Source organism: Nomascus leucogenys, chromosome 16 (genome assembly GCF_006542625.1).
Source record: "Nomascus leucogenys isolate Asia chromosome 16, Asia_NLE_v1, whole genome shotgun sequence".
Lineage (NCBI taxonomy): Eukaryota > Metazoa > Chordata > Mammalia > Primates > Hylobatidae > Nomascus > Nomascus leucogenys.
Window position 1 is genome coordinate 75,456,754 of NC_044396.1, and position 71,449 is coordinate 75,528,202.

General features: G+C 44.4%; 1 protein-coding gene and 2 pseudogenes across 3 annotated transcripts; 2 read left to right on the plus strand and 1 right to left on the minus strand.

Moving 5' to 3' along the window:
* The first annotated feature begins 816 nt into the window (after positions 1-816).
* Positions 817-31,441, plus strand: WDYHV1 (WDYHV motif containing 1). Of its 3 annotated transcripts, none has more exons than XR_004026228.1 (7): positions 817-1,031; positions 11,897-11,996; positions 13,944-13,994; positions 20,576-20,724; positions 21,332-21,456; positions 25,376-25,571; positions 30,698-30,783. XR_004026228.1 is itself a non-coding variant. In XM_030795303.1 (7 exons), the coding sequence occupies exons 1-7, from the start codon at positions 949-951 to the stop codon at positions 30,845-30,847; spliced, it is 702 nt and encodes a 233-aa protein (XP_030651163.1). In that variant the 5' UTR covers positions 867-948; the 3' UTR covers positions 30,848-31,441. The 3 variants fall into 3 exon arrangements, 2 of the variants coding, with proteins under 2 accessions (XP_003256226.1, XP_030651163.1); XM_030795303.1 differs by having other exon boundaries at positions 867-1,031; positions 25,376-25,419; positions 30,698-31,441; XM_003256178.3 differs by lacking the exon at positions 30,698-30,783 and having other exon boundaries at positions 25,376-26,096.
* Positions 31,442-38,709: 7,268 nt separating this feature from the next.
* On the minus strand, positions 38,710-38,842 carry LOC115830765 (annotated as a pseudogene).
* A 27,742-nt stretch (positions 38,843-66,584) lies between these two features.
* LOC115830758 lies at positions 66,585-66,731 on the plus strand (annotated as a pseudogene).
* The last annotated feature ends 4,718 nt before the right edge of the window (positions 66,732-71,449 follow it).

Here is a 71,449-nt window from a genome sequence, read left to right on the forward strand (position 1 = left end):
TATTTTAACAATATGGTGTCTTTTCTTCCAGACTGCCAGTAATTGAACAAATATATGATTAACACAAAAAGGATACCATATGGACTCTTTAAACTTTTTTTTTTTCGAATTTACTATATCAGGGAATTAATACATCTTTTCGAGCCAATAGATACAGGCCTCCCAATTTAAAAGATTAAGTTACAATAGAGTGAGATTTGGGGTGCTATCCCTTTCGGAAAGCGTCCTCGATGCGGTCATACTGGAATTAACCTCCACTCCCCTCCTCTTCTCTGGGCTCCCGCGGACTCCAGGCTGAGTGCAGAAGCGTGGATTTTCACACCCAAACCTCTGTTATTTCAGTGTCTCACCTGGCTTCTCCACAGCGCAGAAGCCCCTGGTTGGAAGAGCCTCCCCGGGGAGATTCACAGCGAAGCGCCATTCAGGGCCCAACTCCAAGCCCAAACCTAGCTCCTCCCCAAGCCGCCGCCAGGGACCCCTCTTCTCCCAAAGCTCACCGGGGCCCCGCCCCTGACTCCGCCCACCAGAGCCCAGGCCTCCAGTCCCGCCCCATCCCGGGCCCCACCCACCAGCCGGGCTCCGCCTACCCGGAAGCGCGCTGTCCTCCTCGTCCCGGGCTCCGCCCACCGGGAGTTCGTGCCACTCACCCCACCCCGGACCCGCCCACTTCGCTTGGGCTCCACCCTCCCAGGAACTGGCGCCGCAGGCCCCGAGCTCCGCCCACTTCGTCCAGGGCTTCCCGCGCCGGGAACTCGTGCTGCTAGCCCCGCCCTTGCCCCGCCCACCGCGCTACTGGCCCCACCACCCGGAAACTGCCCTGGCCCCCCCCTTCTCGGGCTCCGCCCACTCCGCGCCGGGAACCCACGCGGGCCACTACAAGCCCACCCTTTCCTACGTCTGGTCCAGTCGGCCGTCCTCCGGTCCGGGCCCTGGCCTAGCTAGCCGGCCATGGAGGGTAATGGCCCTGCTGCTGTCCACTACCAGCCGGCCAGCCCCCCGCGGGACGCCTGCGTCTACAGCAGCTGCTACTGGTGAGGGGGCGCGGGCGCAGCCTCTGGGTCTCCCAGGCTCCCGGGCGGCGAGTCGCAACCGGGCCCCGCCTCTTCCCGGCCCCTCTTTGGGGGCGCTCCCGGCCTCTACCGGCGGGTTCTACAGTTCTGCGGGAGGAGGGAGCGGGAATGGCAGCTCTCGTCTCTTGAGTAGAGCGTGGGCTATTGGATGGGGTTGGGAATTCGTCCGGAATCATAGGGTCGATAGTGCATTACCTGTGCCTGGCGCTGGTCGGTTGGATTTGCTCAGCAGATCTCTGCTTCGGGGCCAGGAAGGGTGGAGCTCTGAAAACCTTTGGAGATTACTCTGCTGAAGCCTGTGGGGTTTCAGACTGAGGTGAAGGTCATTTTAATTTTGGAAGAGAATGAAGGCACAGAGAGTTTGGGATAACTTCCCAAGGTCACCCAGCTAATAGCAGCCAGGAATCCAGTTCAGGCTCTCTCGCACCAGAAACCATGATCTTAACCATGTTGTCATTATAATAATGGTTACATTCATGCAGCACTTGCTATATGCCACGCGTTGTTCTGGGTGGTTTAGGTAAACTAAATCACTGAGCATCACAATAACCCTAAGAGGAAGGTATTGTTATCCCCAGTTTAAAGATGAGAGCACTGAAGCACAGAGGGCTGCAAGTAATTTGCGCAGGGCCACGTAGCTTGTGAACGAAGGAGTGGGGATTTACAGGCAGGGTCTGGCCCCGGAATCCACGCACTGCACCCGTGTCCTAGGCCACCTCTGCGGCTGAAGCACCGCCCCTGCCTTAGTCCTCATACCTACTCTTTCCTGAGTAATGGCTTCTTCCCCAGCTTCTAGTCCTTGTACAGGAAACCTCAGTGCTATCTAAACCTACCCCGACCCCTTCTGCTGGTCACTAAACCAATACCACCAAGAGCTTAACATTTATTTGGCCCTGATTGCATGTCAGGCTCAGTGGCAGGTGCTTCCATCGATGTCCAGGAGGTAGCTTCTTTTATTATCGTTATCTTCATTTTACTAATAAAAAGACTGAGCCACAGAGAGGCTGTTCTGTGCCCCCAAATCACACATCTAGCAAGTGGTGGCACTGAAACTGGAACCTCTTCGTGATTCTGAAGTTCATGCATCTTAACTACCGCACTATTTTTCTGTTCTGCCTCTTCTAAATCCCGTTAGTTCTCCCTAATGTCCATTCATTGTTTTATTCATTCATCAATAAATGTTTATGAGGCACTTGGAGTATGTGGCACACTTCTGGGCACTGGGGATACAGCAGTGAACAAAATCGACAAATTCCCTCATGGATCCCTTGGTTCTTATATTTTGAGAGAAAAGCAGATAAGGCCTGGTGCGGTGGCTCACGCCTGTAATTGCAGCACTTTGGGAGGCCGAGATGGACGGATTTCTTGAGGCCAGGAGTTTGAGACCAGCCTGGCCAACATGCAGAAACCCTGCCTCTACTAAAAATACAAAAATTAGCCAGGTGTGGTGGCGCGCACCTGTAATCCCAGCTACTCGGGAAGCTGAGGCAGGAGAATCGCTTGAACCTGGGAGGCGGAGGTTCCAGTGAGCTGATGCCACTGCCCTCCTGCCTGGGCAACAGAGTGAGACCCCATCTCAAAACAAAACAAAACAAAAAACAAAGCAAGTAAACCATGTTTGGGTTTGAGAAAAATAAGATAAAGGATGGTGATTTATTTTCTATTAGGATATTTTGAGAAGACATTGTTGATAAGGTGATATTTGAAAAGAGATCTGAAAAAAGAGGGTGGGAGCTTTGCAACTATTGGAGGATGGTCGTTTAAGCAGGGAGAACAGCAGGTACAAAGGCTCTGAGAAGGAATCATGCTGTGAGTGTGATAGGAACAGTGAGGAGGCTGGTACAATTGGAGTATTGGAGTTAGAGCAGTCTTACAGAAGAATGGTGAGAGATGACCACTCTACCACAGGGTTTCTCCATCTTGGCTTGAGTGACATTTTGAGCATGATAATTCTTTGCTATGGAGGCTGTCCTGTGTATTGCAGGACGTGTAGCAGCATCCCTGGCTTCTACCCACTAGATGCTGTTAGCACCCTAGCCCTAGTTATGACAACCAAAAATGTCTCCAGACATTGCTAAGTGTCCTGTAGGGGTTGGGGGGTAAAATCGCCTCTTGCTGACAACCAGTGCTCTACCCTGTCTGAACACATCAGGTGGGGACGGGGACACCGCACTACTTTGGCTCCTGCAGCTTTGTGGGGTTTTTTTTGTTGTTGGTTTTTTTTTTTTTTTTGAGACTGAATCTCAGTCTGTTGCCCAGGCTGGAGTGCAATGGTGCAATCTTGGCTCACTGCAACCTCTGCCTCCTGGGCTCAAGCCATTCTTCTGCCTCAGCCTCCTGAGTAGCTGGGACTACAGGCACCCACCACCATGCCCAGCTAATTTTTGTATTTGTAGTAGAGACAGGGTTTCACCACATTGGCCGGGCTGGTCTCAAACTCCCAATCTCAGGTGATCCACCTGCCTCGGCCTCCCAAAGTTCTGGGATTACAGGTGTGAGTCACCGTGCCGGCCATCCTGCAGGTTTTTTAACTTGAAATGAATGCCTCCTGTCTACTTCTGTTAGCTTCCGTCATGTTAGCTTCCAGATGTTACTTACGCTTCAAGACCCTGTTTAATGATAATAGTGGCAGTCAGTATTTGTTTGGGACTGTGTCATCAGCAGAGCATTTCTGATTCTGACTTAATTATTTTGTGTTTTTCAAACCTGATTCTGACTTAATTATTTTGTATTTTTCAAACAATTGTGGAGTGCCTGCTTTGTGCCAGGGGATCTCCCCATCTGCATGCATCTCTGACCTCAGCTCATCACTGGGAACCCCTGCAGCGTCCCAACCTTTCTGCTGCCAAGATGATCAGCTGACAGCTTGGGGCAAATCCACAGCCCGCCTGCCCGCCCGCCCGCCCTCCCTCCCTTCCTCACTCCCTCCCTCCCTCCCTCCCTCCCTCCCTTCCTTCCTTTCTTCCCTCCCTCCCTCTCTCCCTTTTTTGAGTTCCTTATGCTTTTGTTTAGAGTCTAAAGAACATTTCAGATATTGTCCAATCACATATTTTGTTTGAGTTTTGATGTAATAAAAATCTTTTTTTCCCTTCCAACTTTTATTTTAGATTTGGGGTTACATGTGCAGGTTTGTTACATGGGTAAAGTGTATGTGTTGGGGGTTTGGCCTACAAATTATTTTGTCACCCAGATAGCGAGCATACTACCAGATAGTTTTTGATCCTCACCTTCCTGTCACCCTCTACCCTCAGGTAGGCCCCGTGTCTACTCTTTCCTTCTTTGTGTCCATGTGTACTCAAGGTTTAGCTCCCACTTACAAGCAAGAACATTCAGTGTTTGCTTTTCTGTCCCTGTGTTAATTCACTTGGGATATTGGCCTCTAGCTCCATCCATGTTGCTGCAAATGACATGATTTTTGTTCTTTGTCATTGCTGTGTAGTATTCCATGGTGGATGATATATACCACATTTTCTTGATCAGTTCACCATTGATAGGTACCTAGGTTGATTCTGTATCTTTGCTATCATGAATAGTGCTGTGATGAACATATGTGTGCATGTGTCTTTATGGTAGAAGGATTTATATTCCTTTGGGTATATGCACAGTAACGGGATTGCTAGGTCGCATGGTAGTTCTGTTTCAAGTTCTTTGAAAAATCTCCAAACTGCTTTCCACAGTGGCTTAACTAATTTACATTCCCACCAGGAGTGTATAAGCATCCCCTTTTCTCCACCACCTTGCCAGCATCTGTTAGTTTTTGCCCTTTTTTTTTTTTTTTTTTTTGAGACAGGGTCTCACTCTGTCACCTAGGCTTACAGTGCAGTGGCATGATCATGGCTCACTGCAACCTCAACTTCCTGGGCTTAAGTGATCCTCTCACCTCAGCCTCCTGAGTAACTGGGAGTACAGGTGGACACCACCACTTTTTTGACTTCTTAAATTATTTTTATTTGTTTAGTTTTATTTATTCTTTTTTTTTTTTTGAGATGGATTCTCACTCTGTTGTCAGGCTGGAGTGCAGTGGTGCAATCTAGGCTCACTGCAACCTCTGCCTCCTGGGTTCAAGCCATTCTGCCTCAGCCTCCTAAGTAGCTGGGACTACAGGCATGCACCACCACGCCCAGCTAATTTGTGTGTTTTTAGTAGAGACGGGGTTTCACCATGTTGGTCAAGATTATCTCAATCTCTTGACCTCTTGGTCTGCCCGCCTCGGCCTCCCAAAGTGCTGGGATTACAGGCGTGAGCCACCATGCCCAGCCTATTTATTCATTTTTTTGAGACAGAATCTCACTGTGTCGCCCAGGCTGGAGTGCAGTGGTGCAATCATGGCCCACTGCAGCCTTGACCTGGTGTCAGTCAGTCCTCCCACTTCAGTCTCCCGAGTAACTGAGGCTACAGGTGTGCACCACTATGCCCAGCTAATTTTTATATTTTTTGTAGAGTGGGGTTGTGCCATGTTGCCCAGGCTGGTCTTGAACTTTTGGCCTCAAGCAGTCTTCCTGCCTTGGCCTCCCGAACTGTTGGGATTACAGATGTGAGCTACTGCACCTGGCCTGACTTTAATAATAGCCATTCTGACTGGAGTGAGATGGTATTTCATTGTGGTTTTGATTTGCGTTTCTCTAATGATTAGTGCCGTTGAGTGTTTCTTCATATGTTTGTTGGCCGTGTGCATGTCTCTTTTTCCTTTTTTTTGAGACGGAGTCTTACTCTGTTGCCCAGGGTGGAGTGCAGTGGCTCGATCTCGGCTCACTGCAACCTCTGCCTCCCAGGTTCAAGTGGTTCTCCCAGCTGAGCCTCCAGAGTAGCTGGGATTACAGGTGTGCACCACCATGCCCAGCTAAGTTTTGTATTTTTAATAGAGACAGTGTTTCACCATATTGGCCAGGCTGGTCTTGAACTCCTGACCTCAAGTGATCCATGTGCCTTGGCCTCCCAAAGTGCTGAGATTATAGATGTGAGCCACTGTGCCTTGTCTATCTGCTTTTGAGAAGTATCTGTTCATGTCCTTGGCCTATTTTTTAATGGGGTTGTTTTTTGCTTGTTTATTTAAGTTCCTTATAGATTCTGGATATTAGACTTTATCAGATGCATAGTTTGCAAATACTTTCTTGCATTCTGTAGGTAGTCTGTTTTTTGTTTTGGGTTTTTTTTTTGAGACAGGGTCTCACTCTGTCACCCAGGCTGGAGTGTAGTGGCACAATTACAGCTCATTGCAGACTTGACCTCCCAGGCTCGAGTAATCCTCTCATGTCAGCCTCCCAAGTAACTGAAACCAGCCTGCCTGGTTAATTTTTTTTACTTTTTGTGGAGACAGGGTCTCGCTATGTTGCCCAGGCTCATTTTGAACTCTTGGACTCAAGTGATCTTCCTGCCTGGGCTTCCCCAAGTGCTGGGATTATAAGTGCGAGCCTCACAGCACCTGGCTGTAGATTGTCTATTTACTCCATTGATAGTTTTTTTTTGTTTTTTTTTTTTTTTTTTTTTTTTTTTGCTGTGCAGAGCTCTTTAGTTGAATTAGGTCTCATTTGTCAATTTCTGTTTTTGTTGCAATTGCTTTTGGAGTCTTCATCATGAAATCTTTGCCAGGGCCTATGTATGGAGTGGTATTTCCTAGGTTTTCTTCTAGGGTTTTATAGTTTTAGGTATTACATTTAAGTCTTTAATCCATCTTGAGTTGATTTTTGTATGTGGTGAAAGGAAGGGGTTAGCATATGGTTAGCCAGCTATCCCAGCATCATTTATTAAATAGGGGATCCTTTCCCCATTGCTTGTTATTGGACTTTGTTGAAGATCAGATGGTTATAAATGTAAATATGCGGCTTTATTTCTGGGTTCTCTAACCTGTTCCATTGGTCCGTGTGTCTGTTCTTGTACCAGTACCATGCTGTTTTGGTTACTATAGCCTTCTAGTATAATTTGAAGTTGGGTAGTGTGATGCCTACAGCTTTGTTCTTTTTGCTTAGGATTGTTTTGGCTGTTTGGGCTCTTTTTTGGTGCATATGAATTTTAGAATAGTTTCTTCTAGTTCTTCTACAACTTGCTTGCTCTTCCTTCCTTTCCCTCCCTCCCTTTCTTCCTTCCCTCTCTCTCTCCTTCTCTCCCTCCCTCCTTTCTTTCTCTCTCTCTCTTTCCTTCCTTCCTTCCTTCCTTCCTTCCTTCCTTCCTTCCTTCCTTCCCTTCCTTTCCCTCCTTTTCCTTCTGTTCTCTTTCTCTTTTTCTTTTTCTTTCTGGAGGGTCTTGCTACATTGCCCAGGCTGGTTTCAAACTCCTGAGCTCAAGTGATCCTCCCACCTTGGCCGAGGCATTGGGATTACAGTTGTGAGCCACCGCACCCCACCTACAGGTATTTCTGTTTCAGCTGTGACTCCTTGTATTTCCAAGTATAAGATCACCTCCCCCTTTTTTTTAGCATCGAAACTTTCATGGGAGTCTCCTACATGATATTCGTTGTGCTCTTTTTTTTTTTTTTTTTTTTTGTATTTTTAGTAGAGACGGGGTTTCACCGTGGTCTCGATCTCCTGACCTCGTGATCCGCCTGCCTCGGCCTCCCAAAGTGCTGGGATTACAAGCGTGAGCCACCGCGCCCGGCCATTCGTTGTGCTCTTAAAAAACAATTGCTGACTAAAAGGGACTAAAAAGTCAGTGACTCTTACGAAGTTTACATTTTTTTTCTGTGTAACATTTACATATATTTCAAAAATAGCAGTATGTTCAAGCCACATTATGTATTCAGCTTACCAGTAGTGCTTGTGGTATCTGTGGATTCATGAACTCTTTGTAGTTTTTATTATTATTATTATTTTTTATTTTTAGACAGAGTCTTACTCTGTCACCCAGGCTAGAAGAGCAGTGGTGCGATCTTGGCTTATTACAACCTATGCCTCTCGGGTTCAAGTGAGTCTTACGTCTCAGCCTCCTGAGTAACTAGGATTATAGGCGCATGCTCCTATGCCTGGGTAATTTTGTGTTTTTATTTTTATGTGTGGTTTTTTTTTTTTTTTTTTTTGTGATGAAGTCTAACTCTGTTACCCAGGCTGGAGTGCAGTGGTGCAATCTCGGCTCACTGCAACCTCTGCCTCCCGGGCTCAAGCGATTCTCATGCCTCAGCCTCCCAAGTAGCTGGGATTACAGGTTTGTGCCACCACGCCTGGCTAATTTTTGTATTATTTTTTTTTTTTTAAGACGAAGTCTCGCACTGTTGTCTGGGCTGGAGTGCAGTGGTGCGATCTAAGCTCACTGCAACCGCCGCCTCCCAGGTTCAAGCAATTCTCCTGCCTCAGGCTCCCGAGTAGCTGGGATTACAGGTGCCTGCCACTACACCCATCTAATTTTTTGTATTTTTAGTAGAGACGGGGTTTCACTATGTTGGCCAGGCTGGTCTTGAACGCCTGACATCATGATCCACCCGCCTCGGCCTCCCAGAGTGCTGGGATTACAGGCGTGAGCCACTGCGCCCGGCCATTAATTTTTGTATTTTTAATAGGGTTTTGTCATGTTGGCCAGGCTGGTCTTGAACTCCCAACCTCAGGTGATCCGAGGTCTTAAACTCCTGACCTCAGGTGATCTGCCTGCCTTGGCCTCCTTAAGTGCCTGGATTACAGGCATGAACCACCTCGCCCGGCCCCTTTGTATTAACTCTAAGAGCCCACCCTTAGAGGGGAATGAACAAAGAGAAACTACAACCTGTACCTCTTCCCGTTTCCCTCCGAATTAATGACTCCCTCTTCCTTTCTGCATGCATCTTTTATGGCCTTCTATGATGCTTGCCATTTATGGATTTGTATGTCTCTGCTCATGGTCTGTAAGCTCTAATTTATCATCATATCCTCCAAGTACTTAGCACAGTATTTTGTACATTATAGGCTCTTGAAGATATTTGCGGTAAACTCCCCCAAAGCTTCTATAAGCCAGAGAGATAATTGTCTTCTTCAAACCTGGCCTTAGAACATTTAGATTAAGGAAATTTTATCGACTGTATATATACCATATGTCATGTTGAAACAGTCAGTAAAATTTTTTTTTTTAGAGGTTGTTTTGCTCTGTCACCCAGGCTGGAGTGCAGTGACACAGTCTTGGCTAACTGCAACCTCCGCCCCTGGGTTCAAGCAATTCTCCTGCCTCAGCCTCCCGAGTAGCTGGGATTACAGGCACCAGCCACCACGCCCAGCTAATTTTTGTATTTTTAGTAGAGACAGAGTTTCACCACGTTGGCCAGACTGGTCTCAAACTCCTGACCTCAGGTGATCCACACGCCTCAGCCTCCCAAAGTGCTGGGATTACAGATGTAAGCCACCATACCCAGCCCAGTCAGTAAATTTTTGTTACTGTATAGTACATATCATATGAAGTAGTCAGTAGCAGTAGCAATCTCCACCCCCCCAACTTTTTTTTTTTTTTTTTTAACCACAACCATCACTTTTCCCTTGTGGTTTCTTAGTTATTTTAGAGAAAAAGAAAACCATGGGAGAAAAATATGTCCAACTTCTGTGTTTTAAGCCTAGTTTTATGGAGCATTTGAGACAGGCAAGGCAAAGATTGATGAACTGAAACAGTGCCTGCTTCCATTAAGATGGTGACCATCCTCAGGGCTGTTCATGCCTTGCTTCATTTTTAGGTAGCATGGCATGGATGAAATTAGGCTTTGGGCCAGGTGCGGTGGTTCACACCTGTAATCCCAGCATTTTGGGAGGGCGAGGCAGGTGGATCACATGAGATCAGGAGTTCAGGACCAGCCATGGCCAACATGTGATGGCCAACATGTAAAACCCCATCTCTACTACAAATACAAAAATTAGCCAGAAGTGGTGGCGTGCATCTGTAGTCCCAGCTACTTAGGAGGCTGAGGCAGGAGAATCACTTGAATCCAGGAGGTGGAGGTTGTAGTGAGCCGAGATTGTGTCACTGCACTCTAGCCTGGGTGACAGAGCGAGACTGTCCCCCCTCCCCACCAAAAAAAGAAACTAGGCTTTGACAGACTGAGCCACATTCTGTGAACAGAGTGTTAGTATAGCTCATTTTGAGCAAAGGTGCTGTGTATCTTATTAGAAAAAGATAGGAACCCAACAGCTGAACTGTGAGCACTGCCTGCAGTGACTGGTTTCCTGTGTATGGGGGTGCAGCTCGGTTACTGCTCTGTTTGATGTACTGGGCATCACTTTACTTAGGCGGGTTCCGACCACTGCTTCAGATAGCCAAAGACCTGTCACGTAGAAGAGAGATTCATCTGGGGCAACGGTATGGGAAGATTGATTTCAGTTCAGTATGAGAAAGAACTTTCTAAAAATCAGGCCTCTTGAGAAGGCCAGGCACAGTGGCTCATACCTGTAATCCCAGTACTTAGGAAGGTGGAGGTGGGAAGATTGCTTGAGCCCAGCAGTTCAAAACCAGCCTGGACAACGCGGCAAGACCTTGTCTCCACGCACACAAAAATAATTTTTAAAATTAGTTGGGTGTGGTGGTGTGCATCTGTGGTCCCAGCTACTCAGGAGGCTGAGGCTGGGAGTTTGAGGCTGCGATGAGGTGTGATTGAGCCACTGCACTTCAGCCTGGGCTATGGAGTGAGACCGTATCTCTAAAAATAAACATAGGCTGGGCACGGTAGCTCACTCTGTAATCCCAGCACTTTGGGAGGCTGAGGTGGGTGGATCACTCGAGGTCAAGAGTTTGAGACCAGCCTGGCCAACATGGTGAAACGCCGTCTCTGCTGAAAATACAAAAGTTAGCCGGGCATGGTGGTGCACACCTGTAATCCCAGCTACTCAGGAGGCTGAGGCACGACAATGACTTGAACCTAAGAAGTGGAGGTTGCAGTGAGCCGAGATCACACCACTGCACTCCATCCTGGGCAGTGAAGTTAGACTCTGTCTCCAAAAATAAATAAATAAATAATAAAAAAAATAAAATTATGTCCCTTCCTTACTAGAGGGGCATGGGGAATCCCACCCAAATGAGTTCCTGGACATATCACATAATTGCTCCTGATTCTTTCCAGCCAGGAGGCTTCCAACCCAAAACACCCATCCTGCCCCATTTCTAAAGAGAGCAGGGAACCAGTGTTTAGTAAGATTTTTATTGTGTGTTTACAGTATATTATTATGCCCATTTTACAAATGAGAGAAGCAGATTCTTGGAGAGGTCAAGATGGTCAAAGCTTTTTTTTTTTTTTTTTTGAGTTGGAGTCTTGCTCTGTTGCCCAGGCTGGAGTGCAATGGTGTGATCTTTGGCTCACTGCAACTTCTGTCTCTCAGGTTCAAGCAATTCTTCTGCCTCAGCCTCCCAAGTAGCTGGGATTACAGGCACCCGTCACCATGCCTGGCTAGTTTTAGTATTTTTAGTAGAGACGGGGTTTCACCATATAGGTCAGGCTGGTCTCTTGGCCAGGCTGTTTTCGAACTCCTGACCTCGTGATCTGCCCGCCTCAGCCTCCCAAAGTGCTGGGATTACTGGCCTGAGCCACCACGCCTGGCCTTTGTCAAAGGTTCTTATCTTGTAAGTGGCTGAGTTAGAACTTCAGCTGTATCACAAGTTGCTGGGCCCAAAACTAATAGAATATTGACATATTTTATCAGTTATAAAATGCCTCCATGTACAAGCACTGCTAGGGGAGGTTATCAGCTCTGTGTGAAGGGGGGTTTACACACAGTATAGGTTGGATACCAGCTTGTTGGGATGTTTTAGAGGAGATTCAAACGTTAGCCAGTTGTTGGATGACATGGTGTTTAAGGTCTTTTCCAACTTTTTGATGTCATCATCAGTATTTTGTTCAAATTTAAAAGACACATAGAATGTTCTCTAATCTTGATTAAACAATTATTTTATTTCAGTGAAGAAAATATTTGGAAGCTCTGTGAATACATCAAAAACCATGACCAGTATCCTTTAGAAGAATGTTATGCTGTCTTCATATCTAATGAGAGGAAGATGGTAAGTTGGTGAGTGATTGCAGAAAGAAAACAAGAGATTTAGGATGACATTAAAAGCTAAATTAAAAAAAAAAGAAGCTAAATATAGCTAAATATAGCACTCTGAAGTGTGCTTTATTAAATACAGCAACATTTAAAAGTTTGCTTTTGAATGAGATTTTTTTCCTTACAAGGCACGATTGAGTTAGAAGAGTTGAGTCCCTTCTGTCGCCCAGGCTGGAGTGCAGTGGCGTGATTCTTGGCTCACTGCAACTTCCACTTCCCAGTTTCAAGCAATTCTCCTGCCTCAGCCTCCTGAGTAGCTGAGACTACAGGCATGTGCCACCAAGCCCAGCTAATTTTTGTATTTTTTAGTAGAGATGGAGTTTTGCTATGTTGACCAGGCTGGTCTCGAACTCCTGGCCTCAAGTGATCCTCCTACCTCAGCCCCACAACGTGCTGGGAGTACAGGCGTGAGCCACCATGCCCAGCTTAGTCCCTTACTTTAGGTAAGGAAATATGTGATGGTCTACACAGATAAAGTCCCTTTTCTTTAGGTATTAATGTAGACGTGTTTTTTTGTTTGTTTTTTCTTTTCTTTTTTGATACGGAGTCTCACTCCATCGCCCAGACTATAGCACAATGGCGCGATCTTGGCTCACTGCAACCTCTGCCTCCCAGGTTCAAGTGATTTTTGTGCCTCAGGCTCCCGAGTAGCTGGGACTACAGGTGCCCACCACCATGCCCGGCTAATTTTTGTATTTTCAGTACAGACAGGCTTTCTCCATGTTGGCCAGTCTGGTCTCGAACTCCTGACCTCAGGTGACCTGTCTGCCTTGGCCTCCCGATGTGCTGGGATTTACAGGCATGAGCCACTGTGCCTGGCTGTTTTTTTTTCTTTTTTTAAATTCAAGATGGAAGATGTAGACTTTTTTTTAATTGCTTAGAGATGCATACTCTGTTTTAAAGTAAGGATTTGTCTCTGGAGTTTAAATAGAACTACAGTCAACTTATATGAAGAATTAGAAAAAGTAAGCCCTTCATATTTTATAAAACACGTTTGCAGGTATCATCTCATTTGATCCCAATGGAAGCCCTGTGAAGCAGGCAAGGTTTGGACAACTTTCTTCATTTTATAGATGAGGAAATTAAGACTTGGGGTGGCCCTATGAATAATTAAATGGGAAAGCAAGATTTGATACCTGCCAGGACTTCTGATTCCTAGTTCAGATCCCTTTTCACTCTCTGAAGACCATTATACAATAACTTGTGCTCTTGAGAGCTTTCATTGTTGGGGATACTTAGAAGGATTTAGATTTCTTCCTCTTCATTCATTCCTTCACCTTGATTTTTGCATACTTAAAAATATTTTATTTCTCATGTATGTTTTGCTTTAAATAATTTAGTAGTAGCCAGGTACAATGACACGTGCCTGTAGTCCCAGCTACTTGGGAGGTGGCTGAGGCGGGCAGATCACTTGAAGCCAAGAGTTCAAGGCTGCAGTGTACTATGATGGCACCTGTGAGCAGCCACTGCACTCCAGCAAGAGTGCATTCCAGCATCGCAAGATCTCGTCTTGGCCGGGCGCAGTGGCTTACGCCTGTAATCCCAGCACTTTGGGAGGCCCAGGTGGGCAGATCACCTGAGATCAGGAGTTTGAGACCAGCCTGGCCAACATGGTGAAACCCTTTGTCTATCAAAAAAATATAAAATAGTAGCCGGGTGTGGTGGCGCATGCCTGTAATCCCAGCTACTTGGGAAAATGAGGCAGGAGAATGGCTTGAACCTGGGAGGCAGAGGTTGCAGTGAGCCCAGATTGTGCCACTGCACTCCAGCCTGCGTGACAGAGCAAGACTCTGTCTCAAAAAAAAAAAAAAAAAAAAAATCCTATCTCAAAAAGAAAAAGGGAAAATAATTTAGTAGTGGTTTAACTGAAGGTATGGCTTATGAAATGTATTGTATTTTGTAGATACCTATCTGGAAACAACAGGCGAGACCTGGAGATGGACCTGTGATCTGGGTAAGACAGTTAATACAGAGAGTATTGATACATTATGACTTGTAACCCCTTAGTGTTCTGTATGTTTTGGTAAAGCAGAAGTGACCTAAGCAGTAGAGAAAGGCTACAGTAATTAATAAGTTGAACTTTTGAGAATAGATGTTATTTGGTCTAAGGTAGAAACATTGTAGCCATATTTTCTTTTAACTTTTTGTTTTGAAATTATTATAGAAATGATTTTAAATGGTGGATATACTTGTGATCTAGACTCTTACCATTTAGCACAGGAAGGAACTTTGGCTACACATTAGAATTATCCGGAGACTGTTAAAAATGTAGTTTTTGGCTGGGCGTGGTGGCTCACACCTATAATCCCAGCAGTTTGGGAGGCCAAAGCGGACGGATCACTTGAGGCCAGGAGTTCAAGACCAGCCTGGCCAACATGGCGAAACCCCATCTCTAATAATAATACAAATATTAGGCCGGGCGCCGTGGCTCATGCCTGTAATCCCAGCATTTTGAGAGGCTGAGGTAGGTGGATCACTTGAGGCCAGGGATTCGAGGCCAGTCTGGCCAACATGGCAAAACTCCATCTCTACTAAAAAAAAAAATACAAAGTTTAACTGAGCGTGGTGGCACGCACCTGTACTCCCAGCTACTCGGGAGGTTGAGGCAGGAGAATTGCTTGAACCTGGGAGGTGGAGGCTGCAGTGAGCTGAGATTGCGCCACTGCACTCCAGCTTGGGTGACAGAGAGAGACCCTGTCTCATTAAATAAATAAATAAATAATGTAGTTTTCTGATTTAGTAAATCTATAGAGGGGTTCAGGAGTTAGTGTTCTTGATGAACTCCAAGGTGAACATGACTGGCATTTGAAAAATACAGATCTACTCCCACCCCTTTATTTTTCAGGGAAGAAATAAACACAGCAGAGCAAAGTGAGTAGCTCAGAGTCGCATGGTCAGTGGCAGAACTGGGTCTCACACCTGGGTCCTTTTTAGTACACATCTGCATGTCACTTTAACCTGTTCCCCTAAAGAATGGAGGCCAGGGTTGGGCACGGTGGCTCATGCCTATAATCCCAGAACTTTGGGAGGCCGAGGTGGGTGGATCACCTGAGGTCAGGAGTTCTAGACCAGCCTGGTCAACATGGTAAAACCCCGTCTCTACTAAAATACAAAAATTAGCTGGATGTGATGGCGTGTGCTTGTAATCCCAGCTACTCGGGAGGCTGAGGCAGGAGAATTGCTTGAACCCGGGAGGCAGAGGTTGCAGTGAGGCAAGGTCGCGCCATTGCATTCCAGCCTGGGCAAAAAGGATGAAACTCCATCTCAAAAAAAAAAAAAAAAAAAAAAAACCCAACAGAGTTTTTATGCTAATAAACACAAAAACAAAGTGAAAGGAAAGCGACATTGATGAAATGTAACAAACTACTAGTTTCTGGGTATTTATTTAAAATTATATATCATTTGATTGGCTTCACTCATTTATTTAACATGTATATATTGAGTGTGTTTTATATGCCAGGCTAAAAACAGATTAAAACCCCTGGCCTCACAGAGCTGACGTTCTCAGTTCCGTTGCCAGCAGGTGATCTTGCGTGAAAGCTGCTCTTGCATGAAAACCCAAGCCCCTCAGCTCTGGGGTTAGGAGCACGGGCTCTGGAGTCAGGCATATTGGGTTTAAGTCCCAGGCCTCTCATTGGTCCGCTGTGGGATCCGGATAGGTTATTTACCCTCTCCAGTGTCTCCCCCTGGTCAGTGGGGTCGTGAGGCTTAAATGAGATAATGCACAGGAAGCATCTTCCTGGTGTCTGCTACTGGTACTCAGGAAGTGTTGGCAGTTACTGTTAGCAGTGGTACCTAACCCCTGTTACAGATGGTCCCATGCACAAGAAATCATCTCTGTTGCTGAACAGCTTAGCTGATTTTGAGTCGTGGTCTTAACTCCCCATCCTAGGGAAACTTGGAGGGGAAGGACCTGTAGCCTTACACATCTCAGGGCAGCTCAGGGTGGGGAATCCTGTTGCAAGAAGTCTCCCCACACCCTCTGGCAGGTTTTGCTTTGCCTCGCTGCTGTCCTGTTGTAGGGCATGGGTAGGCCTCGCTGAGTGAGCAGAGACACCAGTGAGTAGTAGTGAGAAAAATTCGAGAGCACTAAATCCTGAACCCCTTTCTAGATTTACTAAATCAGAAAACTACATTGTTAACACAGTCTCTGGATAATTCTAATGTGTAGCCAGACCACATATTGCCAAAGTCCCTTCCTGTGCTAAATGGAGAAAAGTCTGTGACATCACAAATACGTCTGCCACATTAGCCATTTAAAATCATTCCTATAATAATTTCAGGTTGGGCGTGGTGGCTCACACCTGTAATCCCAGCACTTTGGGAGGCAGAGGCAGGCAGATCACCTGAGGTCAGGAGTTCGAGACCAGCCTGATCAACATGCTGAAATCCCGTCTCTATTAACAATACAAAAATTAGCCAGGCATGGTGGCGGGCGCTTGTAGTCCCAGATACTCGGGTGCCTGAGGCAGGAGAATTGCTTGAACCTGGGAGGCAGAGGTTACAGTGAGCGGAGATCGTACCACTGCACTCCATCCTGGGCGATACAGTGAGACTTCATCTCAAAAAAATCATTCCTATAATAATTTCTTTTTTTAAATTTTATTTATGTATTTTTTTTTTGAGATGGAGTCTCCCTCTGTCACCTAGGCTGGAGTGCAATGGTATGATCTTGGCTCACTGCAACCTCTGCTCCCCAAGGTTTAAGCAATTCCTCCGCCTCAGCCTCCCGAGTACCTGGAATTACAGGCATGTGCTACCATGCCTGGCTAATTTTTTTATTTTTAGTAGAGATGGGGTTTCGCCATGTTGGCCAGGCTGGTCTCGAACTCCTGACCTCAAGTGATCCGCCCACCTTAGCCTCCCAAATTGCTGGGAGTACAGGCATGAGCCACTGCGCCCATCCTCCTATAATAATTTCAAAACAAAAAGTTAAAAGAAAATATGCCTATAGTGCTTCTATCTTAGACCAAATAACATGGAGCAGATGGTGGCATCTGTAGGTGACATCCCTGTTCCTAGCACAGTCAGTTTTTTCCTGGCAGCTGGACAGACACTGAACCAACTCAGAGAGTGAGGCCGCTGCTCAAGCCTGCATTCTTTGGCTCCTCATCTGTGCCATGAAGGCAATTTTGGGCCAATGCTTTTCCTTTGCAGTCTCTCAGCTGCCTAATGTATAGGAATGTGGACCTGAACTTACTAGAGAGTTGTGAATAGTCATTGTTTATGCCTTTTCACAAGTTGTACCTTCTTTCTGGAAAGCTGTCCCCATCAGGCAAGATTCTGCAATGGGGTCCTTTCCTCTGTGAAACTCTCCTTGGCCATTGGGCTCCTGTCCTCTTCCTTTCTTGGTTGGCTTTAATTTTTTATTTTTATTTATTTGTTTTTGAGACAGATTCTTGCTCTGTTGCCTAGGCTGGAGTGCAGGGGCATGATCTTAGCTCAGTGCAACCTCCTTCTCCTGGGTTCAAGTGATTCTCGTGCCTCAGCCTCCTGACTAGTTGGGGCTACAAGTGCACACCACCACCACACCCGGCTCATTATTGTATTTTTAGTAGAGACTGGGTTTCACCATGTTGGCCAGGCTAGTCTCGAACTCCTGACCTCATATGATCCACCTACCTCGGCCTCCCAAAGTGCTGGAATTACAGGCATGAGCCACCATGCCCAGCCTTTGGTTGTCTTTTAAAAGGTTGACCATTTACACACTAATGCTTCTAGCAGCACTATGAGGTAGACCAAGCTTGTCTAACCTGCAGCCTGTGGGCTGCATGTGGCCCAAGACAGCTTTAAATGCAGCCCAACACGAATTTGTAAACTTTCTTAAAACATTATGAAATTTTTTTTGTGATTTTTTTTTTTTTTTTTTTTAGCTTATCAGCTATTGTTAGTGTTAGTGTATTTTATGTGTGGCCCAAGACAATTCTTCTTCTTCCAATGTGGCCCAGGGAAGCTAAAAGGTTGGACACTCTTGAGTTAGATACTCCAGTTATCTCCATTTTATAAAAGAGGAGACTGAGGCTGCTGAGGGGAGGGGCTGAGATTGGAACCAGGCGTTTACCTGCTCCTGCCTGCATTGCTCTCCTGCCTCTGATGTTCTCTGTTCTCCACAATGTCCTGCAGCAGTTTACCTGGTTCCCATTCACTTCTCTGGGAACTTCTTTTTTATTTTATTATTATACTTTAAGTTTTAGGGTACATGTGCACAATGTGCAGGTTTGTTACATATGTATACATGTGCCATGTTGGTGCGCTGCACCCGTCAACTCGTCATTTAGCATTAGGTTTATCTCCTTATGCCATCTCTCCCCCCTCCCCTCTCTGGGAGCTTGTTGAGGGTGAGAACTTATCTTTTTCATCTTTGCATCTGCAGTTCAGCAGCACAGTCTTTCACATAGAATAGAGAGTGTGTGGTTCAAAAAAACTGATATGGGACTGGGCACAGTGGCTCACACCTGTAATCCCAGCACTTTGGGAGGCAGAGACAGGGAGATCACTTGAGGCCGGGAGTTTGAGACCAGCCTGGTCAACATGGTGAAACCCCATCTCTACTAAAAATACAAAAATTAGCTGGGTGTGGTGGCACGCCTGTAATCCCAGCTACTCGGGAGGCTGAGGTGGGAAAATCGCTCGAACCCCGGAGGTGGAGGTTGCAGTGAGCCGGGATCATGCCACTGTGCTCCAGCTTGGGTGACATGAGAGAGACTCTGTCTCAAAACAACAACAACAACAAACCTGTAATATGAGTTAGAAGATGTTAAGAGAGAAACAGAATTTGGGTAAGGCAGAGATTCTGGCAGGGGGTAGGAGAAGATAAAAAATTGATTGGTGGGAAGAAAGCCTTTAGCTGGAGCTTGTGTGGTGGAAAGAGGTAGAGAAGGTTGCTGCAGATGGAGGGGAATGACATGAGCAGACCCAGTGGGAGGCAGTGGTGGACTGTTTGGGGTCATGGAGGATAGGATGTATCTGGGGAAGTCCAGAGAATAGGCATTTTTGAATCTTTCTGTTTTGCTAAGATAGACTTAGAGCCAAAGGCAGCACTCAGGCTTTTAAAGGCACAGCATCCCTAGTCTTAAGTATTGTTCTTGCCTCATAGGATTTATACAGGGCTCAAGTAGAATGATATTTGAGAAAGAAAATGCCTTTTAAACTCTGAGATATTGTAGAAATATAAGATGGTATTACTAATGTTGCTAGGTTGCTTTGATTTCACAGTGCTGTTCTCTATGAGAGCGTTTTTCTTTGGAAGAACTCAGAGCACCACATTGCTCATGTCCCTTGATCACCTCCCTGAAATCCCTTTCAGCTCATCGCTGGTGTTGGGCAGTACCTTGAGTCTGAGAGTGAGGGTGAGAATTAACATCCACACCGTGACAGAGCTGTGTGGGAAAAGCTGTCTTTTTCTTTCTCCCTTAGTGGCTACAGGTGAAGGCTTGGCTAACTTCTTTTTTTAAAAAATAATTTTTCTTTTCTTTTAATTGCAAAAGTGGTTCCAAACTAGAAATTAAAGTCCTCCTTCTCCTCTCCAGGCTGACCCCCAGAAGCCTCCTTTGTTATTAGTTTGGAGCAAATCCTTGCAGACATTTTCCTTTGCATTCACATGCATGCAAATGTACTTCTGAATGCACACGTATGTCTTTATATACAGATAGCTTTTAACAAATAGCAGGTGGGGCCAGCACTGTGGCTCACACCTGTAATTCCAGCACTTTGGGAGGCTGAGGCGGGGGGGATCACTTGAGGCCAGAAGTTGGAGACCATCCTGGCCAACATGGTGAAACACCATCTCTACTAAAAATACAAAAATTAGCTGGGCGTGGTGGCAGGTGTCTGTAGTCCCAGCTACTCAGGAGGCTGAGGTAGGAGAATCGCTTGAACCCAGGAGGCGGAGGTTGCAGTGAGCTGAGATCATGCCACTGCACTCCAGCCTGGGTGATAGAGCAAGACTCTGTCTCAATAAAAAAAAATAGGTGGGGCCAGGCGCGGTGGCTCACGCCTGTAATCCCAGCACTTTTGGAGGCTGAGGCGGGTGGATCACCTGAGGTCAGGGGTTTGAGACCAGCCTTGCCAGCATGATGAAACCCTGTCTCTACTAAAAATACAAAAAATTAGCTGGCCATCGTGGTGTGCGCTTGCAATCCCAGCTACTTGGGAGGCTGACACAAGAGAATTGCTTGAACCCGGCAGGTGTAAGTTGCAGTGAGCTGAGATCGTGCCATTGCACTCCAACCTGGGTGACAGAGTAAGACTCCATCTCAAAAAAAAAAAAAAAGTTTCCTAGAGGTAAAATTGCAGTTTCAGAGGATGTGCATTTAATGACTATGAACATTTCCATTATTTAACCATTTCCCTATCTGTGGACATTTAGTCTGTTTTCATGTTTTCAGGGTGTTGTGTTTGCTTTATTGTATTTTGCTATTATAAGGAGGGCTGTAGCAGTCCTATATCCTTTTTAGTGATAATGTATGTGTCTGAATACTGGGATTTCATCATTATGAAGTAACTTGGTTTAACTTCAGCAACTTTTACTTCTAGGATTACCATGTTGTTTTGCTTCATGTTTCAAGTGGAGGACAGAGCTTCATTTATGATCTCGATACTGTCTTGCCATTTCCCTGCCTCTTTGACACTTACGTAGAAGATGCCTTTAAGTCTGATGATGACATTCACCCACAGTTTAGGAGGTGAGGACATTCAGGATGGATTTACTTATTTTCTGAAATAAGAATTTGACGATTCCACAGAGGTTCTTTTTTTTTTTGACAATTGTTTTGTAAAGATCTCGTCTGGCATCATCATTGAGTTGATGTTTAAGAATGATGTATTTGCAACACAGGAGATTCAAAATGTTTTAAAGCTTTAAAAGTTATCTATCATATAAAAGGTTGTCATTCTTTTAAAATTTTGTGTGATGAGATCTCAAACATTTAACTTCAAGCAGGTTGGGGATTTTTCTTATATTCTTTTTGTTTTTGTGGGGATACCTCGTGCTGTCACTATTGAGAGGGCTGTGAGGGCAGCATCAGAAAATCATGCCCGTTGCCCTTGATACACAAATCGAGTAAATCAAGGCAACCAGATATATTTTGTGCCTTCGCCTTTCTGTTTCGGGTTTTAGTTGATTATTTCCTATGCTTCTCTAATATGTAGTAAAGTTGCCTGTGTTACTAACCATACAGAAATGCATGAGTAGTTTTGTGCATGTCATAGGAAATGAGTCCATATAAAAATGGAGTTAGAATTTCAAACGTGACACCTCCCTAATGTGAGTGTATATTGATTTTTCTGCAGGAAATTTAGAGTGATCCGTGCAGATTCATATTTGAAGAACTTTGCTTCTGACCGATCTCACATGAAAGACTCCAGTGGGAATTGGAGAGAGCCTCCGCCGCCGTATCCCTGCATTGAGACTGGAGGTGAGCCAGGATGCCTTCTCAGGGGGGATTCTGATTGATCACATACACATCAGCATTTTTCCTTAATGGAGGACAAAAGTCAGGTCATTCTTTGAATAAAACTCCATGAATGAATCCCAGCACTTTGGGAGGCCAAGATGGGCGGATCATGAGGTCAGGAGATCGAGACCATCCTGGCTAACACGGTGAAACCCTGTCTCTACTAAAAATACAAAAAATTAGCCAGGCGTAGTGGCGGGCGCCTGTAGTCCCAGCTACACAGGAGGCTGAGGCAGGAGAACGGCATGAACCCAGGAGGCGGAGCTTGCAGTGAGCCGAGATAGGGCCACTGCATTCCAGCCTGGGTGACAGAGCGAGACTCCATCTCAAAAAAAAAAAAAATTCCATGAATGATAAGGAGGTCATAGGAAATACTACTTCTGTGTGTGTATTAGATTCAGAAATGAAGGCACAGAGAATAGGACTGGAAGGCATAAAAACTCGTGGGAGAGGAAGGGTGTTAAGGATCAGAACCATGGCACCTGCAAACTGCTGGATTATTGGATATAGCTACTGTGGGGACACTGAACATCAGGAGACTCGCATGCTTGTGTCATTTAACAGCGGGACTAGTAGCACCTTGCCATGGTAGGGTTTTGTGCTATGGTGAAAGAAATCCCCATTGCATCCTTATGATGTGTGAAATGTCACTTTGGCTATATAATAAAATCTGCATTAGAGGGAGGTGAGCGCCAGCAGGTTTTATTGTACCACTTGTCTCATTTATGTGCTTTTAGGCATCAATCCGGTTGATAATTTCCTGACATTTAAGAAAATAAAGGGTCCTTCACCCTATTACTATTGTTTGGCATTCATATGAGTTTGAGGCATTATATACGTTTGTAAGTAATTCACGACATTCCCACTTAGGGGTGAGATCATCCCAACACCTGGATAATACAGTCTGTGTGAAAGTGCTCTGTGAGCTCTGCAGCATGTCAGAAAAATAGGGCAGTAGTGTTAGTACTTCAACAAGGGTCTGAGCATGGTGGCTCATGCCTGTAATCCCAGCATTTTGGGAGGCTGAGGTGGGTGGACCACCTGAGGTCAGGAGTTCGAGACTAGCCTGACCAATGTAGTGAAACTCTGTCTCTACTAAAAATACAAAAGTTAGCTGGGTATGGTGGTGTGTGCCCGTAGTCCCAGCTCCTTGGGTGACTGAGACAGGAGAATTGCTTGAACCGGGAGGCAGAGGTTGCAGTGAGCCAAGATCGCACCACTTCACTCCAGCCTGAGTGACAAGAGTGAGATTCCATCTCAAAAAAAAAAAGAGAAAGAAAAAAATAGTTTAACAAGGAAGAAAGTAAAAAATACATTTGGCATATTTGAGGGGACTGAACACTAAGAGAGGGTTCAAACTCTGATTTTTGAGGCTCTCTATGAAAAGCTCTCATAATTTAAAAAAATTTATATTGGAATTGCTTATCAGTACACAGAGCTGCTTCCTGGCCTCAGTGTGAGAACTGGGGAAGCTTCCTGGTAAGGAGAGGGCTTGAGGGGTCTGCCTTAGCATCTACAGCAACCTGCTCTACAGGGCCTGGTCTGGCTACAGTGTGCCTTTAGCAGCTACCTGTTTCCCCTCAAGACGTGAGCACCTAAGACAGAACCTAGTGCATAGCCGGCATTTAGTGAACCCCTTGTCAGCCCTGGTCCGGCTGGGGCAATTCCTTTGGTTTTAATGACTACTAGTCATTAGATGCTGTTTTGCGCTGGGCTTTTGCCAGCCCAATTACTATATGGGCTGCCGAGGTGAGCACTGCCAGCCCAATTTTCTTTCTTTTTTTTTTTGGTTGAGACTCTGTCACCCAGGCTGGAGTGCAGTGGCACGATCCCAGCTCACTGCAACCTCCATCTCCCGAGTTCAAGCAATTTTCATGCCTCAGCCTCTGGATTAGTTGGGATTACAGGCATGCACCATCACACCTGGTTAGTTTTTTTTTTTGAGATGGAGTCTCACTCTGTCACCCATGCTGGAGTGCAGTGGTGCAATGTCGGCTCACTGCAAGCTCCACCTCCAGGGTTCATGCCATTCTCCTGCCTCAGCCTCCTGAGTAGCTGGGACTACAGGCGCCCGCCACCACGCCCGGCTAATTTTTTTTTTTTGTATTTTTAGTAGAGATGGGGTTTTACCATGTTAGCCAGCATGGTCTCGATCTCCTGACCTCGTGATCTGCCTGCCTCGGCCTCCCAAAGTGCTGGGATTACAGGTGTGAGCCACCGCGCCTGGCCACACCTGGCTAGTTTTTATATTTTTAGTAGACATGAGGTTTTGCCATGTGGTCCAGGCTGGTCTTGAACTCCTGGCCTCAGGTGATCCTTCCACCTTGGCCTCCCAAAGTGCTGGGATTACAGGGGTGAGCTACTGTGCCCGGCCCATATAAACCAAAAATTAGCCAGGCGTGGTGGTGCACGCCTGTAATCCTAGCTACTCAGAAGGCTGAGGCAGGAGAATCGCTTGAATCTGGGAGGTGGAGGTCACAATGAGCCAAGATTGCACCACTGCACTCTAGCCTGGGTGACAGAGGGAGACTCTGTCTCAAAAAAAAAAGAAAACAGACTTTAAATTAATGCATGTTTTAGATACATGCATTATTGGGTACGATGGATTTAGTTATGGAATTGACTCTTTTTTTTTAAATCAGGATAGGGTCTCAGTATATAGCTCCTACCTTGGCCTCCCAAAATACTGAGATTATAGGCATGAGCCACCACGCTGGCCAGGATTAACTCCTTTTTTTTTTTTTTTTTGAGACGGAGTCTTGCTCTGTTGCCTGGCTGGAGTGCAGTGGCACAATCTTGGCTCACTACAACCTCTGCCTCCTGGGTTCAAGCGATTCTCCTGTCTCAGCCTCCCAAGTAGCTCAGATTCTAGGCACCCACTACCACACCTGGCTAATTTTTGTATTTTTAGTAGAGATGGGGTTTTACCACGTTGGCCAGGCTGGTCTCGAACTCCTGACCTCAAGTGATCCACCCGTCTCAGCTTCCCAAAGTCCTGGGATTATAGGTGTGAGCCACCACGCCTGGCTGCTTTTAATCTTTTTGAGTGAAGGTTCAGAGTAGCGTTTCTTTCTTTCTTTTTCTTTTTTTTTTTTGAGATAAAGCCTTGCTTTGTTGCCCAGGCTGGAGTGAAGTGGCATGATCTTGGCTCATTACACCCTCCAATTCCAAGGTTCAAGCAATTCTCCTGTCTCAGCCTCCTGAGTAGCTGGGATTAGAGAGGTGTGCCACCATACCCAGCTAATTTTCGTATTTTTAGTAGAGATGGGGTTTCACCATGTTGGCCAGGCTGTTCCCTTAACTTCTGACCTCAAGTGATCTGCCCGCCTCGACCTCCCAAAGTGCTGGGATTACAGATGTGAGCCACTGTGCTTGGCTCAGAGCAGCCTTTCATCGAGGGCTAATTTAGCCCCCCTACTCTGACATGACCCTTCTGAGGATGCTTCTGAACGCTGCATGTTACGAGTTCTCTCCACTCTGGCTGATGGTGACATGAATTATTTCTAGCCCTGTGGAAGTTCTAGGGATTATTAGACCCACCCCTTCTTGGTGCTTCTTTCCCTGGCCTCATGAAGTTTCGTTCCATAGAAGAGAAGATCAGTACTTAGCCAAAGACTCAGGGGGTCCCCTCTGCTGATCTTTGGAGCTCTGACTCTGTGTAGTCCCCTCTTTGCTGATAGTCTGTTTCCCTCAGTTTGAGTGTGTGTGTTTTGTCATGATTGGATTGAAGTTATACATTCAAGGCAAGAAAACCACAGAAGTGACATTGAGCCCTTATCCATTTGAATAATTTTACCTACTTTTCGTCTTCTGCATTGTTTTATTGCTGTTAAACCAAAATTGTGTTTTCAGTGGGCATTCTTTTCATATATTTTTTTAGATTCCAAAATGAACCTGAACGATTTCATCAGTATGGATCCCAAGGTAGGATGGGGCGCTGTCTACACACTATCCGAATTTACACATCGGTTTGGCAGTAAAAACTGCTGAACTTGGCCTCAAGATGTGGAACTGCGGAGAAATTCTAGGACATGAACAAGCAAGCTATCCTTTCATCGAGGACAGCAAACATTATGGTACAGTTGGCTTGGAATTATGTCTTTCTCTTTTAATTTGATTGAGTGGAAATCTGAGTGAATACAAATATAAATGAACAACATAAAAACTTTTGTTTTGACATGTCAAATTGAAACTTGATAAAGTGCATACTTGCTAAGATATTCCTGTGGCTCATGTGTTAAAACACGAGGACTTAAGCCAGTAATCGTTTTTGTTCAGATAGAGGTGTGGAGGTAGAGCCAGCCCCTCATGTCTGTTCTGGATGTTTTGTGTCTCTCCAGCTACATTGTAAGCTCCTTGAGGGCAGGGCCATGGCCCATTGCTCTGTGAATCTCAGATGCCCATAAAAGGTGCCCATAAAATGTTTTCTTGAACATTTGAATGTGCTGTTGTCTGGAAAGGGGTAATATTGTGAGCTGAATCAGCAATAAGTATTAGTCTTTTTGGACTATGATATTGTTAAAAAGATTGCAGCCCTCTCAGACTTGAGTGTTAATTGGCTTATTTATTTATGGCTTTAAATAAAATTGATTTAACATTAATTTTGTTTTAAAGATTTTCGTGTCACCCTTGATGATCTGAAATACCTAAATATGCCTCAATTGTAATGAGAACCAGGGCTTTAAAATATATTTATTACATGTGCCTTCTGGAAGACATCTTGGTCATTTGGCTTTAATCATATCATTCCAAATGAAAGATATTTGGCATTACACTGGCATATAGTACCAGCTCTTATGTTCTCATGATTCTGCTTTAAAAATGAACAACTTCCTATAGCAAGGATATCTGACCTTTTGTTCTCAGATGAGCTTTCTACTTATTAAGAAACTATCAGCTGGGCATGGTGGCTCACGCGTGTCATCTCAGTACTTTGGGAGGCCTAGGCGGACAGATCATGAGGTCAGGAGTTTGAGACCAGCTTGGCCAAAATGGTGAAACCTTGTCTCTACTAAAAATACAAAAATTAGCTGGGTGTGGTGGCGGACGCCTGTAATCCCAGCTACTTGGGAGGCTGAGGCAGAATTTCTTGAACCTGGGAGGTGGAAGTTGCAGTGAGCTGAGATCATGCTGCTGCACTCCAGCCTGGGTGACAGATCAAGACTCCATCTCAGAAAAAAAAAAAAAAAAGAAACTGACATTTAATGCGAATCCTCCACCTTACGCTATGGAGGGTACAAATGTAGCCATTTATTTATTTATTTAGAGACAGAGTCTTGCTCTGTCACCCAGGCTGGAGTGCAGTGGGATGATCTCGGCTCACTATAACCTCCGCCTCCCAGGTTCAAGTGATTCTTGTGCCTCAGCCTCCTGAGTAGCTGGGATTACAGGGATGCGCCACCACGCCCGGCTAATTTTTGTATTTTAGTAGAGACGGGGTTTTACCACGTTGGCCAGGCTGGTCTTGAACTCATGACCTCCGGTGATCTGCCCGCCTTCACCTCCCGAAGTATTGGGATTACAGGCATGAGCCAACGCGCCCAGCCTCCTTCCCTAGAAATTTCTGCATAAACTGCCCTTTAATCTGCATGTTATTTTTATTTACTTATTTATTTTGAGACAAAGTCTCACTCTGTTGCCCAGGCTGGAGTGCAGTGGCATGATCTCGGCTCACTGCAACCTCTGCCTCCCAGGTTCAAGCGATTCTCCTGCCTCAGCCTCCCGAGTAGCTGGGATTACAGGCGCGTACCACCATGCCCAGCTAATTTTTGTATTTTTAATAGAGACAGGGTTTTGCCGTGCTAACTAGGCTGGTATCAAACTCCTGACCTGAGGTAATCTGCCCAGCTCGGCCTCCCAAAGTGCTGGGATTACAGGCATGAGTCACCACACCCAGCCAAATTTGCATGTTATTTAAAGGTAGGTATAAATGTGACTGCCAGACTGCCCTGAACTGCTCCTCTCTGCCTACAGGGTAAACCTGCTCTGCAGCAGCAGTCACAGTACACTACCGCTTCAATAAAGCTGTTTTCTTTCACCTTCAGCTTGCCCTTGAATTCTTTCCTTGGCAAAGCCAAGAAGTCTCATGGGCTCAGCCCTACTTTGGGGCTTGCCTGGTCTGTATCAGATTGATCTGTGCTTGAAGCCAAGCCCACCTTTTTTGTTTTTGAGACTGTCTGGCTCTGTCACCGAGGCTGGAGAGCACTGGTGTGATCTCTGCTTACTGCAACCTCCGCCTCCCAGGCTCAAGCGATCCTCCCACCTCAGCCTTCTGAGTAGCTGGGACTACAGGCGCGCCACAGTGCCCAGCTAATTTTTATATTTTTAGTAGAGATGGAGTTTTGGCACGTTGCTCAGGCTGGTCTTGAACTCTGGGACTCAAGCAATCCGCCCACCTTGGCCTCCAAAAGTGCTGAGATTACAGGTGTGAGCCCTCGCATCCGGCCTGCACTTCCTGGTTCTGTGAACCAGTGGATTCCTTTTTCTCTTCAGCTTGTGCGAGTTGGGTTTCTGTCATTTTTAACTGAAAGATAGGTTTTCTTACAAGATTGTTCTTCAGAGTTGTTTATCAGGCTTAGGAACTGTTATTTGTTTGTCTCTGTGCTTAATTTTTCTATTTAAACTTTTTTCTTTTTTTTTTTTTTGAACCCAAACTAAGACAATTTTTCTTTGAGGTCAGATTTCTTTCTCTTAATATTCAACATTTGTGAGAGGATTTTCTGTTTGGAAAGAGGATATTTCAAGAAAAGCAGGGGACTAAAGTAGAATTTTGTTTGTTTGCTAGTTTTTGTTTGAGATGCAGTCTTGCTCTGTTGCCCAGGCTAGAGTATAGTGGCACAATCTTGGCTCACTGCAACTTCCATCTCCCAGATTTAAATGACTCTCCTGCCTCCGCTTCCTGAGTTTCTGGGATTACAGGCATGCGCCACCACACCTGGCTAATTTTTGTATTTTTAGTAGAGACAGGATTTTACCATGTTGGCCAGGCTGGTCTCGAACTCCTGACCTCAAGTGATCCACCCACTTCGGCCTCCCAAAATGCTGGGATTACAAGTGTGAACCATGGTACCTGGCTGACTAATGCAAAAAAATTTTTTTTTTGAGACGGAGTCTCGCTCTATCGCCCAGGCTGGAGTGCAGTGGAGTGATCTTGGCTCACTGCAAGCTCCGCCTCCCAGGTTCACACCATTCTCCTGCCTCAGCCTCCTGAGTAGCTGGGACCATAGGCGCCTGCCACCACGCCTGGCTAATTTTTTTTTGTATTTTTAGTGGAGACAGAGTTTCACCGTGTTAGCCAGGATGGTCTCTATCTCCTGACCTCATGATCCACCTGCCTCGGCCTCCCGAAGTGCTGGGATTACAGGCATGAGCCACCGTGCCCAGCCTAAAGCAGAATTTGTAAATTGACTATGAAAGCGACAGAAACAGAGTATCTCTGAGAACCTGACACACCAAGGAGCTGGGAAGCAAATACGAAAATATAAAATGGTTCTCAGCTCAGTAGAACTGGCTATCCCTGACTGAAGATATTATTGGAGCTTTTAAGAAAATCCTGTCTTTCAGAAGAGGAGTTGGTTAGCAATGGTAGTAAATGCAAACCTTTTTGTGTGTTTTTCTTGGTTTAATTTTTAATTAATTAAAAAATAGATGGTACCGTGTACATTGTACCAATTCAAAATGTATAAAAGAGTATTTGGTGAAAAGTAAACTTCCCTCCTGCTTTGTCCTCCAATTTTCTGATGTTCCTACCCAGAAATAACCTCTTTTTCAGTTTATTTTATATCCTTCTTTCCAGGAATTTTCTGTGTAAACATATAGGTGTGTATTATATATTAAATTCTGTTTCCCCCCCACCCCGACAAATGGTAGCATCCTAAATATATTGTTCTGTATTTTACTTTTTTTCCCTTCACTAAACAAAGAAAAATACATTTTACTTTTTAAAGTTAATATATTTGGATGTTTTCTAATTGGTACATATTGATTGGAAAATCAACAAGAATGAGAAAATATCTACATTCTTTTAAAAGGCTACATTGTATTCTGCGATACATATGGTCCATAATTTAAGTCCTTTATAAGTTGTTTTTTGCTTCTTGTTATGCCAAAAAAAAGCTACAATAAACGTTTTCGTTTATGTGTCTTCATAAGAATTTCCAAGATGAATTTTTAAAATTTTTTATTTTTTGAGACAGAGTCTCAATCTGTTGCCCAGGTTGGAGTGCAGTGTTGTGATCTCAGCTCATTGTAACCTCTGCCTCCCGGGTTGAAGCGATTCTCCTGCCTCAGCCTCCCCATTAGCTGGGATTACAGGCGTGCACCACCACACTTGGCTAATTTTTGTATTTTTAATAGACAGGGTTTCACCATGTTGGCCAGGCTGGTCTTGAACTCCTGGCCTCAAGAGATCCACCTGCCTTGGCCTCCCAAAGTGTTGGGATTACAGGCGTGAGCCACCATGCCCGGCCCCAAGATGAATTTTGAAACTGTAGACTGCTGATTGTCCCACCTTTAAATCCATTCTCTTTTCTTTTCTTTCCTTTTCCTTTTTCCTTTCCTTTTTCTTTTTTTCGAGACAGAGTCTCATTCTGTTACCCAGACTGGAGTGCAATGGCGCGATCTCACCTCACTGCAACCTCCACCTCCTAGGTTCAAGCAATTCTCGTGCCTCAGCCTCCTGAGTAGCTGGGATTACAGGTGCGCTACCACACCTGGCTAATTTTTGTGTGTGTGTTTTTATTATAGTAGAGACAGAGGTTCACCATGTTGGCCAGGCTGGTCTCAAACTCTGGCCTCAAGTGATCCCCCCTGCCTCAGCCTCCCAAAGTGCTGGGATTACAGGCATCAGCCACTGCACCTGGCCCATTCTCTTCTTTTTCTAGAGCAGGTGTTGGCAAATGTTTTCTGTAAATGGCCAAACAGTAAATGTTAGACTTTGCAGGCCATAAGGCCTCTGCCACAACTACTCAACTCTGCCTTTGTAGCCGAAAAGAGCAGCCACAGACAATATGTAAATGAATAGGTGTGGCTGAGCTCCAATAAAACTTTGCAAAACCTGGGTCTCCTCTCTTGTCTTTGGAGCCCTCCTCCCTCTTTGTCTGTACAGGGGAGCTTTTTCCTTCTTTCTTCTCTCTTCTTTCTTGCCTATTAAACACACTGCTCCTTAAATCCACTCCACCTGTGTCCGTGTCGTTTTATCCAGTTCGTGCAAGACAAGAGCCCTGGTGCTCCTCCACTTATCAGAGCCATCTTCACAGCAGAGACCAAGTCCTCACCAGACAACATAATCTGCTCAGCCCTGATCTTGGACTTACAGCTTCCGCAAGAGACTCTGCTCCAACTATCAACTTAGGAAGTTAAGGAAAAACATGGTTTTCTTTTTCCAACTAGAAGCTGGACATCCTAAGTGATTGGTTGAAGGAGCATGTTTGGTTTTCTCTGTCTGGTTCCAAGTTGAAAGTAAGAACAACAACATGGGGAAGCCTGCAATTTTTGACCATGTCCTGATCTCTCCATGCTGATCGCCGCCAAGCTGGGGGTCAGGGTTCTGTTATCATCTGTGCCCTGTTCGTTGTCTGCTTGAATATTCTGTCTATTTATAGAGAGGAATAACAATAACCTGCATTATCAGAAACCTCATTCTAAGTTTACTTTTCTGTCTAGGTGTCCTTGTACAAATCACTTAGCTTTTTAAATATATAAATATGCTTTCTCACTGAGTAGCAATAGTATTTTTGCTAGGCTTGAGTTGTTTACTATTAAAAAAATTATACTTACATTTTTATAATAAAACCTAATCTTAGGCTCACATGCACATACAACTAAAGAGCAGTGCTTGTCTTTTGCTTAATGTTCATATTACAAGATTGATTTTTATTTATAATATATGAACATGTTCTTTTTTAAAAGATACACAAAGTGATGGATAAATCTAATGTCCTTTTTGATAATCACCCTGGTTTTAAGAATATAACTGTCTAGAGAAAATAACTAATAGAGCTCATTGTGTATTATTTAGAAGTCATTGTATGCCAGGCAATTTTCTGACAACCTGATGGGGTTGGTACTATTTTTAATCCCTATTTTACAGATGAGGAAACTGATGCAGAGAGAGGTTTTCATATAGCTCCCCAAGTCACTAGCCAGTAAGTAGTAGAGCCAGGATTCAAATTAAGGAAAAAAAGCACCTGAGAAGCTTCATGCTGCTTTCTGATCACCTCCTTACTCTGTAAGGGTAACCACCATCCTGCTTTCTAACTGCATACCTTCGTTGTGCCTCTTTCTGTATTTTATATAATTTCATATAAAAATATGTTTGTATATGGCAGAAAAAAAACAAAAACAAAAAACAACTTTGCAAAACCAAGAGCTGGTAGATTTGGCCCTTGGGCTATAGTTTGCTGTCCCTTGTTCTACAGCAATAGAGCTGTGAGTGGTGTGTGGCTGCTCTGCCATGGACTACGTTTCCCAGTCTCCTTTGCAGCCAGATGTGGCCATGTGACCAGCTGAATATAAGAGGAAGTGTGTGTGCCACTTACGTGACTGACCTGTGAAACTCCTGCCCACTCCTTCACACCTTTGCCTACTTTCTTACCAGATGAAATGGTGATGACTGGAGTGACCTCGGAAGCTACTTATCAAAGGCAGAAGAGCCACCATCAGCCTGGATTCCTGATGACTCTATGGAGCCGAGTTGCATGCCTGCCTAAATAGTATATTGTGGAACTCTTTCATAGGAGACAAACTTACGTATTTTTTAAGTCACAGAATTCTTGGTGAGTTTTGATTTGACTGTTTAGTCCTCCCTAAATAATTCAGTGCCCATTCAAGCATGTAACAGGATATTTTTAGCTGGGTCAGAAATAAGAATTTGTGGTGTTCCAGGCCGGGTACGGTGGCTCACGCCTGTAATCCCAGCACTTTGGAAGGCCAAGGCGGGCGGATCCCTTGAGGTCAGGAGTTCGAGATCAGCCTGGCCAACATGGTGAAACCCCATCTCTCCCCAAAATACAAAAATTAGCCAGGTATGGTGGCACATGCCTGTAATCCCAGTTACTCGGGAGGCTTGAGTATCACTTGAGATATCGCTTGAACCCAGGAGGTGGAGGTTGCAGTGAGCCAAGATTGCACCACTGCACTCCAGCCTGGGCAACAAGAGTGAGACTCTGTCTGAAAAAAAAAAAAAGAAAAAGAAAAAAAAGAATTTGTGGTGTAAGCCTCTGTGTCCTTGCACAGACTGCCCCCTTAGTGTCTCACAGTTTTTGTGGAATTATTGCCCCTCCTGGAATGTTCACAAACCCTGAACACAAATGTCTATCCAGTCCTATTGTTTTGCATGAGGTTCAGGAGCCTTGTGGGAAAGAAGCCAAATGGTCTGTGTTCTCATTTAGGGTTCAGGCGTGTATAGGCTTGTCCCGTGGGCTAGAGGTCCTCAAAGATGTCTTTGCTAGAGGAGAGAAAAACATGAACAGGTCCCTGAGAGAAAATCAATGTAAGTGAAGATGACATTTGGCTGAGAGGACCAGACTAGATGATTATACATTAGAGCGTTCCTTGATGGCAGGTGCCATGAGAGATGTACCATGGTGCACCCTTACCCCTACTCTCTTACTCTCTTGAAAGCCCTGTCTCCTGGGAAGGAAAGAAAGAACTGTGTCACTAGGGGCCCCATATGGCTCTGTGGGAACCTTGGAAATAGCTGCTGATTTTCCGTAGAGCAGTGGACAGCAGTGTTCTGACTGAGTCTGGTATTTTGGTGGTTGACAGCAGTACACGCCATGCCCAGTGGCTGGCTCAGCAGTGAAGCAGAAGCATGAGGAAGGCTGCAGGCTGTGGTTTGGATTCTCTGAATCCCCTTTTCATCAGGATTTGAAAGAGAAAATGACTTACACAGGACTCTCAGACTGGTAGGGGCTTGTGTACATTCAGCATATAGCAATTAACACCTTGATGATTTGCAGAAATTCTTCATGGAGGATGCTTATTTAAAAGAGCTGGAGGGCTGGGTGTGGTGGCTCATGCCTGTAATCCCAGCACTTTGGAAGGCTGAAGCGGGCAGATCACTTGAGGCCAGGAGTTCAAGACCTCTACTGTTGCTGTATCACTGCCCTGGTGATTCAGCAGTGAATCCTGCACTCATGGATGTTACATTCTTGTGCAGAAGACAGACAATGAACTTCTACAATGTGTGGAAGATTGGTTGCTATTTACTGAGTTGCGGAAGATTGTGGGTGGAGTAATTTTGGGGAGGAAGATCAGGAGTTTTATTGGGGGCATGTTAAATTTGAGGTGCCAGTTGGGTGTCTAAGAGGAGCTGTCAAATAGGAGTTGGTAGCCGGGTGTGGTAGGCGGAGGTTGTAGTGAGCCTGAGATCACACCACTGCACTCCAGCCTGGGCGACAGAGTGAGACTCCGGCTCGCTTTCTTTCTCTCTCTCTCTCTCTCTGTCTCTCTCTCTCTCTCTCTCTCTCTCTCTCTCTATATATATATATATATATATATATATATATATATATATGAGCTGGATAAAGGGGTCCCAGAGTCAGTGGAGTGGTGTAGGATGGGAATATCAAATTGGGAGACATCTGTTAATAGATGATATTTAAAGGTACAGGCCTCTATAGTATCATTGAGAGAATGTGTGTGGATAGAGGAAAGGTCCAGGGACCTAGCCTAGGGAGCTTTTATTTAGGGCTCAGGAGACGGGAAGGCAGATGGAATGGTCATGGAGGAAGGAGGAGAAAACAAGGATGCCCAAAGGAGAAAGTGGTATTAGAAGGGGAGAGGGATCAGCTCTGTCAGATGTTGCTGATCAGTTGAGTAAGTTGAGGACTGGGATGACCATTGGTTTTGGCAGTGTGGAGGTCTTTGGGCAATTTCAGTGGAGTGATGGGGATGACAGCCTAATTTCAGTAGGTTCAGGAGGGAATGGGAGGAAGGAAGTAGAGTGGTTTGGGAAGGGGGCAGAGAAGGGGGGCGGTACTGCAGGGGGATGTGGGTCAGCAGGGGAGACTGCTATTTGCCTGGCTCTCAGCTGGTTTTTCCATTATGAAGAATAAATTATCCATTTCTGCCCCTCCAAGGAGACCTCTCATGACATCAAAACCTGTCTGTCCTCCAGGGCCACTGTCTCTCAAGCAGGGCAAACACTCCTCAGTTCTCACTCTGTAGGACACTCCCTTTGACTCGATCCATCCCTTGGTTCATGCAGCCCTTCTTCAGCATTGACAGAGAGGAAAGAAAGCTGGATAACTTTCAGGGATATTTCATCCAGGTCATGGGGAAGCCTCAGGCACCACTCCAATGACTCTTTGCTTTTTTCCTTGACCTCTTCCCACTTTGCAGTGTTTTCTCCACAAAGCAGCCAAAGTGATCTTTTTTTTTCTTTCTGCTTCATTTCTCCTTCATACAGAGTGATCTGTTAAAAACCAGACCATCTCATTCCCCTGTTTTCAAACAACAACAAACCACCAACACTTTGCAATGGCCTCAGCATGTCTTTAAGCTAAATCCACTGTTCTACCCTGGCTCTCGGGCCCTGTGTGGTCTGGATTGCAGCTCTTGCTACTGCTGGCCCATTCCCTGTCCTGCTTTCCCCATTAGATTTCTCTTGGTGAGCAGGACAAGCTCATTCCTTCCTCAGGGACCTCACATTCTGTTTACCCTGATCTGACCCTTTTTTTCCCCCTTATCTTCTGTTGGCTGACACTCCCTGATATTGAGGTCTGAGCTCTGAGTCTGATAATTCTTCCCTGATGACGTATCTAAAGCTGACTGCTCCAGTCAACATGACAGTACCCTTTTTTCTTCATAGCAATTATCACTAACTGAAATGATCTTGCACACTTATTTATTTAAAAGTCTGTTATCCTTTTTTTTTTAAATTAAGATGGAGTCTCGCTCTGTCACCCAGGCTGGAGCGCAGTGGCGTGATCTTGACTAACTGCAGCCTCTGCTTCTGGGTTCAAGGGATTCTCCTGCCTCAGCCTCCCAAGTAGCTGGGATTATAGGCATGTGCTACCACACCTGGCTAATTTTTGTATTTTTATTAGAGACAGAGTTTCATCATGTTGGCCAGTCTGGTCTCGAACTCTTGACTTCAATTGGTCCGCCCACCTCAGCCTCCCAAAGTGCTGGGATTACAGGCATGAGCCACCACACGTGGTCTAAAAGTCTGTTTTTTATCTCCATTGGACTGTGAGTCCTCCCTGCCTTATTCTCCACTGTAATATAGTGTCTAGTACAGTATCTGACACCTTATAGTAAGCAGTCAACAAATATTCCTCAAGTATTCAATAAAGGAACAACTCCTGTCACCAAAGGGGTCTGGAACATCAAGTCCGCCACTCCACTGGATCTCAGGATAATGCTCGAAAACTGCTGCTAAAGTCTTATTCTTTGAATTATTCCCTTTGACTAGATTCTATTCTTTTTTTAGATGATCTTGTCCTTTTTCAAACAGGTTTTGTCTGTAGTTCCTTCAGCCTTAAATCCAAGCCCTACTCTTCCACCTTTTGGTGTGAAAAGCACGTTATGAATGACTTCTGCAGAGAGCTAAGAACACCATCGATTTATTTAATTAGTTCTCTCACATTCTTGGCAGGCACCTCATTCCAGCCTCTTGTCACAAACGCAGGTATGGAAAGCACCATGTCTAGTGTCTGATATCGAGAGCAGGAGCTCACAGTACACTTTTCCTCTTTGCTCCAAGCTGACCACACGGCCTAGCACCAGAGAATGAACTATGTCTTTTACCCTGGCGGTCCAGGGAGAATGTGGCTTTGGCCCTGAGCTTTACAGCAGGTATCTGTTCGGGCCAGGCTTTTATAACATCCATTTATTGGTCAGGCGCAGTGGCTCACACCTGTAATCCCAGCACTTTGGGAGGCCAATGCGGGTAGATCACTTGAGGTCAGGAGTTCAAGACCAGCCTGGCCAACATGATGAAACCCTGTCTCTACTAAAAATATGAAAATTAGCTGGGCATGATGGCAGATGCCTGTAATCCCAGCTACTTGGGAGGCTGAGGCAGGAGGATCTCTTGAACCCGGGAGGCGGAGGTTGCAGTGAGCTAAGATTGAGCCATGGCACTCCAGTCTGGGTGACAGCAAGACTCGGTCTCCACACATAAAAAAATAAATAAATAAATAAAATTTTAAAAGGCTGGGCACAGTGGCTCATGCCTGTAATCCCAATACTTTGGGAGGCCGAGGCGGGTGGATCACCTGAGGTCAGGCGTTTGAGACTAGCCTGACCAACATGGAGAAACCCCGTCTTTACTAAAAATACAAAAAAATTAGCCAGGCATAGTGGCACATGCCTGTGATCCCAGCTACTCGGGAGGCTGAGGCAGGAGAATTGCTTGAACCCGGGAGGTGGAGGTTGTGGTGAGCCGAGATCGCACCATTGCACTCCAGCCTGGGCAACCAGAGCGAAATTCCCTCTCAAAAAAAAAAAAAAAAAAAAAAGTATCCATTTATTATCAAGGGAGCAGTCGTAGCAGAACTTCACTTAGAGTCAATAGGCAATCTCTCCTGAGGTTTCCATGGGGACCTGGAGTTTTAGAGCAATTTCTGGGAAGAACATTGGAAGGAAATTGTGGGGCAAGATGTTAATACAGTCACACTGTTCTGGCACACGCTGTTTCTGCAGCCGTAAGTGACGGTTGAATCAGTTTCCACTCAAGGCCCACAGGATGCAGAGCTATGTTTGACCTCCTTGGGGCCAGATGCTGAGGAGATCTTGTCCCTGCCCCTGGAATACAGGAAAAATAAGTTCAAGTCCTTGGCCCCCGTTACAGTTTTGCATTTGCTAGTGACATACTGTGTGACCTTGGGAAAGTCACTTAACCTCTCTGGGCCTTCGTTGCCTCACCTAAGAATTATTTTGAGGCTCAAATGAGATTGTGTGTGTGTTGGCGGGGAAGAGAATATTTCATACACCGAAAGGTGAAGTGTTTTGTTGCTTTTTTTTTTTCTTTTTTGGAACAGAGTTTTGCTCTTGTCATCCAGGCTGGAGTGCAGTGGCACGATCTCAGCTCACTGCAACCTCTGCCTCTTGGGTTCAAGTGATTTTCCTGCCTCAGCCTCCTGAGTAGCTGGGACTATAGACACCTGCCACCATGCCTGGCTAATTTTATATTTTTAGTAGAGACGGGTTCACCATGTTGGCCAGGCTGCTCTCGAATTCCTGACCTCAGGTGATCTGCCTGCTTTGGCCTCCCAAAGTGCTGGGATTACAGGTGTGAGTCATCGTGCCTGGCCCCAGATAGCTCATCTAAGCTCTTCATGTGTATGAACTCACTTAATCCTCAAAACAACAATATAAGGTAGATACCATTATTCTCCTTATGTTACAAATTAGGAAACATAGGCACAGTGAGGTAAAGTGACTTATGGAAAGTGACATAGCTAGTGAGTGGTGGAGACAGGATTTGAATGTAGGCATTCCCGCTCCAGGGCCTGGCTGCCATCCAATTCCCAGTTCACCCAGTTCCAAGTTCATGCCCACATTCTGTAATCAGATAATGGGTCACTAGCAAGGTGCTGTCTGTTGTAGGGCAGGAGTGGGTCACCGAGCTTCCCCACGGTCGGGATGAAGTGTCCTTCACAGCCGTCCACCTGAAGTAACTTACCCTGTAGTTACTGCAAAGAAACTTTATCAGTAAATGTCAAACTTGTTAAAAAGGCAAATGTCCAGAACCTCTCTGAGTGCTTCTGGTTTAGTAAGCATCCCAGTCAGGTATCAGCGGCAGAGAACAGAAATTGCTTGCTGCGTGAATCCAAAAGGCATTTGATTCAAAGTGATGGAGATGGGAAACAAACATCAAGAGAAACAGTCATAGGTGTAGCAGTCGGAGATGCACTCACTTCTAGCCCTGGTGCCCAGACCTGTGAACTCTGGCAGTACTGTCACTGGTTTGGAGCATCTACTACATCTTATGGGACAGAACTCCAGTGTCACCAGGTGGTGTCTGCCAGCGGATGCTGTAGCTCAGTCTCCAATGGACCATTCATTCTACCATCCAGAAGATCACCTACCGCTGGGAACCACGGTAAGATCAGAGCATCTGGGGGGGCACCAGCATATGGACCCATTTCTTTTGCTGTGAATGGATTTGTGATCAGAAGCAATGTGGGTGTCTGGCATTGTGGCAGTGGACAAGGCATTCATTGAGTTGGTAAGTTGCTGGCAGAAGCATGGTGATTAGGAAAAAGAAATCCATCTGTGGAAGAAGTGTTTATTCAAGGGAGGGGAAAAGTCACCTGTCTTCCATTTTGTTTTCAATTAGCAATAATCACAGCTCGGATAAACCTCATTGGCTATGATACTGCCACTGCGCAAAGCTCTGTCTTCCCTTTTGGAAGGGATCCCTCATAATTAAGATGCCATAGCTCAGCCTTGGTCTCCACTTAGGACTTCAGCGGAGAAGGCAGCTGAGTCAGCTCTGGTGAGGGAAAGACGGTAGTTGAGTCCATGCACACCTCCGTCCCTGCTGCCATGGCTGCTTGGTTCGTGGGCCCACAGTATAAACACGGGCACTGTCGGTGACTTGCACAGAGGAGTCAGTCCACACCCTGGATCTTTAGTGCTGTTTCCTGTGAGGACCTGTAGTGAGCAACCACTTGTGTTACCAATATCCTCAAACCCCCATGCCCAGAAATTTTTTTTTTTTTTTTTTTGAGACGGAGTCTCGCACTGTGCCTGGCTGGAGTGCAGTGGCGCGATCTTGGCTCATTACAACCGTCGCCTCCTGGGTTCAAGCAGTTCTCTGCCTCAGCCTCCTGTGTAGCTGAGACTACAGGCATGTGCCACCATGCCTGGCTAATTTTTGTGATTTTAGTAGAAACAGGGTTTCACCATGTTGCCCAGGCTGGTCTTGAACCCCTGAGCTCAGGCAATCCACCCTCCTCGGCCTCCCAAAGTGCTGAGATTACAGGCATGAGCCACCGCACCCAGCCGAAATCAGCATTTTAATAGCCAGACTCACTCCCACTTCCCCACCCGGAAGTCTACTGCAGGTGTTCTGGGACCATGTATCATGAAATACAGATCTAGGTATATTGCTAATTTTAAGTGTAATTAGGCTGTTTTTAGTAAGTGGGTAAACTTTAGCACCGTTCCAAAGTGGTGGCTGGTGTGGCTAATTACAGAAAGTGGCAAGAGAGGTCAGGAACTGTATCTCAGCCCATTCATGTTTGGTTCTAAAATGTGCTAATACTCTTGATTTAGGCATCTGGTCAGGTGGGGGAATATTGACTTTCTCCAATCTCTGGATTTTAAGAACATCTTTTTAGGTCTGATCCTTATGACAGGGCTCAAGTTAGTGGCCCTCCCCAAAAAGGGTGATATTTAGGTGCTTGCATCTCCAGTGCCAAACCCCAGTGGTCATGACATTGCATTGCAGAGGTTCCTATAATCTGACAGTTGTTGTATTTCTGGATAAGCCCTTTGTTAATAATCATCCTGCTTGTTCCTTATGCTTTTGAATATTGAGAGAACTTATATATTGCAGGGATTTTTGTTGTTGTTGTTGTTTTGAGACAGTCTTGCTCTGTCACCCAGGCTGGTGTGCACGATCTTGGCTCACTGCAGCCTCCGCCTCTGCAGGGATTTTTGTTTCAAAACTTGGAACCCAAGATGCACATCTTAAATATCTAAGGCAGCAGGCATTTTAAAGTAAACAAAGTCACAAAAAGTGTGGCTGAACTTGATTCTGTAATTACCTCATTGCAGGAACTAATAATTCCTGTCAGTTCTGAGCAATATTAACCCTTACAGGAATTACACCAGAATAAAGTATATGTTTGAGCACTTCCCCAAGTGTCGAAGGCACTGTCAGGAGTTGTTTTACATGATTGCCTCAGGGGAAACAAGAGATAGTTAATGCTTTATGTATTTTTAACAAGAAATGTCACTTAAAGAAGATCCTTTTGCTTTCCTGTCTTTTGTCGCGCTTAAATGATTTTGCCATCTGTTAAACTTCTAGGCATCTTGGAAACTTTCGAAAACAAACGAATCAATTTTTTTCAACTTCTGTGGAGGGCAATCCAGATATTTATCTATAGAAATGACCTGTGACCATCCCCTTTGACTTAGGAATTCCTCATCTAGGAATTTATCTTACAGATATATACTGCACACATATAAAATGGTGGATACACAAGGAAACTCATTGTAGCTTTGGGCATAACAACAGGCAGTTGGAAACCACCTGTAGGCTTATCAACAGGGGGCTGATGAAATGTTTATGTTTCTTAAGCCGAGTGATGGCTTAAAATTTTTTTAAAAATCTATATATATATATAGATATATATATTTTTGAGACAGAGTCTCCCTCTGTCACCTAGGCTGGAGTACAGTGGCACGATCACTGCAACCTCTGCCTCCCTGGTTCAAGCAATTCTCCTGCCTCAGCCTACCAAGTAGCTGGGATTACAACTGTGAACCACTATGCCCGGCTAATTTTTATATTTTTAGTAGAGATGGGATTTCCTCATGTTGACGAGGCTGGTCTGAAACTCCTGACTTCAAGTGATCCGCCCGCCTCGGCCTCCCAAAGTGCTAGAATTACAGGCATGAGCCACTGTACCCAGCCAAAATTAAAAAAAAAAAAATCTTAAACATGATATAAATATTCTTTTGTATGTATTAGTTGGTGCAAAAGTAATTGCAGTTTTTGCCTTTACTTTCAAATTAAACCTATATTAAATATGTAATAAACTGATGTTATATATGTAATACAATTAAATTTAAAGAGCAAGTGGAAATCTGTACTAAAAGATAAAAACATATATGTGTATTTGCTTATATTTGTACAGAATATCTATAGGAATATTCAGTATCCAGTACCAAACTGGTAATATTGGTTGCTTCTGAGAAGAGAACTGGGTGGCTAGGGTCACAGGAGGGAGGGAAACTTCATTGTGTACCCTTTTGTGTTTTTAAGTGTTGTGAGCCTTGTGAATATATTACTTATTAAGGGTAGAATTGACTGGGCACAGTGGCTCACACCTGTAATCCCAGCACTTTGGGAGGCCAAGGCAGGTGGATCACCTGAGGTCAGGAGTTCAAGACCAGCCTGACCAATAAGGGGAAACTGCATCTCTGCTAAAAACACAAAATTTAGCCGGGTGTGGTGGCACGTGTCTGTAGTCACAGCTACTTGGGAGGCTGAGACAGGAAAATCGCTTGAACCTGGGAGGCGGAGGTTGCAGTGAGCCAAGATCACGCCACTGCACTCCAACCTGGGCTACAGAGCAAGACTCTGTCTCAAAAAAAAAAAAAAAAAAAAGAATTAAAATTAAAAAACCAAATAAATCACACTTTCCCTCACTTTTTTTTTTTTTGTAGAGACGAGGTCTTGCTATGTTGCCCAGGCTCGTCTGGAACTCCTGGACCCAAGCAATCCTCTCACCTTGGCCTCCCAAAGTGCTGGGACTACAGGCGTGAGCCACTGTGCCTGGCTAACTTTTTTTTCAAACAAACACAACTTGAAACAAGTATAGCCTCAGATGTTCTCTCTGATCAAAGTTTCATTGACCAAGAGCAGGAAAAGCCAAAAGAAATTATTATTCTATTATACCACTCTGAGCCTGTTTGTTTACCAATTCTAACCCTTTGATTGGGCTGCTGTGAGTGAAAGTGAGACCTTGAAATTGTGAGTCTAGGTGAAACCATTAAACAGCTAAGTAGCTGTCTGTGTGCTGGTCAGGGGTGTGTTTCTGTGGCATCTATGGCATTAAGCTGCGATCTGGGTACAGAAATGCTCAGAAAGCCCATGAGCTCATGCGAAGAGAGAAAACCTTTTTAGCAGATGTGTGAGACAGGAAAAATAGTTGGTACTTTCTTTCTTTCTTTTTTTTTTTTGAATCAGAATCTCTTTCTGTCGCCCAGGCTGGAGTGCAATGGCGCGATCTCGGCTCACTGCAAGCTCTGCCTCCTGGGTTCACGCCATTCTCCTGCCTCAGCCTCCAGAGTAGCTGGGACTACAGGCACCCGCCAGCATGCCCGGCTAATTTTTTGTATTTTTAGTAGAGATGGGGTTTCACCATGATAGCCAGGATGGTCTCGATCTCCTGACCTCGTGATCCACCCACCTCGGCCTCCCAAAGTGCTGGGATTACACGGGTGAGCCACCGCGCCCGGCCATAGTTGGTACTTTCACACTCAACACTGAACATAATACTTCGCCTCTGACATCAGATGTGTGTGGGGTTTTCCTACATCTCAGTCGTTTCTCCAGTGACACTAGCTGGCTGTTCTAGAATTCAATGCAACTCTGACATTGTCTACCTGGAGTTAGAGTCAGATCCCAGGGTAAGGGGCTCAGTCCCACAAGACTGTCCCCTACTTGATATATCAGTTGCAAGTAGTAGGTGGTCACCTATATTTTGCTATAAATCAGAGTTCCTATAACCCCCTCTTCAGGTTCGATTAACTTGCTAGGATGGCTCATAGAACTCAGGGAGACATTTAACATTTACTCTTTTGTTATATTAATAAAGGCTATGTTAAAGGACAGAGGCTGGGCATGGTGGCTCATGCCTGTAATTCCAGCACTTTGGGAGGCTGAGTTTGGAAGATCACTTGAGCCTAGGAGTTCGAGACCAGCCTGGGCAACGCAGCAAAACCCCATCTCTATAGAAATTACAAAAGTCTGCCAGGTGCAGTGGCTCATGCCTGTAATCCCAGCACTTTTGGGATGCCGAGATGGGTGAATCACAAGGTCGAGAGATTGAGACCATCCTGGCCAACATGGCGAAATACCATCTCTATTAAAAATACAAAAAAATTAACTGGGGATGGTGACACATGCCTGTAGTCCCAGTTACTCCGGAGGCTGAGGCAAGAGAATTGCTTGAACCGGGGGGGCGGACGTTGCAGTGAGCTGAGATCGTGCCACTGCACTCCAGCCTGGCAACAGAGCGAGACTCTGTCTCAAATAAATAAAATAAAATGAAAAAATTAGCCAGATGTGGTGGTGTGTGCCTGTAGTCCCAGCTACTCAGGAGGTGGGAGGATCCGTTTGAGCCCGGGAGGTCGAGGCTGCAGTGAGCCGTGATTATGCCACTACACTCCAGCCTAGGTGACAGAGCGAGATCCTGTCTCAAAAAAAAAAAAAAAAAAAAAAAAAGTGTAGATGAACAGCCAGATGAAGAGATCAGGTGTGGAAGGGTCCTGAGTGCAGGAGCTTCTGTCCCCATGGAGTTGGGGTGTACCACCCTCCCAGCACGTGGACGTGTTCAGCTACCCGGAAGCTCTCTGAACCCCATAGTTCAGGACTTCGGCTTCATCAGGTAGGCATGATGGATGATTAATTCAGTCTCTAGCCCTTCCCCATCTCTAAAGAATGGAGGATGCGGCTGAAAGCTCCAAGCTTCTAATCATTGCTCAGTCTTTCCAGTGAGCAGCCCCTATCCAGGAGCTCACCAAGAGTCCCCTCATTAGGAAAAAAGACGCTCCTCAGAAAAATTCCAAGGGATTCAGGAACTCCAAGTCAGGTGTTCCTATTACTCAGGAAATTACAAAGGTTTAAGAGCTCTGTCTCAGGTACCTGGGGCAGAGACCCAATAATTCCAACAAAAGTTTCTCCTAGAACCCCTATTGCTCAGGGAATCACAAGGGTTTTCAAAGCTCTGTGCCAGGAACCTGGGGTAGAGACCAATATACATCATTCTTTTTTTTTTTTTTTGAGATGGAGTTTCACTCTTATTGCCCAGGCTGGAGTGCAATGGCACGATCTCAGCTCGCCGCAATCTCCGCCTCCTGGTTCAAGCGATTCTCCTGCCTCAGCCTCCCAAGTAGCTGGGATTACAGGAATGCGCCACCATGCCTGGGTAATTTTGTATTTTTAGTAGAGACGGGGTTTCTCCATGTTGATGAGGCTGGTCTTGAACTCCCGACCTCAGGTAATCCGCCTGCCTCGGCCCCCCAAAGGGCTGGGATTACAGGCATGAGCCACTGTGCCCGGCCCAATATACATGATTCTTATTTCACAGCAGATATCTCTTGATTTCTTTAAAAAAAAAAATCTTTAATAGTACCTTGAGAGAACCCCTAATGACAGATAATATGTATTGAGTACTCATTTTGTGCCAGGGACTGCTCAAAACTACTTGTTGGGCATGAAATTATTAGTCCTTACAATAACCTTATGAAGTAGGAATTATTATTATCCTTATTTTTCAGATGAAGAAATGGGAGTGGGCAACTTGCCCAAAGTAGCACAGTTAATATCTAAAGGAATGTGATTTGAACCTGGGCCTGACTCCAGAATCACTACACTATAAAGTGGAGATTCAGTCACATTGGAATAAATCCAAAGGCAAAATGAGGGCATTGCTTCTTGTGCTGGTCTTAGGTCTAAGGAGGGGCATATTGCAGAGGTGAGAGCCAAGGGGAAAAGATGGAGTGGGCTGTCTGTGGCACACGGGATGTCTTTACTACTGGACAGCCTTCAACCACAAGATGCGATGTAGGGCTGAGTCTTATAGGAAAAAAGCGGTCCGGGTAAGCTCTTCAACATCAGATGTGAGAAGACCACCAGCCTTTTGCAGTGTCCTTTGGCTGTGGTGGGCAGGTTTGGGCTGGCAGAAGGGTCAGTGGAGACGAGCTGGGGGAGACCTGCTTGGGAGTGAAATGAGGGAAGGATGGACCTGGTAGGTTTGGTTTTGACGATGTAGTGGAGTTTGCATTGGCTGAAGGTTACAAAGGAAGCAAGGAGAGAGTAATACACGCCAGCATCCAGAGACAAGTTGAGGAGGCGTGCCGTCTGACTTTTACATTCAGGCACCTTTCACACTTCTGTCAGGTACTCTGCTCGGGGCTTTTGGAATCTTTCCTTCATGTATTCCTCCATACAGTGTTTGCACGTGGTGTATGGATGCTGTCAATCCCTCCTTTCCATAGGCACCCTCCTTACTATTCCTTGCCTAAGTGACCTAATACACTTGGTCCTGGCTTGGGCAGGCGGGAAGCATGGAGTTAATACATCCTGGAGCAGCCTTCGGCCTTGATGGGTGGGAGTAGGTGGATAAGTGGCTTAGCTTTCTTGCTCCTTGGAGGGTACAACTCTGGGCTAGATGCTGCGCCATCTCCCAGTGTCCCCAGCAGCCTTGGTCCCCAGCTGCCCACAACAGCCTATCCTCTTGGCACCTGCTCAGTGACCTGGCTGGCTTCCTTGTTCCTTGACTCACGTCCCCACTCCCTGCTGGTGTTTCCTAGGATCACCTCTCAAATAAACAACTTCTACCCAAGTTCCTGTCTCAAGGCATGCACTGGGGAAACCCAACCCAAGGCAGTTTCCAGATGATAGTATCTATACCCTGAGAGGTTATTTCACCTGCTCAAGCTCACATATCCAGGATGTAACAAATCTAGGACTTTAACCCAGCTTTCCTTAGCCCCAGCCTGGTGTTGTCTTCTGCTCTACCATGCTTAGTATCTGCTATAATGACACCCTAGGTCCTTTTACATGTTGGGCTTTCCTGCAGGAGTCTGGCCTATTAGACCATAAACTCATAAAAAGCAGAACTATGACCTTGATAACTTTGTATACTGAAGAACAACAGGAACTATGTCTTTCAGTGAGTAGATGCTAAATAAGGATTTATTGAAAGGAAGGGAGATAGAGCAAGAGGAGGTATGTGACAGGAAGAGGAGACAGTTGGGAGCATGACATTGGGGCAGAGGAGAGAGACTCTTGTGCTCCTTGACATGGGGCACAAGAGTGACTTGCTTTGGAGGAGGCTATGGCTAGAGTGTCACAGGCAGAAGCCCAGGAGGCCCACAAGTGAGCAGAAAATTAGAGAACTTGAAAAATCATTTTTCTTGGAAATAATGTGTGAGACAGGGGAATCTAGTGAAAAAATATTTTTCAGTGCATCGATCCCTAACAGGGAGGTTTTCTTTAAAAAATTTTTTTTTAAGACAGTCTCGCTGTGTCACCCAGGCTGGAGTGCAGTGGCATGATCTCAGCTTACTACAACCTCCTCCTCCCGGGTTCAAGCGATTCTCATGCCTTAGCCTCCCGAGTAGCTGGGACTATAGGCGCGTGCCACCAGGCCTGGCTAATTTTTTTGCATTTTTAGTATAGAAAGGGTTTCATCATGCTTACCAGGTTGGTCTTGAAATCCTGACCTCATGTGATCTGCCTGCCTCAGCTTCCCAAAGTGTTGGGATTACAGGCGTGAGCCACCGTGCTGGGCCTGTGTTTTGTTTTTAATATGAGATTAGTTATTTTAACTTTGTAGAAAGAACATTGGATGGATTTTCTCAGCAGAGTTAAGTCTACAACTCAGATACTCTAGGGCAGTAGTTTTTGAACTACACAAGGCACTAGGAGTTGTAAGGCACTCTCTTAGAACCCTCCTCAAAAAGGAGGAGATAATAATTGATTACTACTTACTGAATTCTGATTAGACTATGTGCCAAGCCCCATGCTAAGTCTTGGTCTGCGTTATCTCATTTAATCCTCTTTGATATGAGTCCTGTTATCATTCCCACTTCACAGATTACGAAGAGGACACTCAAAGAGGTCCCCCAGCTAGTAAGTGGCCAAAGTGGGATTCATTTGACTGTTTGACTCCAGAGCTCATGCATTCACGGGCATGGCTACAGGTATCCTTCTCTTCACTCCTTCCCCAAGCATGCCCCCAGTTCACCAGAATTGAAACTCAAGATTTTGACACCATAGAGAGCAAACTGGGGAACAGGAACTACACTGTTGGTTAGGACTTGGGAGAAGATAAATTAAAAAGTCTGACACTTTGATCACGTTCTGTAAAAGTCTTGGGGCTTTGCTTTCCCACTGTGAAGGGCATTTTGAAATATATTTTAATGAATGCATTCTGCTCTCTTGGTACACCAGGGGGAGCATTTAGTACAGGAATGGGAACAAGGTGCCTCCAGGAAATGACTATTCCTGCTCTTTGTAGGGAAGAACACTTTTTCTTTCTCTCTTTCTCACTCATGAAAAACACATTTTTCTTTCTGAACAGTTTGAAAGCAAGTTGCAGATATCATGAGACTTCACCTATAAATACTTCAGAAGGATTTCCTAAGAAAGGCATTCTTCTGCCTTATGATGATATTATTATCATGTCTAAGAAACTTAACATTGACGCAACAATGTTGTCTAATATGTGGTCTGTATTCACACTTCTCCAGATATCCCCAAGATGTTCTTTATTGCTTTTTTTGGTTTCAGTCCAGAATAAATTTTGTATTCTCTTAATATTAGATCACAGTTATTCTTCTGGAATATTTTGCTGCAAAATGCTTATAAATTTTACTGTCTATTGAATAACTCATGAAGTTGATTTGCCATGCTTTATTAAGGTTCTCTTTGATTGCTATTGTTTATTCCTATTATAAGTATACCATGATGTTAAGTGGGACTTCCCCTTTCTCAGTTTTGACTCAGGCACCAATTAAATAGATATCAGAATCCAAAGTGAGTGTGAGATTGGCATAGTATATGGAATTCATCAAGTGTCACAGGTTAGGTTCCTTGTAAAAGGCTCTTGATGGACATTTGTATGGAGGCAGTTTATTGGGGGAGTGTTTGGGGCTCAGCAGCTAAGGGGGAAGAAAGGAAGCAGGATGAGACACAGGGAGGTGTTGAACTGTGATGCAATCCCTACTCAGCCAATCTCCTGGGACTTCTAGTGCTGGGATGGTGATATTTGGTTGTGTCCCCACCCAAATCTCATCTTGAATTGTAGCTCCCATAATTCCCACGTGTCGTGGGAGGGACCTGGTGGGAGGTAATTAAATCATGGGGCCAAGTCTTTCCTGTGCTGTTCTCATGATAGTGAATACATCTCACGAGATCTGATGTTTTATAAAGGGGATTCCCCTGCACATGCTATCTTGCCTGCCGCCATGTTAAGACGTGACTTTGCTTTTCCTTCACCTTCCACCATGATTGTGAGGCCTCCCCAGCCATGTGGAACTGTGAATCCATTAAACCTCTTTCCTTTATAAATTATCCTGTCTCAGGTATGTCTTTATTAGCAGTGTGAGAACAGACTAATAGAGATGGTCTTGCAGACTTTTTCCCTTCTGGAGCAAGGAGGCTGGGTCTTTATACCCCTAAAGGGATCAGTCAATGGATGCAGGTTGCCCCTGGGACAGAGATGTGATCACGGTAACTCCCTTCGGCTTAGAGCAGTTTTCAGAGAGACTTGGAATAGAAATGAGGGCCTGAAGGGGAGATCTGGGCAGGGACCACAGCATCCATAACAGCAGGGAAATGCTTATGAACATGTTGCCTAACCTTGGATCCCCTCAGACTGAATATGCGAGAGGTCAGAGTGGCAGTGGCATGAGGAGGAGGAAGGGTAGAGAGACGCCACTGGAGAGAGCATTGCCAGGCTGTGCCTCCACTCTCCCTCCCCAGGGGGAAGGGCCAGGAGTGCTACCACCTTCACCTCAAGGGTACGATGGGGGCTCCCACAGGACCACATATTTAACTTACGTATTTCCTATGGTTGAGAAATATGTAACTGGCTAGAGTGGCCTGTGGCAGCAGGACACAGAGGGCTGGGTTTGGTCCTGTGTTCCCAGGGTTTGTTGGGGCAAGAGATGAGAGAATGTTTCCTGGGACTTAAGTGTGGGCCCGTGGCCGGGCACTGTGGCTCATGCCTGTAATCTCAGCACTTTGGGAGGTGGATCACTTGAGGTCAGGAGTTCGAGACCAGCCTGGCCAACATAGTGAAACCCCATCTCTACTAAAAATATAAAAATTAGCTGGGTGTGGTGTCATGTGCCTGTAATCCTAGCTACTTGGAAGGCTGAGGCACGAGAATCTCTTGAACCTGGGAGGTAGAGGTTGCAGTGAGCCCAGATCATACCACTGCACTCCTGCCTGGGCAACAGAGCCAGATTCCATCTCAGGAAAAAAAACTGTGGGCCCCATGGGAGAGACGATACTGAGCCAGAGCCATTTTTAAAACCCTTTTATTTTGAACGAATTTAAGACTCAGAAGAAATTGCAAAAATAAAAGGGAGTTCCATGTACCCTTCATCTGGCTTTCCCCAATGATAATGTAGAACCACCGTACATTTTCAAAACTAGGAAATTGACATTGACATTGACACAATACTGTGAACTAAACTATAGACCTTGATTTTCATGAATTTTGACATGCTCTTGTGTGTGCATGTGTATAAACAGTACTGTGAAATCTTGTCACACATATATATATGTATAATCGCCACCACAACAAGGACACTGTCACCAGCTTCCGTCACTTTAGAGAAACTCTGTCATACTAAAGATTTGTAGTCAGACCCTCCTGCCAAACCTAACCCCTGGCAACCACTCATCTGTTCTCTATCACCAGAATTTTGTCATTTTAAGAGTGTTCTGTAAATGGAATTGTACAGTACATACCCTTTTGAGATTGCTTTTTTCACTCAGCATAACTTTTTTTTTTTTTTTTTGAGACAGAGTCTTGCTCTGTCACTCAGGCTGGAGTGCAGTGGTGCGATCTCGGCTCACTGCAAACTTTGCCTCCTGGGTTCAAGCAATTCTTGTGCCTCAGCCTCCTGAGTAGCTGGGATTACAGGCCCCCGCCACCATGCCAGGCTAAGTTTTGTGTTTTCAGTAGAGATGGGGTTTCACCATGTTGCCCAGGCTGGTCTCGGAACTCCAGGGCTCAAGCGATCCACCCACCTCAGCCTCCCAAAGTGTTGGGATTACAGGCGTGAGCCACTGCACCCAGCCAGCATGACATCTTTGAGTTCCATCCATATTGTTGCATGTGTCAGTAGTTCATTCTTTCTCTATAACCTAGAGTTGTATTCTGTTGTATACCCATTCACAGTTTGTCATTCTGCATGAAAGTCATTTTAAATCCTGTCCAAGAGGACCCTCTGGGAGGGTGAGAGGAGGCCAAAGAGTGAAGTCTGAGTGGACGGGATTGCCAGAGAACCAGGGGCTGAGGGCAATAGCAGCTGGAATGGAATGCTTCTCCCTTGTTCTGAGAATTATAACTGGAGAGGTTCCCAGAGATGGGAATCGCCAAAGATCCCAAGAAAAGTGCCCCAAGTGAGAGGCAGCTTTATATAGCTGCAAAGCCCAGTGAGCAGGAAGTCAGCTTACAACTGTGCCACTCAGAAGCCAATTAAAGTAGCTCCAGACATAACCACTTACCTCTTTGCCTTCTGTCCATTGGGGCATGGGATCCAAACCAGTAGCTAGTGAGTGGAGGAGGATTATGGCGCATGGTGCAAGACAGAAGAAAATGACTACTTTCCCCTCACCTCCCTGGGAACCACCAGCTCTCGCAAAGAAGGGGAAGAATCTTTTGAGTGAAAATGGAATTGTTGATGAATAGAATGAACTGACTCACTGAATTACTCTAGTAAGACCATGTTTGTGACTTGATGCGACCATCAGACTGTCATTACCTGAAAGTGACACAGCAGGCAGGAGCCTGCAATTGTTTTCATCTGGAGTGAGGACAAGATTCTTTCCTCCTGCTGCCCCTCCTCCCTATTCCCCCCTACCCCGGCAAACTGTATACATGGATGTGCAAATATCTCTTTGAGATCTTTTTTTCAGTTCTTTTGAATATATATCAAGGAATGGGATTGCTGGTCATATAATTGCTGGTAATTCTATTTTTAATTTTTTGAGGAACCTCCATTCTGTTTTCCATGGGTGATACCATTTTACAGTAAAGGGATGATGGAAGAAAAGCAATAAAGTGGCATTTTGATTATGTTACCATATCAGTTACATAAATAACTTGGAAATAAACATCTTCTATATATAAGTTCTTTTTTTAATAGTATAATTTTCCTTAGAGCAAATTCCTGAGAATGAGATTAACAGGTCAAAGGGCTGGGAAATGTTTGTGGTTCTTGAAACATATTCCAAATTGCTTTTCTTTCTTTCTTTTTCCTTTTTTTTTTTTGAGACAGAGTCTGGCTCTGTTGCCCAGGCTGGAGTGCAGTTGCGTGATCCTGGCTCACTGCAAGCTCCGCCTCCTGGGTTCAGGTGATCCTCAGCCTCCCTCAGCTGGAACTACAGGCATGCATCATCATGCCTGGCTAATTTTTGTATTTTTAGTGAGATGGGGTTCCGCCATGTTGGTGAAGCTAGTGTTGAACTCCTGGCCTCAAGTGATCGACCTGCCTTGGCCTCCTAAAGTGCTGGGATTACAGGAGTGAGCCACTGTGCCCGGCCGCCAAATTGCTTTTCTAAATGTTTGTGCCAACTTACATTCCCACCAGATATTGTATGAAGGTTTTATCACGTATGCAATGGCATGAGATAGTGTCATAAGATTGTTAATGTAATGGGATTTAAGTGCCATTTTGATGTTTGAAATAATTTTTAAAGTGGTTTCATAATATAATTTTTGCATTAAGTGTTTTATCAATGTCTTTAAGCTTGGCTTTAATATCTTGAGTATAGAATGTGGCTGAGGGTCTGATTTTATAAATTAATTACTGGCCATTCATATCCAGGTTCCAGAGGGTTCCTTGGAGCAGTTAGAACCAGACCAAATCCTGTAGAATTGTGGGCAAGGAAGAAAGGGAGAGGCAAGGGCCAGAGGAGCAGTGAATATAAGAAACAGGTTCAAGGTGTCTATTTTTATTTTGTTTGTTTATTTATTTAGAGACGGAGTTTTGCTCTTGTTGCCCAGGCTGGAGTGCAATGGCATGGTCTCGGCTCACTGCAACCTCTGCCTCCTGGGTTCAAGTGATTCTCCTGCCTCAGCCTTCCAAGTAGCTAGGGTCACAGGCACCAGCCACCACTCCCCAATTTTGTATTTTTAGTAGAGACAGGGTTTGCCATGTTGGTCAGGCTGGTCTTGAACTCCTGACCTCAAGTAATCCACCCGCCTTCACCTCCCAAAGTGCTGGAGGTTTAAGATCTCTAAATGAGAGGTAAACAAACTGAAGCAGGATGCCAGAGCAAGGAGATGCCCGCCATGATGTCAGGAGATGAGTTGGGAAAGGGCCTCAGGAAATAGGGATTCCTGCATGGCCCCCAAGGAGGGTAGTGGGGTGGGGAATAAGCTTCCTCCTACCCCAAACACCAATAAATTCAAAACCTTATTTATGTATTTATTTATGGTAAAAATATAACATAAAACTCACCATCTTAAAGTGTACAGTAGAGTAGTGTTAAGTATATTTGCATCATCATGCCACAGATCTCCAGAAGTTTTCATCTTGCAAATGGAAACTCTGTACTCATCGAACAACTCCCCATTTTCCTCTCCTCATATCCCCCCAGTAACTGCCATTCTACTTTCTGTTTCTATGAGTTTAACTACTTTAGATACCTCATATACGTGGAATCATAAAGCATTTATCTGCATTATTTTACTTAGCTTAATGTCCTCCAGTTTCATTCATGTTATAGTGTATGATAGGATTTTCTTATTTTGAAGGACTGAATAATATTCCATTGTATGTATATATCACATTTGCTTTATCAATTTTTCCATCACTGAACATTTAGGTTCCATCCACCTCTTGGCTATTGTGAATAATACTGCAAGCGACATAGATGTGCAAATATCTCTGTGAGATCTTGTTTTCAGTTCTTTTGGATATATATCAAGGAATGGGATTGCTGGTCATATAGTTGCTGGTAATTCTATTTTTAATTTTTTGAGGAACCTTCATTCTGTTTTCCATGGGTTGTACCATTTTACATTCCACAAACAGTGCACAAGTGTTTTAATTTCTTTATATCTTTACCAGCAAGCACTTGTTATACGGTCTCCCTTCTTTCTTTTCATAGTGGCCATCCTAATGGGAGTGAGGTGATATCTCCTTGTGGTTTTCAGTTGCATTTTTCTGATGATTAGTAATGCGAACATCTTTTCATGTGCTTGTTGGCCATTTGTATATCACTTTTAGAGACATGTCTGTTCAAGTACTTTGCCCGTTTTTTAATTGGGTTATTTGATTTTTGTTGTTGAGTTGAAGGAATTCTTTATATATTCTAGATATTAGTCCCTTCTCAGATGTATTATATGAGCATATTTTCTTCAATTCCATAAGTTGCCTTTTCACTATATCGATTGTATCTTTTGGTGCACAAAAGTTTTTAAGTTTGATATAATTCCATTTGTCTATTTTTGCTTTTTGTTGCCTATGCATTTAGTGTCATACCAAGAAATCATTGGAAATATGTTTTTTCATTTGTTTAAGCCTGTGGGAGGAAATACGGTTTGAGTGGACTTTAACATCTTGGAAAAGCAAGTAAGCCTTGGTCAAGCTTACAGACAAGAGACTAGGCTGGTTTTTCATCCTGTAAAACAGCCCTACAAATTTACATACACCATGGAATCCGAGATCCCACTGATAATGTGAACTTACTCCTTTTTGTTTGTCTTTTCCCTTCTAATGTTAATTTTTTTAACTGCAGAAAAAATAACAAAATATCAGAATTCTTCTTTTATAAGGTAGATTTGGGAGCATGTACTGATCTTTTGAGTGAGGTGGAGAGGTCAAAATAAAAATACTAAAATGTGAATAAAACTTTGAGACTATTAGATGGAGATCTAGTTAAACCTTTTCTTCAAATGCCATCAATGCCAAAGAGCAGCAGTTGTTTTACTAATTCATTCACCAAAAGTGATTATCAAATGTCTACTATGTTCTGGGCACTAACCAGCCAAGGCAATATAGGTGTGTATAAGAGACAAGTCTCTGCTGTCTGTGAGTCTATGCAGAATCTCATCTTCCATTAGAATCATCAACAAACATGTATTGCCTGCCCTCCCTCCGCTAGAAGTTTGGGGAGACATGTTATGGACTAAATGTTTGTGTCCCCCAAAATGTACATGTTGAAGCCTTAACGCCCAATGTGATGGCATTTGGAAGTGAGGCTTTTGGGAGGTAATTAGATATAAATGAGGTCGAGAAGGTATGGTCCCCATGATGGGATTAGTGGCCTTATAAGAAAAGAGACAAGAGAGGTTCTTCTCTTTTTCTGCCACATGAGGACACAGTAAGAAGGCAGCTATCGACAAGCCAAGAAGAGGGTCCTCACTAGGAACTGAACCCTGCTGGACCTTGATTTTTAAATTTCCAGGCTTCAGAGCTGGGATTCCTGTGTTTAAGCCACCACCCAGTCTACGGTATTTTGTATGGCAGCCGAAACAGACTAATACAAGGCATAAGGGACAGTGAGATGCTGTTCATTCTGTCAAGGTTCGTGAACTTGTTACCGTGGCCTCCGCAGTCCCTCTGTGTTCACTTATCTTTGCTAAGGGCAAATCACTGATGAGATGGACACATTTTATAACTGGGGAATAAAAGGGATGAGGCCCTACAGGCTGAGGGTTACAACCAGGTGTCTGAAGGAGTCAGTGTTCCAAAGAGTGAGAATAGTGGAGTGTGTAAGTGGAGAATAATCAGGTAGGTGCTTAAAAGTGAACCTATGTTGACTGTATTCACTTATTTCATAAGACAACTTTTGGTGGCCAGACACACCACCTTTAAAAAGTAATTGTATAAGTGTCCTAGTGCTGTGCATGAAGTCCCATAAACTGGGTGTTTTTTAAACACCTAGTTGTTTTTACAATAGAAGTTTATTTTCCCACAGTTCTGGAGGCTGGAAGTCCAAAATCAAGGTGTCATCAAGCCTATGCTTTGTTTGAAAACTGTAGGGGAGAATCCTTTCTTGCCTCTTTTAGCTTCTGATGTTTGGTGGTAATCCTTGGTGTTTCTTGGCTTGTAGATGATTCACTCCCATCCCTGCCTCCAAAGTCGTATTGTCATCCTCTCCCTGTGTCTCTCCCTGTGTGTTTCTGCTTCCTTTTTTTTTTTTTTTTTTTTTTTTTGAGACAGGGTAGCATGCTGTTGCTTAGGCTGGAGTGCAGTGGCATGATCATAGCTCACTGCAACCTTGACTTCCTGGGCTCAGGTGATCCTCCTGCCTTGGCCTCCCAAGTAGCTGGGACTACAGGCATGCACCACCATGCCTGGCAAATTAAAAAAAGATTTTTTTTTTTTTTTATAGAAACGGGGCCTTGCTATGTTGCCCAGGCTGGTCTCGAACTGCTGGGCTCGATCAGTCCTCCTGCCTTGGCCTCCCAAAGTGCTGAGATTACTGGTGTGAGCCACCATGCCTTGCCTCTGCTTCCTCTTATAAGGACACCAGCCATACCAGGTTAAAGGCTCACTCTACTCCACTGTGACCTCATCTCAAATAAACTAATTACATCTGCAACAACATGATTTCCAAGTAAGGTCACATTCTGTGGTACTAGGTATTAGGACTTTGTTGTAGTCAGGGTTCTCCAGAGAAACAGAGCCAATAGGATGGTTCCGTCTCTATAGATAGAAATAAATTTATTATAAGGAATTGGCTCACATGATTATGGGGGCTGGAAAGTCCCAAGATCTGCATAGTAAATCAGCAAGCTGGAGATCCAGGAGAGCCAGTGGTTTAGTTCCAGGCCATGTCCAAAGACCTGAGATCCAGGAGAGCTAATGGTATAGTTTCAGTCTGAAGTCCAGCAGGCTTGAGACCCGGGGAGAGCTGATGTTTCAGTTCAAGTACAAAGACAGGAAAAAAATCAATGTCCCAGCTCAAAGGCAGTCAAGGAGAAACTCTCTCTTACTCAAGGGAGAATGAGCTTTTTATTCTATTTAGACCTTCAATGATTGGATGAGGGCCACCCACATTAGGGAGGGTAATCTGCTTTACTCTGTCTACCAATATAAGTGTTACTCTCATCCAAAAACACTCTCACATAAACCCCCAGGATAATGTTTGATTAAATATCTGGGCACCCCCTGACCCAGTTAAGTTGACACGTAAAATTAACCATCACACTTTAAAATATCTTTCTGGGAAGCACAATTCAACCTATAAAAGTAACCATCATGCCTAGAGAACTTTTTTAGATGAAGAGATAGAAGGATTAATTCAAATCTGTACCTATTGCTTTGTACTGTTATTTGATGGGGGTCTTACCCCACTCCTATCCATCAAGGGTGGCAGAGGCTATTTTCCAGGATTTTAGGGTTGCTGGCAGCTGGGCAGTGACTCAGGAGAGTTGTGAGTGGGGACAGAAAGGAAGGAAGTATGCCAAACAGTGCTAAAAAATACCCAAAGCTAAGAAATGTGTAATTAGCCCTGACCTCCTTTGCCCTTCCTCCTTACTAAAGCAGAGTGGGTGAAATGGCTCATGGGTTATTAATTGCCCTCTGCTAGTCACTTTACAGGCATGGCCTCCCATATTGCTTACTTTATTTTCTAGGGATGTCAGCAAATTACCACAAACTTGATGGCTTAAAGCAACAGCAATATATTGTCTCATAGTTCTGGAAGTTAGAAGTCTAAAATCAAGGTGTCACAGGGGCCATGCTCCATCTGAAGTTATCCAGGGACTGAAATCTCCAGTCCTTCCTTGCCTCTCCCTAGTTTCTGGTGGTTCCTGGCAATCCTGGTTTTCCTTGGCTTGCAGCTGGCTCCCCACAATATCTGCCTCCATTTTACATGGCCTTCCCTCTGTTTCTCTGTGTGCCCTTTCTTATAAAAACAGCAGTTATTGGATTTAAGGCCCACCATAATCTAGCATGACTTTATTTTAAGTTAATTACATGTGCAGAAACCCTGTTTCCAAAGATGTCACATTCTGAAGTTCTGGATAGACATGCATTTTGAGGGAGACGCTATTCAACCCCCTATACTAAAACTCTTTTTCTGTGGAAGAGAAAGAGGCAGGGAGAGTAACTTGCCCAGATCACTGTTAAGTGGCTGAGCTGAGCTTTCATGTGTACTCATTAGCCAAAGTGTCTTCCTTCTTCCCCTCTGCGCTTTTCCCTCTTCCCTTTCATCACCTATTTTCTTATCCAAGGATGCCCTGGATATTAGTTTACCTTCATTTAATGGAGAAAAATGCCCATTATTAACTGTTAACTGTTGGGGTGAGGGGATGGGAAGATGTTCAGTGGAAGGTCTCTCAATCTCCTTGAGAGTTAGTTTACTTTTTTTGCAAAAATGGAGAAAATGAAACTTGTCTCATTTGGTGGTTGCATGTATTATTAAATCACATACAACCAATCACAAAATCAATGTATAAGAAAGTGTCTGGGAAAATCTTCCAAGGCATACAGCCCTGAGGGACTTTTATAGAAAATCATTCAGAAAGTAAGACATCCATTACTCACCTAGGGTATTAATTAATTTGTATTCTTGAAATTCTTTTTTTTTTTTTTTTTTTTTTGAGATGGAGTCTTGCTCTGTTGCCTAGGCTGGAGTGCAGTGGCGCAATCTTGGCTCACTGCAACTTCCGTGCCCTGGGCTCAAGCAATTCTCCTGCCTCAGCCTCCCAAGTAACTGGGAGTACAGGCACATGCCACCACACCTGGCTAATTTTTGTATTTTTAGTACAGATGGTTTCACCATGTTGCCTAGGCTGGTCTCGAGCTCCTGACCTCAACTGATCCACTGGCCTTGGCCTCCCAAAGTGCTGGGATTATAGGCATGAGCCACCATGCGCAGCCTGTATTTTTGAATTTCTGCATTGTTGACATGCCTTGAAGTCTTAGACAGTGAGCAAGAAACAGAAATCATGTAGCACATATATTCAACATTGCCACGTAATTTTAGGTTTCTATTTGGTCTCCTTCAAGCAGTAAGTAATTTACTTTGATCTTCTCTGCTAGGTTATAACAAAAGTTGACATTATAGCTCTGCCACTTACTAGAAATATCATCTTGTTTATGTTACTTAACTTTATGACCTCTAATTGTGAAGTTAAAGGAAAGAGCACGTATAAAAGCTCCTGGTACATTATGGGTAGTCAGGAAGTAAAAGTTTTTTTTTAATTGCATTGTTATTATTATTACTGTTATTAATATCATTGGTATGCAAGATACTGAGTTATACATATTATTTTAAAAATTGAAACAATTTTTGTCTTAAAGTTACAAAAATAGTACAGACAATTCCCATATATTTCGTCACCCAACTTCTCCTACTGTTTAACGTCTTACGTAAGCACAGTATGATGATCAAAAATGGGAAATTAACATTGCTACAATACTATTAAGTAAACTATAGATTTGACTTGAATTTGCAGATTTTCCCGTTAACGGTTTTTTCTGATCCAGGATCCAAACCTTGATCTCCAATTGAACTTAGTTATGAGAAGGAGACAAACTTAATCTTTTATAACTTAGTTTTTCCTTGTCTTTCATGATTTTGACACTTCTGAGGAAAGCTGGTCAGTAGCTTTGTAGAATGCCCTCCAATTTGGCTTTGTCTGTATTTTCTCTGATTAAATTGAGATAATACAATTTTGGCAAGAATACCTCAGAAGTAATGTTATGTCCTTTCTCATACACCATATCCAGAAGTACACAATGCTGGTATATATTATTACTGGTGAAATTAACGTTGATCTCTGGGTTAAAGTGGTGTCTTCCAGGTTTCTCCACTAAATTACCATTTTTCCCTCAGTGACTAACAAATATCTTGGGGAAATACTTTAAAACTACGCAAATATTGCTGGGCATGGTGCCGTATGCCTGTAATCCTAGCACTTTGGGAGGCCAAGGCGGGCGGATCACTTGAGGTCAGGAGTTCGAGACCAGCCTGGCTAATATGGTGAAACATCATCTCTACCAAAAAGTGGTGGTGCGCGCCTATAATTCCAGCTACTCGGGAGGCTGAGGCAGGAGAATAGCTTGAACCCAGGAGGAGGAGGTTGCAGTGAGCCGAGATCGTGCCATTGCACTCTAGCCTGGGGGATTAGAGCAAAACTCTGTCTCAAAACAAAAACAAAAACAAAAACGAAACTATGCAAATATCATGTTTCTTGTACCTTCACCCATTAGTTTTAGCATCTATGGGTGAGTCTTGCCTGCCACATTTGCCTATTAGTGATTTTCTGTTTCCTTCATTTCTTCTCTATTAATAGGAATTCTTCTCTAAGAAAGAGTTATTCAGTCTCCCTCATTTATTTTTTTATATCAATATGGGCTGATGAATATTTTATGGGTTATAATCGAACACTGTCATTATTTATTTTGTTGCTCCAGTGGTTCCAGCTCTGGGCATTAGGAGCTTAAACAGGTTGGCTCCTGTATCCTTTTAACGTGCCTCATTATTTTTAGTGCTTTCTTGCTTTTTGATGCTTACTTTTTAATCTAGGCTCATCTTGTACTTTCTTTGCCCCAACCATGGAATTGATCTTTTCTCCAAAGAACTCTAATTCCTTTTATTGGAAAATGGACTTAGGAACCAAGATCTTGGCATTGAGTAGTCTCATTGCTACTGGGGTTTCATTGCTTCTACGTCCTTTCAGTGGACAGAGTTTGGAAATATATGCAGGTATGCTAACACACATACATATGTTTATATTTATAAATTATAAAATTGTATAATTTTAAATTTTTATATTATAAAATTATAAATGTGTTATAAATCTATGTTTATTTCAACATATATCTGTATAACTCTTAAGGACCACAATGAATACATTCAAAGGTAAATACGTGAATATCTCTAAGGCATACGTCTACTTATCTCTCAATAATAAAGAGAGTAGGTCCATTACACTATTGCAGAGTCATTAGTACTTGTTTACTTTCAAGTTTTATGTTGTAATTCAGATAGCTGAGGTTGTCAGAGAAGAGACCTAGCCTTATGTAATTCTGGAACCAGAAAAAGAAATCATGGAACTATCCAATTCATATTTCCTAAACTGGTATTCCATGGAATACTATTTTAGGAGTTGTTAATAGCATTATCCTGATCAAAGGGTTTTGTGGTTCAATAAGTTTGAGAAACAGCATTGTAGATCCTCCACACTTGTGTGACACTGCTGATGGATTATTTTATTCATATGTTTATTTATTTTTAGGGATGGGGTCTTGCCAGGTTGCCCAGGCTGGCCTCAAACTCCCGGGCCCAAGCAATCCTCCCACTTCAGTCTCCTGAGTTGCAAGATTACAGGTGTGAGACACCATGCCCAGCATGCCTATGGATTATTAAAGGAGTTTTTAAAAATTTGTTTTCCAGGCTGGGTGCAGTGGCTCACAGTGGTAATCCTAGCACTTTGGGAGGCTGAGGCAGGTGGGGAGTTCGAGACCAGCCCGGGCAACATGGCGAAAAACTGTCCCTAAAAAAATACAAAAAAAATTAGCTGTGTCCACTCCTGTAGTCTCAGCTACTCAGGAGGCTGAGGTGGGAGGATTGCTTGAGTCCTGGAGGGAGGGGTTGTAGCACGCTGAGATCACACCACCGCATTCCAGCCTGGGCAACAGAGTGAGACCCTGTCTCAAAAAAATTTTTTTTTGTTGTTTTGCAGAGCAATTCTGTGTTCAAAACAAAATACTTGTCTAATAATTTTATGGAGGCAGAAGATAGAAAAAAAGAAAAAGTAAAATCAAATCTGTATGCATTTTCCTTTGCACAAATGTATTTGAGGTTAAATGTTGGTATGTGCAATAACCTGAAATGTTTCAAGTACTATAATTGTGATCAGATTTTTTGTTTGGATAGGCTGCCATAAGCTTGTCTTCAAGTGGCTTTTAAAACTTAAATTGCATTAGCTTTACAAGGGGCAAATATATCCTTTAGAAAAAAGATGTTCTCTATTCCTGCCATTGAAATATTGCTTCACAAAACTTATGGCACAACTAACAAAAAAGGCAAAGAATCCTATTTCAAAGTAGTCATTTTGTGGACAAAGGTAGAAACCTATAATCTTTCCTCCACCCCAGCATTTCATATTTAAACCTTCTATTTTTAACCTGATGGTGGGATTCATGGCTAATGCTTATGAGATCTGTGTCTAGACAGTTGAGAAAAACAGGAAATGAGTTACATTGTCCTAGTAACCTTTTGTTTTCTAGCTCCAAGCTGTGCTTGCTTTAAAAAAATATTCTTTCTCTCCTGAGAATTTCAGGGAATTTAAGGAACTATAATAATCCAAGGCCTCTTCAGGGAGCAGAGATAGCTGTTTTGGTGGAAAAGGAAATGAGAACATGAGTTTACTATGCTTGGACCATAAAAATGAATGCAACCATTCTAAGAACATGTTTGCTGTCCTCTTCTGATTGCAAACGTGCTCCCAGCTATCTCTGACTGTGTGATCCTAAAGGGCAGGAACTCATTCTTCCTCTGTGCCGGACACATTGATGCTTTAGGACATAAAATAACCCCCAGAAGAGCAAGTTAAGAAGAGACAGCTGACATTTATGGAACACTTTTCTATGTGTCAGGCACTGAGCTAAGCACATTACATGCATTATCTTATTTAATCCTCAAAGTAATCATTCCTAAGGTGTGGTTACTACTATTACCCCCATTTTTTTTTTTTTTTCTTGAAACAGGGTCTCTCTCTGTCACCCAGGCTGGAGTGCAATGGCGTGATCTTGTCTCACTGCAATCTCTTCCTCCCAGGTTCAAACGATTCTTGTGCCACAGTCTCCCGAGTAGCTGGGATTACAGACATGCACCACCACGCCTAGCCTTTTTTTTTTTTTTTTTTTTTTTTTTTTTTGGTATTTTTAGTAGAGACAGGGTTTCATCATGTTGGCCAGGCTGTTCTTAAACTCATGAGCTCAAGTGATCTGCCCACCTTGGTCTCCCAAAATGCTATGATTATAGCTGTGAGCCAGTGCACCCAGCCTATTGCCCCCATTTTACAGATGAAGAAATGAAAACACAGAGAAGGTAAGGAATTTGCAACAGTAGCATAACTGGCATTTGAACCCAAAACAATATGATTTTATAACCTATGTTCTTACTTGGTATGCTATACTCTTGTAGGGCTGTTGTGAAGATTACAGGAGATGATGTATGTAACAAACTTATCAAAGGCCCAGGTCCATGATAAGCATCACAATTAATTCCAGGTATTATTTACATGTGTAAGCAAAATAATGCTGGTTTTTCATATAAGTAGGTGATGCTACTCATCCTCTTGACATATTAATAAGACACGCAGCACTTAATGCTCTTAAGTATCTATTGATTTGAAAAGAATTGAATAGCAGTAGTGATGATTGGTGCTAAATGTATTTATATTATGCAGCATTGCAGTGAGGCTGAAGATACAATAATGGTGACAGTTGATTGGGTTAGAGAGTTTGTAAACAAGTAAAGGAAACTGGTCTATACTGAGATAAAGTCTGCAATGTTGACTGTATTAACCATTGCTTCTTAGAGTCTATAAAATGACCATATAACATATGTAACAAATATTGCACCAAATGCCTGCTTTCTCAGACTCAAAGCCTGTAGGGACACAATATTAGATAAGACCTAATCCTTTTGCTCATGGAATTTACAGTCTAGTAGAGAATTAAAAATAAAAAGAAATATTTGCAAATCGTGATAAGTGCCACCAATAAAATAATCAAAGAGTTAAGATACAGAGTAATGGAGTTGGGACATGGGGAGGAGGGTCTGGATCCTACTTTGTATGGGGTAGTAAAGAAAGGCTTCCTGTAGTAGGTGACATTTAAGACCAGATGATGGGAAAGGACCTAGGAAAAGGGAACTACACACACAAAAGCTCTGAGGCGGGAAAGAGCTTGACGAGTTCGAGGAGCTGGAGGATTGTTACCCATATAACGGTTGGGTTCGGTTGCTTGGTGGGTGAACATCTCTACAGATGAAGAAATGAAAGTACAGACAAGTTAAGGAATTTGCAAGAGTAGCAACTGACATTTGAACCTAAATCAATATGATTCCATGTAACATACGTTCTTAGTTGGTATGCTATACCCTTGTAGGGCTATTGTGAACCCAGTGACCACAATGAAGGAGAATGTAACAATGGGGTTTTAGTACTTGCAACAAGTAAGAAGAACACTGGGGATAGTTCCCAAAGCAGTGTCTCCTGGAATGAAGGTGAAAGCAGGGCTTTTATTGTGCCGCTGGCTGAGTCATTGCATGTAAAGTGGGGTAAAGGTAGTGAGGTGCAGGCGCAGGCGCAGATCCTGCTTCTTCACACATGGCAAATATTGAAAATGGCGAATAGAAAATTATTGACAGGCTCAGGGAAAATGCCGGCTTCAGTCCCTAGTGGCTACAATGCCTCTTTAATAAATTCCAGTCTTCTTTATGGAATCGGTTAACCCCTTTATTAAGCCTTCTCTTGCTTATATGTCTTGTATTGATATTTGGACCCTGCATACACAGTACTATAACTTGAATTGTTTCTTCTCGCCTAGAAGCAATCAAATTCCAAATAGTGCTGTAAACTGAACCACACATGGAAATGCCATTCTTCCGAGGACCCTTAGATCGGCCCCAGAAGGAGCCCTAGCTGCTGTTCCCCATTCGATGCCCTTTTTCAGCAGGAAGTAGCCAGAAGGAGTCGTTGCCCAAAACCCCGTAACAGCAGTTAGTGTGGCATCTCCACAGGGGGGAATGTCATAGGAGTTACTAAGAAATTATTTTAGGCAGATAGAGAGGAAAATGGGTCCTTGGGAAGTTTTCGTTTTTTAAAGCATCCCCAGAAAAGTTTCTTGTAAAGCCGCGCCTCTTAGAGCCAGGTGGGCAACCTTTAATATGCAAATGCCAGCCATTAGAAACTGAGTCCACCCAAACATGGCGATTCCCGCCGGCCTTCTTGCCCTTTCCCCACATGTTCCTGGCAACATGGCCGCCCCCACGTATCCCCACGTGTGTAGAACATCATGGTGCCCTGCATTTGCATATTAAAAGGCTGGGGTGGGAGAGCCAGCTTTTTTGAGGGCTATGTGAACGACACGCCCAGTCAAACCCATCCCCTGAGCCTTATGCAAATAAGACACCGCCTCCTCCAGCCTTTGTATATATACCTAGCTGGTATCTGTGGCAGGTGGGGTTCCCTTTCTCGGCTTTGAAGCCTCCCTCCCTCTGTCTCTGTACAGAGGAGCTTCTTTCTTCTCCCTTCCTTCTTGCCCTTTCTTGCCTATTAAACTCTCTGCTCCTTTAAAAAAAGAAAAAGAAAAAGAAAATGGAGAATAGGCTCCTCCCTGGGCTGGCTTTTTAGTATGGTAATGCTGAGAGTTCACCAAAGTTCATCTCTTACTGAGGCATCTCTCTTCCAGCTGGTTTTGGTTTTGCTATAGCTGGGCTTCTTCCTGGAACAACGGAAGCTCAAGGCACAACAGTTACAAGTGGTTACCCTATCATAGCATGCGCCAAAGACCAGGGACCCTGGGTTACAAGATGAGTGTGGCTGGAGCCTAACAGGATAAGAGGAGACCAGAACCAGATCATGCACTGTCTTTGTGGCTCTTGATAAGAAATTGGGTTTTATTCCAAGTTTAATAGAAACTCTCCAAAGGGTCCTGAATAGGTGAGTGCCGTGATCTGATTTGCTTCCATGTGGAGAAAGGACTAGATGGAATAAGAAGGTTGTTGGACCTCATTGGGCAAAAAATGATGGTGGCTTGGATGAAGCAGCAGCTATGGAGAGAAAGAAGCTGACAGATTGACAGATTTGGGAGTTGACAAGACTTGATCCATGAGGATTGGATGTGGAGGATGAGGGAAAGGGGAGAAATTAAGGTGACTCATAGATTTTAATTTGGGGAAATACCATCTCATGGGTATTAAAGTAAACAAATATGCAAACTTATTACTATCTTAGTCAGTTTTTGTTAGGTTTTGCTCCAGTAACACATAACCCTCAATTCTCTGTGATTTATACAGCAAAATCTTATTTTCCATTTGTGTTATATGTCCACTGTGAGTCCACTGTGGCTTTTCAATTGGGATCCAGGCTGAAGAAATAGCCCCTATCTGGGACACACCAATCTATGGCACATGAGAAGGGCTACAGTGGAACCATGCAATAGCTCTTAAAACATCTACTCAGTGTGACACATGTCATTTCTGCTTGCATTACATTGGCAGAAGTAAGTTACACATCAGAGATGTCAATGGGGCAAGGAAGAATTATTCTTTTACACAAAGGGATAATCATTTGGAACCATAATATAAAATACCCCAATTTCAAATACTGTTATGGGACTCACCCCCAAGACATGGCTTGTTAGGTTAGAAACTAAGGAAGTGGTGCTACATGTCAGGGATTTTTATATGCCTTACCTAAGGAAAGAAAGATGATATGCAGAATTTGGAAATGAATATTTTGTGGATTTTCTCTAATAGAAGAAAATAGCTTATTTATTTATTTATGACAGAGTCTTGCTCTGTCACCCAGGCTATAGTGCAGTGGTGTGATCTTGGCTCACTGCAACCTCCACCTCCTGGGTTCAAGCGATTCTCCTGCCTTAGCCTCCCAAGTACCTGGGACTACAGGCATGCACCACCACGCCCAGCTAATTTTTGTATTTTTAGTAGAGACAGGATTTTACCATGTTGGCCAGGATGTTCTTGATCTCTTCACCTCAAGATCTGCCTGCCTTGGCCTCCCAAAGTGCTGGGATTACAGGTGTAAGCCACCGTTTTTTTTTTTTTTAACAATTATTTTTTAACATGTCATCCATTTATAAGATATCAAGATCTAAAATTACAAAAGGGGCTGGGTGCGGTGGCTCACACCTGTAATCCCAGCACTTTGGGAGACCGAGGCGGGTGGATCACCTGAGGTCAGGAGTTTGAGACCAGTCTGACCAACACGGTGAAACCCCATCTCTCCTAAAAATACAGAAATTAGCTGAGCATGGTGATGGGTGCCTGTAATCCCAGCTACTCAGGAGACTGAGGCAGGAGAATTGCTTGAATCCAAGAGGCAGAGGTTGCAGTGAGCTGACATCACGCCATTGCACTCCAGCCTGGGTGACAGAGCGAAGCTCCATCTCAAAAAAATAAATAAACAAAATAAAATTGCAAAAGAGTATACAGTGACTCCTTCCTACTTCTGTGCCCATCAACCAATAACCCTCCTGTGTGCAGTAGAAGGTGTGTGGGACCTTGGAAGCTGGTGGAAGAGGGCATCTTGGGGAAGAAGGAGTGGTACAGGTGGTCAAGTATTTCCAAGAGGGAAAATTAATATATATACTTAGAGAAGCTATGATCATGAAAGGCCACCATAAATTCAAGAATAAATTAATACCAAAGGAACCTCATTGCTTTTTAAATTTATTGTGTTACTGTGTAAGACTACTTAGAAAGGAGAGTGTCCATCACTTCTTGGCCTTTTGGCTAAGATCAAGTGTAGAAAGGAGAATGCCCTGAATGAAGTGTGTCTTGATTTCATTATAGCAGCTGGCACAAGCTAGCTGATTAGATGTGGTCACAATGGAGAAACGTGGCTGCTAACTCACAGCCGGATGGTTTCAAGGCTGGTGGAGCCATGGCACACTGATGGGTCGAGTCACAGGTTGAGAAACTTGTGGGTGGAGTTTGTCCCTTCGTCTCATCCTCTTCAATATATTCTGTTGCCAACTTGAATAAATATACAGAAAGTATAAGATAAAAGAGAGATGACAGAAGCGAGACCTCCAAAAATCTTTGTAGACTTGAAGAAGAGATGGAAATCAGGATAACGCGTAATAGTAATGAAAATGAGGAGTCCTATAACTAGGTTGAAAAAGAAAGGTTCAACGTGATGGAGAGCCAGAAGTCCCAGGCCTTTTAGTTGACAGAAAACATAATGTGGGTCAACAGTAAGTCATTGTTGCTTCCCACAATTAATTCCATCTTAATATATACATTAAAATATAATATATTAACGTACATGGGGTATACAGAGTGGGGAGGGATGAGTTGCACTGTTTGGGCCACTTCTGGGTCCTGTGTCTTGAAGTTCTGGAATGCTTTCAGAGGCAGGGAACAGGACAGTAAAGAGCTTAGAAATAATTGCAGAAGTCTCAGAGTTCCACCCTGACTGAGTGTGGTTTGTGTGAAAAGACTTAGGGCAGACGGCACGAGGGCTGTCTTCCGTATTGGAAGGGCTGAAGTGCGCACGTGAATTAGACTTACATTTGTGGCTTCTGGGGTCAAAAGTGGACCAATGAGCAAATGACAGGGAGGTTTGTGCACAGCCCAGAGAAGAGCTTCCTTCCAGAGCTGCTGTTGTGTTGTAATAGTCACCTCCTTGCCACTGGAAATCAGTGTTGCTGGAATCAAAGTGGAGCCTGGATGACCAACTATTAGAGATGGTGGAGACCAAAGAACTTTCCCTAAGTGAGGAAGGAGGCATTCCACCATACCCTGGTCCCAGGTGTACATATCATGTACACTCTGTTCAGGTGGTCTCACACTGTCCTCTAACACAGCTCTTGTACCCTGCGTCGTAACTGCACATACAGTAGTGTCACCTGGATATCACCTGAGGCTTCCCTTCCCCTCAGAGATCTCACTACGCTTGACCTGAATCCCCAGTTGCATGATAGCCTTGAGCCCTCCCACGGTTCCTGTGATTCTGGGGCTTCCTCTCCTGGTCTCTGTGTCCCTCCTCTTCCCTGGTAATCTGGATATGAAACCCATGAGAAAGGCCTGTGGTTTGTTCAGAGGAGAATGACAACCTCAGAGGGTTTATGTGGAACCATGGGATGGTTGAGGCTGGAAATGCCAAATAGAGTCCTGTCTTGGATGGTTCCATTGTCAGAGTCCTGGCAAGAAACAGATGTAATACGCCATCTGGATCATTTGGAGTATAACATCTCCCTTAACATAGTAAATGGAATGTTTACAAAGGCATGGGCAGTGTTAGGAGAAGCAACCAAGGACGATGCAGTGGCTGAGGTAATGAATAATGGGGAGCTGTGGGCCGGGCCTGGTGGCTCATGCTTGTAATCACAGCATGTTGGGAGGTTGAGGCAGGAGAGGATTGTGTGAGCCCAGGAGTTTGGGACCAGCCTTTGCAACATAGTGAGAGCTCGATCTCATCTTTACAAAAAATAAACAAAATTAGCCATGCATGATGGCATGTGCCTGTAGTCCCAGCTACTTGGGAGGGTGAGGTGGGAGGATCACTTGAGCCCAGGAGGCCGAGGCGGCAGTGAGCTGTGATCGCACCACTGCAGTCCAGCCTGGGCAACAGAGTGAGACTCTGTCTCAAATAAGATAAAATAAAAATAAAAATAATGATGGAGAGCTGTGGCAGGCAGTGCAATGGGCTCCCAAAGTCCCCAGGTTCAAATCACCTGTTCTTGTGAATATGCTAATTTACATGATAAAAGAGACTTTGCAGATGTGGTTAAGTTAGGGATCTTCATGGAGGCAGATTATCCTGGATTATCCAGGTGGCTCAATGCAATCACAAGTCCTTGTAACTGGGAGGCTGTAAGATCAGAGATGGAAAAGGGATGTGACCATAGAAGCTGAGGCCAGAGTGATGCGGGGACATGAGCCAAGGAAGGAGGACAGCTTCTAGAAACTCAACAAGACAAAAAAATGAATTCTTCCCTAGAACCTCCAGAAGCAATGGAGCCTTGCCAACCCATTTTAGACTTTTTTTTTTTTTTTGGAGACAGAGTGTCTCTCCGTCCCCAGGGCTGGAGTGCAGTGGTGAGATCTTGGCTCACTGCAACCTCTGTCTCCCAGTGGGTGCCACCATGCCTGTCTAATTTTTGTATTTTTAGTAGAGATGGGGTTTCACCATGTTGGCCAGGCTGGGCTCGAACTCCTGACCTCAGGTGATCCTCCCACCTTGGCCTCCCAAAGTGTTGGGATTATAGGCATGGTGAGCCACCGTACCCAGCCCCATTTTAGACTTCTGACCTATAGAACTATAAAATAACACATTTGTCTTATTTTAAGGCCACAAATGTGAGGCAATTTCTTATAGCAGCAATAGGAAGTGGATGCAGGGGGCTTCACAGCCCTTATGCATAAAGCAGCAGCAAGGGGAGGTGGGTGTGACCGGATCCCAGGGAGGCTGCATGGACAGTCAACTGACACCCGGCTCTCCTGTGGCCTAGCAGAGAGGTGTCAGTTGGAATAAACACTCTGTCCTCAGCCTGCCTCATGCTCCAATCTTCCTGTCTTCCTTCTATAGGCCAGGCCTAGCCAGAAGCTACAGGCAAGGAACCCACAGATGCAGTTCAGCGGGTCCACCTCCCAGGCCACAAAGAAGAAAAAGAAGGGTGGAAAATGAATTAGAAGTGGAGAAAGGGTTGACTTGGAGGGGGTGATGCTTAGAGAAGCCTTTCATTGAGCTGGGCTTTGGAGGGAGAGAGTTTACCAGGCAGACAAGTCAGGAAAGGGCATTCTAGACAATGAGACCAGCACATACAACAGAGGCATGAAGTAGGCGACCCGTTCAGGGAGCTGCACGTAATTTGGCGTGGCTGGAACAGAGGACGCATGTGGCTCTCAATGAGAGGCTTTGGGAGCACTGGCCTGTTGCCATGGCAGTGAGCTTGGGTGTTAGACCAGCGTTAATGGGAAGCTTCAAAATGATCCTAAAATTTATTGCAAAAATGAAAAAAGGAACTCTTGGCAAACTTCCAAATGACGCAGTTATTTTTTTATTTATTTTTTTGGATGCCCTCGCTGTGTCCATCCAAATCCCTCCTCCCATCCAAAACGAGGTAGACATAAGGGAGGAGACCACCCCTCTTATTGTCTTATGCCCAATTTCTGCCTCCAAAGAAAGAAGTAAAAACTAAAAGGCAGAAATGAAATCCACAGTCAGACAGCCCAGCACCACACCCTGGGCCTGGTAGTTAAAGATCGACCCCTGACCTAATTAGTTATGTTATCTATAGATTACAGACATTGTATGGAAAAGCACTGTGAAAATCCCTGTCCTGTTCTGTTCCGATATAATTACCCATGCATGCAGCCCTTAGAGTTGTAACGGCTACATTACAACTCTCACACGGACCCCCTTAGAGTTGTAAGCCCTCAAGAGGGACAGGAATTGCTCACTCGGGGAGCTCGGTTTTTGAGCCTTGAGTCTTGTCGACGCTTCCGGCCGAATAAAGCCCTTCCTTGTTTAACTCAGTGTCTGAGGGGTTTTGTCTGCGGCTTGTCCTGCTGCAGACATTGTTAATGGTCTGGTGGCATCTTCATTGACATATTACGTGTTTTATGATGTAACATTTCAAATCTACCAAAACAGTAAAAGGAATTATTTGCCCATTACCGAGATTCAACAGTGCTGTATTGAGTAATTACAAACACGAGAGTGATACGATTAGGATTGTGTTCTAGAAAGACCTGTGGGAAAGCTAAGTGGGTGGATTGGAGGGCCTCAGCCTAGAGGAGGGGAGACAGGTTAAGCACTTCTTGCAAATATCCAGGCAAGCAATGCTGAGGGCTCGTGTCAGAGGGCAGGCGGTGGAGGAGAGGAGGGGGCTGATCCAGAAAGGTGTTTAGAATTGATGGGCTATGTGTGTCTCAGTCACGAGTCTTTCACTGGATCTAAGATGGTATGCAGTATTTGGGTATCTGGAATCCTGCTCCACAGTATGGATTAATGAACGTGTCTTATGCTTATGAAGTGGAACTCATTATTCTTGATTAAATAACATGTTTTGGGGGATTTCTATGGTTGGGAACCTCAGAGGAGCCTCTCAGTTTCACAAAATGCTACCCAGATGCAATGATGTCATTTATGAGGCCACGGTCCTCTTCAGGTAGGGGGCAGCTGTATTCTATTTGTTTAATAAAAGTAGATGTTTTGAATGACTTCCAGAGAGAGCTTGGATTCCACAGGCAGATGGAGCTATTATCCGTGTTTTTTTCTCCCCAGTGACAGGCTGCAAGCTTGTAATTACAGTGACTAGCAGCCCTCATTTGGGAGCTGGGATGGTTCTACAAACACCACTTCAGTCCTCACCTCATCTCCTGGCTGCTGAAGCTGCTGAACTGGGGGACATACCTTAATGAGACGCAGCAAACATGGCTCAAACCCAGCTACCTTCTTGGTATCCACTCAATTTATGGAAAGCTCTCGTATCCTTGTGTGCTGCTGGGGGCAATGAAAGCTGCCTCACCACCCCTCCGGCTCCTAGGCCTCTGTTCTGTCCAAGTCTCTCGTCCCCAGCCCCAAGCAATGTTTGCAAGTCTGTTGCCCCAGCACCATGCATACGGGAA

Excerpts from the sequence above, each read along its gene's own strand:
- WDYHV1 (XM_030795303.1), top strand. The coding sequence starts at position 949 with ATGGAGGGTAATGGCCCTGCTGCTGTCCACTACCAGCCGGCCAGCCCC. Across the intron at positions 1,032-11,896 it reads GTCTACAGCAGCTGCTACTG|TGAAGAAAATATTTGGAAGC; the intron begins GTGAGGGGGCGC and ends ATTTTATTTCAG. Across the intron at positions 20,725-21,331 it reads ATTCACCCACAGTTTAGGAG|GAAATTTAGAGTGATCCGTG; the intron begins GTGAGGACATTC and ends ATTTTTCTGCAG.